Genomic DNA, 72,089 nt, shown 5'->3' with positions numbered 1-72,089 from the left:
ATTGTGTTGGGGCTGGACTTATTTTGGTTTCCCCCGAGGGGTACAGAGTGCATAGTGCCATCTGATTTGGGTTCAATGCCTCTAACAATGAAGCGGAGTACGAAGCCTTAATCGCTGGTCTCTGTGTGGCACTGGAGCTCAAAGCCGAGGGCCTCGAGATTTTTAGCGATTCCCAACTCGTGGTGAACCAAGTACTCGGAGAGTACCAGGCCCAGGGAAAAAAATGGCAACGTATCTGACTAAGGCTCATGAAATGCTGCATAACTTCAAAAGATTCACTTTTCAGCAGGTGCCGTGAGAACAGAATTCCAATGCTGAAGCCCTGGCTAAGTTGGCTACTACCAAAGACGCAGAGTTGATCAAGGTGGTCCCCATCGACTACTTGGAGACTCCGAGCATCTCATCTCCCGATGAGTGTTGGTTTATATAGATCAAATCAGAGATTATACACAGCAGAACAACAATCAAATTGCTAATTTAATCCTACAAGATTTCTAGATCTACTTCTTCACATGCATATATATATTGAATCAAAGACATGAATAGAAAATGACCTCAAGTCCTTCCTTGCTGCTATCTTTTTGTATGGCAAAATTCTTGAGATCTCACACCAAGATCTTCCAAAATGTTCTCAGCACACAAAGAACGAGTGTGGGCTCGCTATACAAAATAATAGGCAAAATCTATTTATCAGATGTTCTCAACACATGAGATCTGATAAAATTTGGACCTAGGTTTTGTGAAGAACAGTGACTTTCATTTGTATCACTGTTTTCTTTCTCTGAGAGAAATTTTAAGATATTTTTCTATCCCTGAAAAGTTACATTCTGAAAAACTGATATCCTCTATTTAATATATCCAATATATTAAAAATAAAATATTAGTTATTTTAAACAATTTGAAAATAACTAATCAGTTATAAATTTTTTTTAAATAATAATATTTTAATCATATTACAATATCTCATTATTTATTTAATATTTAAATAACTAAAATTTTGGAACCAAGAAACTCCTCAGAGTCTCTTATGCGTGTAGCACAGTGACTGTCCACTGTGCTACACGTGTACCACATGCCAGGGATGGCATGTGATTTTTCCCAATTTTTATTTTTATTTAAATACCAAAAATTCCAAAAATAAATTAATTCAAAATTAATTATATTTTTTTAAATAAAATAATTAATTAATTACACATAATCATACAATAATTATGTTTGATGCATAGAAAAATATTTTACTTATCAAATAAGTCATTTTGCCCATTTTTGTATTTACCTTTGTCAGTGTTTGTTTGAGCCATTTCGGGGACCATGGACCTATAACATTAAGCTCCAATAAATTGAAACTAAATAATTAAACTCTTTAATTATAATAGTTAATTTATTAAATATGATATTTCTCCACTATAAATTCAGAAACTGCACTCTTTATGTTATAGATATACTTTTACCGAAATCTTATTCTAAGTCGTCCATTGATATAACCATCTTACAATAGTTCAACCCTCTAATTAATTAGTTCATAAATTAGAATGGAACAATTACCATTTTACCTTTCTAATTTACTTCTTATTCCTTAAGTACCATTAATTCACTAGTGAATAATTAATCTATAATCTAATTATAGATTTGAGCTCAAAATCATTCAGTTCCAGAATTAACCCTTAAGGGAACTAATATACAATCCGTTAGGAAAGATTAGATTCCGTATTGTTGATACATGTTCCCAGCCATCCATTATATTAAATCTCCAAAACAAAATTCATTAGCCTCATTCTTTGAAGAGACCTTAACGAATGAATCAAAAGATTTAATAAACATGAACAGGAGTTCATGAACACTCAGGATTTAGGTTGATCTATAAATGATCATCAATTATGATATGAATTACAAGTCTTTATCGTTAAATGGTTTTTGGATAAAGACTTTAATTCATATCGGTTCATGTCATATATAATCATATTATATAAAGCACATTTACCGAGATGTCTTACCACATCAATAATCCGAATCTAGATGATTTGTATCATTATGATACTCAGTAAACCGTACTTACAACTCCAATTAAAGAATTCCATAACTTTAATTTGTCGTTGTTGACTATTTTTATTCATTCATGTGATCTTATTTCTCTCGTACTAATACAAGATCACATCCTCAATAATGAATATGGAATTTTTCTGATATTTACAAAATTATTCAAACAATAATTTAATAATCCAAATATAACAATAATAATAAACCATTGTATTTATTTATTCACAAAAATAACAAATGTCTTTTACATGCTTTTAGGACATACTCCTAACAACGAGGTGAAAAATATACAACCCCAGGATGAGTGAATGGAGCCAATAGTAAAAAATCTTGCCTCCGGGGATCTACCCCAAGATAAGAAAGCAGCTCGGAAGTTGCTCTACCAAGCACCTCGGTACATAATCATGGACAGTAAGCTGTATCAACGAGGTTATTCTTTGCCTTGGGTCTGATGTGTGTCCAAGCAAGAAGGCAATATGATACTCCGAGAGGTACACGAGGGCTTTTGTGGAGACCGCACTAGGGGGCAAAGCCTTTCCAAAAGATCTTGAGGCAATGATACTTTTGGCCCACCATGAATGGAGATGTGATGGATTATTTCAAGAAGTGTGACAAGTGCCAGCGCTTCGCGAACATTCCCCGAGCACCTCCAAATGAGCTTACATAGATGACTAGTTCTTGGCCTTTCGCTGTCTGGGGAATCGACCTTATCAGGTCCCTGCCCACAAGAAAGGGAGTGAAATATGCCATAGTGGTCGTTCACTACTTCATGAAGTGGGTCGAGGCCGAACCACTTTCCACGATCACCTCTAAAAAGGCCTTGGACTTAATAATTAAGAATATAGTTTCCCGATACGGGCTCCCGAGGAAGATAGTCTCCGCATTGAATTGTAGTTTGATAGTGAAGTATTCACGGACTTCTGTCAATGAGATGGAGTTATCAAGAGCTTCTCCTTCGTGGCCCATCCGTAGGCAAATAGCCAAGTGGAAGCAATTAAGAAGACACTCATGTCCACTTTGAAGAAAAGACTAGAGCAGGCAAAAGGAGCTTGGCCCGGGGAGTTGCCTAGGGCATTGTGGAGCTATCGCAACACTGCCAGGACCTTCACCTGCCATTCGCCCTTCTCGACTGCCTACGGGTATGAGGCTATGCTCCTAGGTGAGGCAGCAATCTCCACACATCGATGGGACATGTATGACCAGACCATGAGCCATGCTTTACTGCGAGAATCCCTAGACCTCGTGGAGGAGCTACGCGAAACTTCTCAGCTTTGGGCGCATCCTACCAGCAGAAGGTATCCAGGTATTTCAACTCTAAAGTGTAGGATAGAAATTTTGGGGTCAAAGATCTGGTGCTATGATAAGTCTTTCTAACAACTTGAGACCCCAGTGCAGGAGTGCCGGGACCAAACTGGGAAGGCCCATACCAAGTCAAAAGCGTTGTGTGTCCGAGAACGTACAAGTTATCTTGACTAAGTGGGGAATTGATTCCTCAGGCCTAGAATGATGAGCATATTCTCTGGTATTACCAATAATATGAGCAATAAACCTTATTTATTTTTGTAGTATCCCTTGTAGCCTTCAGACACATTTAATGGAAACCGTGCATGTAAAACATGGTAAGAAATTTATTGTCTACTTATATATTTTTGTTTTCTTTATTCTATTAATGATATGTAAGAACACCCGCTCGCCTGGACAAGTGATTGCAGACTAGTCTCCAATCACTTGAGGGGCATGGAGTTGGGGCAGCATCACGCCTTGCAGGGAACGACCTAAGAAAATAAGCTTGTCAAGTGGAGTAAGCCTAGTGTCACCACCCTGAGAGCAGAAAATCCTAGGAAACTAGTCGAGTCTATCCTAGAAGACTAAGCTTGTTCTAGGCACAACAGGGCTTAATACCTAGGAGCTAGATAATCTTTGTGGCGCGAGAATAAACTTTTGTCACCTCCTGTGGACACCGAGCCCGAGGAGCTCTGACTAAGTCTCTTGATCTTGAGATGCGAACAGAAGGCCGAGTACCCCGTACTTTGTCCTAGGGCAGACTTTGGATGCCTCGGGTGTACATTACACCTGAGGAGTTTACTCCCAAGTTTAGGAAATTCGTGACATGGGGAGCGAAGCACCCCTAGTGTCGCTTGATCCCATAGCTAGAAAACCTGGATAAAACCTAGTGTAAAAAGTTCAGTAACGCGAACTTAGAGATCCAGGTTACCTCCCGAGGACAGCGAGCACCTGAGGAGTAATAACCAAATCCTAATCTTTCAGATGTGAATGGATGCCCGAGTCATTTATACTTGGATACCCCATTAACATCACCTCTCGAGGAAATCAGGCTGAGGAGTTGTGAGATGATCATGAAAGGCGAACGGAAGCGCCAAGATATGCACTCAGAAAGTAAGGTTAAAGCCCCTGACTGACTTCCCGATTATTGCATATTTGGGGGGCAGGTGATTTGATGTCCAAGAACTCTTGAAAGCTCTTGTCTTTGGATTACGGGGACCCAAGAGGACGCCAAGTGGATTTGAGGTCTTTGAGGCTGAGAACACTAAATGTTTAAAAGTTCGGGCACAACAGGCCGGCTGTGTTAGACCAATACTATATTTCCCGTTAAAGTTACTTCTAGGACTTCGAGCCTAAAAGAGACACTAAACACTGGAATCACCTATAAAATAGTTTGAGTTCTTGCTCTCATGACAGTTGTGCTACGTTAAATTTATAGAACCAAGTGTTTAAAGTGGTTTGAGTTCTTGTTCTCATGACAATCATGTTACATTGAATCTATAGAACCAAATCAAGTAATTAAAAAGGTTTGAGTTCTTGTTCTCGTGGTATTCGTGCTACGTTGAATTTATAGAACCAAGTTTTTAAAGTGGTTTGAGTGCTTATTCTCATGAAAAGTAAGTTACGTTGAATTCATAGAATTAAACCAAACAAAACAAGACCTAAGGTTTTGTTTCTCATGAATGCAATATTACGATGAACTAAAAGAATCAAAGGAGTCTAAAAGTAGTGCAAGCTGCATACTTTTTAAACGCAAAAATAGTTACAGCTGTGCTCGGTGGCTCGAGCGTTGTTCATCTATACCCCAATAAGCTATGGCACTCAGGCCTAGTCAATTGAAAAAGAAAAAACATTACAAACAGCCCTCAAGGACCTCTTCCACCAGGTCTATGACTAGGTTTGCTCACGGGGAACTCCCTGCCTGGTGGACTACAGCTTGGGTCGTTTCGGTAGTTAGAGTTGCCTCAGCTGCTAGAGCCACCTTGGCAAGGGTGGTCACCTCAGTAGACTAGATGGCCTCTGTAGACTAAGTTACGTCAGATGTTTGAGCCACTTGGGTCGCCTCAGCAACTAAAGCAGCTTCCGTAGCCTGGGTCGCTCGAAGACGTTCTTCGAAGAAGAGTATATACTTCTCGGGCTCTCCAGTGAAATCCAAGCTCACGTCTTGGTTATGGTACCAGGCCACATAGAAGGCATCCTTGGCGATTGTCTCAACTTCCTTCTATAGCTTGTCCACCTGAAACTAAGAGGATATGTTCATCTCCATGGCTTGGAGGGCTTTTCTCTCCCCAAGTTCAGCCCGGTCATTAGTCTCCTTAATCTGTTCCTGAAGGTGGGAGTTTTCAAAGAACCTTCGGCGCAACCTCAGCCATGGCCTTATTTGCCTCCTCTTGGGCCTGTTGCATGCTCTCCGTGGCCGTCTTCGCTTCCTCTTGGGCCCATTGCATGCCCTCGGTGGCCTTTTGGACAACCTCTTCAAGCTCCCGAGAATGTTGGCTCGACTTCCAGGGCAACCTGAACTCGAACGAGCTCTTCTATTGGGCCTTGGAGCTTTTAGTTAAGGGAGGCTATCTTGTCCTGAGATCGCTAGAGTTGATAAGATTTCTCCATGATGATGTATCCCAAGCGTTGGCAAGCCAAGGTCGACTACAGAAAAGAAAAAGATTAGCTCTAGCATTGATAGATTAAAGTGAAACATAGAGAATTAATGACTTACCCAGACCGAGGCATACTGACACGAGGCCATGAGAGAAGCCTCATTGCTATTGCCCAGTTGGGCGAAACGACAGGCAGTCAGCTCGCATATAGTGTAGCTAACCCCAGAAGGAGCTCAGCGGCGAGAGGGGAGACAACCTCCCCTAGCTTGGTAGAGAATAAGGTCTCCAGCTCGGCCCGACCTATCTGTGGAACAATTGGTCTCTCTCAAGGCAGCTTCAAATGGCGAAGGGCCTCTTCAATCTCATGGACAGCCTTATTTCCTTCCCCCAACCTTGCTTCAAAATGTTGAAGCATCCTCTCATATTGCTCTAGTAGTGCCCCCTCGTATCTCTCGGGATACACCAGAAGACGGGCGTTGGGTGGCACCGCCTCTTGGTCCGAGCTTTGGACCACCTTATCTGGCCCGGGTGAAGAAAGGATCTCCAAGACCGGGGGTGAATCCACCATAGGAATCTCCACAGGGGGAGTAGGAACTCTCCGCCTCTTAGCTGGTGGAGGGGGTTTTGGATGCCCCCGAGGACGCAATGACTCCCTTGCCGCCGAAGAGCTTGGGGGTGCTCCTAGCCTCAAGGCGGACCGAGCAATATCAGCTAGTCCTATATGAGTTGCAAGAAAAAAGCAACAGTAAGTGTATATTCCACAATAGTGTAATGCAATAACTTATGATCCTCGGAGGCCCATCATGATTTGAGCCTCGGTGTAGGCATTAAGGATGTCTTATCCTATCTCTAGTTTCACAACTCATGTTGGTGCCATATTGTCAAAACCAGTTAGAGTTGAAAGACGTCACTCGGTCTAAGGGGACGAAGCCCTGAGGAGGTGAGTGCCTTCTCGCACGGTGGAGGTACACGTCTATCAGATCTAAATAATTATGAAATTCTTCTCTAGTCCAACGCCGATGTGAAATCTGACCACAATGAAGGAGATCAGGGGAAGCCCAAATGTGTCGGGACCTATCCTATCCCCTAGACGGGGAGCATAGTTTAGGGTGAGGGTAGTTTATCTGGAGCAAGGTGAGAGGCCTCCATCCCCGCCTGAACCTCCTCCTTAAGCTCCTGATCCTCCTGGGCTTCTCGGGCTTCTTCTGCGGTGTGCATATTCTCTAGTCGTTCCTTCGCAAGCTGCTTGTGTCTGAGCCTACCCATCAATGTAGTTAATGTGATGGGATGCCAACACCCGAGACTTCTTGGATTGGCAGTACTTAGTCAGCTTAAGGTTGCTGATTCTTTGTTCCAAGCTGAGGAGCCCCGACCTAATGAGATTGGCTTTCGTCACCAATAGGCTAAGGTCCAGATCTTGGTCTGGAAAAGATTTCATCGCCTTAAGATGAAAAATAACCCAGAAAACATGAAAAATAAAACGATTGGGAAGATAATCACAAACCCTCGCGAAGTCAAGGATCAGGGTTGGATTGCTACGAGTCATAAAGTCGTTCGTGAAGAAGAAGGCATCTTTGTAGTCCCAAGAATGGTTATCCTTGTGGTGAGGAGCCTTGTAGTCGAGAGACCAGGCCGCATACTTTGCCAAAGTATAGTATCCATCTCGGTTGGGTTGCTTCTTCCTTTGGGTGGTGCGTAAGCTGTAGAAATACAAGATCTCCGTCGGTGAAGGCTAGGCCCATTTTTGTTTCCAGTATAAGATGTACATCCCCTTGAGCACCCTATAGGCATTGGGGGAGAGTTGGAAAGGAGCTATTCCCATGAACTTCAAAAAGTTCACAAAGTACTATTTTAGGGGCAGGGTGGCCCCAGCCATTAGGTGGGCATGGCTTCAGGTGCCAAGGCCATGAATGCTACGATGCACTCTCTCAGACTCTTGACAAAGACACATGAGACACTTGTCCCCAATCGAGTAGTGCCTCATGATGGCTTCCAAGGAGTCGATATGTCAAAGAAAGGTATGATAGTCCTCCGCTTCAAACCCATCGCTTTCGTACGTCTGGGTAGGGCATGGAATCGGAGCTCTGTTGACTTCTTTTATGGTCAACCCCCTGCCTTCGGGTGTTTCGGGCCTCTCTGCCACTTGGCTGTCGGGACGAACGACCAACTCCCTAGCTATTTCTCGGGCTCCCGCCATCGCACTATCCCTAGAGGCACCTTGCTCATGGGCCATGTCAAAAATCTCCTAGTCAAAGAGGTAGAATCTGTGTTTGTGTAATTATCGAAGTTCCTTGGACATCTAAGACAAAAACCAATCATTTAGTATTCTGATCGAATGAAAGATGGCCAAAACACGGATAACTCTAAGGATACTGCTCGGGGAGAAGAGGAAAGTTTTTGAAAGTGCGGGATGTCCTCAGCTTCTAAGGACAGGCCAAAGGTGATGAACCTACCAGAATCTGGGAATTCCCCAGATTCTAGTTGCAGGCCCAGAAACGATAAAGTGATATGAAACATTTTGAGGGCCATTTTGAACGTTCCTAATATTGAAATGGACCTAAAATGACTCGTGAAAACAAAAAACAGCCCCTCAAATGCCATAACAGTGATGTTCCTAAGCATGCGTCCTAAATCCTCAAACATACACAAAAACATAAAGGCAGGTCAAAGGCACTTACTCGAGATGAAACGTAGGTAGGTACTGAGGCGAGTCCTAACTTTGAAGTATTGCTTGTTGTTTGCTCAGAAGTATGACGATTCATGCCAATCGTCCAGGGTTGCTCGAAAAAATGGTTGAAGATAAGGGAAGGTTGAGAGAGAAGAAAGGTTTATGTGTGAGGGTTTTTGATTTTCTTATGGCTACAGTGTGAGACTGAAGATGGTCTTTCTGGGTTTTATACCCAGTAAAGCTAAGGGAGGTAGCCATTTCCCCACGACCGTCAGATTGCTTACCTTGATAAGACCACGAGGGAGATCTAGCAGTAAAGGTTCAAAAGGCGCGGATTGTGATCATTGCTTCTTTGGAAAAATACGCCTCGGGTACGGAGTGGATGTTTGGGATTGTGGAGTTGACCCTAATTAAATGCACGAATTGACGGGACAAACAATGGGGTGTTGACATGTGGGTTTACTCTTCAGAGTGATGTCAAAGGAAAGCCCAAACGTTTTCCCTCCACTTTTTCAAACCACTCCTCCTAATTTAAGTCTCCACTGCCCGAGCACGAGTAGAGACTTGGGGAGCAAATGTTGTCCATATTTTCACCTTCTGACACATGGCAACTCAAAGTGGCTGGCTCGGCCGCTCGTAGACATATTTGAGGTATGTTACCCCCTGAGGCCTCTCTTCGGGGCAAGGATCCTTCCAGGTGAGGTCATCTGTCTTTGCAAATTGGTAGGTCGTGGGTGCCTTAAAGGTAGATTACCCTCCGTGGTTTGCCCTCAGAGTTGGTGTTTCTCTAGGAGAAGCAACTATGGCAATTTCTCTCCTCCCTCATTCATCCCTCAGGTTTGAGGTTCTGATTCTCGGACCTAAGATAGGTGACAGGTGTCAGCCAATGCGGGTTTGTAGCACTAAAGGATCTTTTGAAAACCTTTTTGGAGACTCGTCCACAGTGTTTTTGAGTGTACGACTAGACAATTCACACTCCCACTATAACATTTGCACATTGAGATACGTACAACACGCCCTGACAGTACCTGCAACATGTTCCCCATAAATTAGGCTCCTCTCTGTAGTGGGTCCCGCAGATCTCGCCTGGGCTATGGTCTCTACTCAATGCAGCCCAATGCATTGATTGGTATTAATCCCCCAATAATAGGAAGAATGTGTATTAATTACATATGATTAGTATTAATGATCCCAACCTCTATAAATAGGGTTGGGAGTCTCATTGTAAAGGGCTCGGTTTTTTAGAGAGAGAAAGACCTTGTACTCAGAGCAATCTAAACGCTGCCTGAGAAAACTCCATTGGAGCTTGCACTAACAAGCTTCCAATCCCCTTAATACTAGAGACTCGTGGACTAGGGCTCTTTTATAGCATGAAACACGTAAAATTTATGTGTTCTTGTGTTTATTTCTTTAATCTCTCGTTTTAAGGTTGATAGTGAAAAAGGCAGTAGACAAACGGTATTAATTTTTTTTTACATTTAATGGAAATCAAAAGTTTCTATTAAACTCACATTTATAATAGAGAATTTTACATAAAGTGCCAAAATTGACACAATTTTTACAATTTTACTGCCACACGAAATTTTTTATGTTTAACTTTTATACGGTATTATACTTTTATATATTACACATACACGATCTTTCCTATCACATCACTCTTTCTTCTTCTTCCTCCATTAATTTTTCTCTCATCTTCTTCTTCTTCTTTCTTCCTCCATTACTTTTTCTCTTCTTCTTCTTCTTCTATCCCCTCCCTACCCAAGTTTGTTTCCTCAATTCCGATCACCACATTGCTAGCGTGACAACAACAATGCTATTGTATTTTCATTTTGTTGATTTTTTGATAATATGATTTTTTTTATTGCCCTAGTTGTTAGTGCATTTTATTATCTTGCTACTTTTTATGTTTATGTTACCTATTTCTTGGTTTGTTTGCTCTATTTTTGTATATATTAGTGCTAATTTTTATTATGCATGCAATGTGTTTGATGTAATGCTTGAATGATTGAGATAGGTTGTTGATAGAGTAGTTTTTATGGTGTTTTAGAGAGTTGTTTTAGGGAATTTTCAAGCTTATTTAGCTATGTTTGTGCAATATGGTGGTTTTGTTGCCTTTGTTTGTCAATATTTCAGAATTTGTGGAAGAAATGATGAAAAGATCGTGTTTGGCCCCGAAAAGAAGTAAATTGGAAAAAACCAGACATTAGAGCTACGACGCTGAGTATTTGAGTCTTGGCACTACAATAAAATAGAGAGCTGAATGTTCTGGGAAAATGAGGGTCACTGCACAACCTTTTGGAGTCGCGACGCTATAACTTGAGGAATTAGAGACGTGGCTCAGGCATAGTAGGGCCGCAGTGCTGATTAAGTCAGAGATGAGACAATTTCAAATCGTGGACACGGACCGCGGCACACATTTATGGTGCCACAATGTCTAAGGTGGTCAATTGTATGCAAGGGAAAAAGTGGAATTTCATGTTCAAAGCACAAACTACTATTTAAGCAACATTATGACGATTTTTGAGAAAAAAACCCTAAGAAGAGACTGAAGGAAACACTCAATTGAGGCAAAATCTTGGAGACCAACTAGTCCTGTCATTCTTTTTCTTCTTCTTATTTTACATGTACTTAGGATGGGGATTTGGTGGGCATGAGGCTGAGCTCCTAGCATCATCTTGGTCTACATGCTGTATTCCAAGACAGTATTATGCGGATTCGCATTCTCCAGTGGGGATGGTCGCATGGTGAGCCTCTTGATCATCACGTTTATCAGTCTCATTGTCACACATAGATTGGGTGACCACCATAGTATCTGTTGGGTGAAACTTGTGTGGGCAATTAAGCTTAATAAGCTCTCCATGAAAGCATCAATCTGTTGACATGGTTTTTCGGCAACAGGGGATTTAGAAATCCGAAAATAGAGATATTAGGCTTTTTGTAAACTTAATGTATAAAAAGTAGCAAAAAACAAGAATGCAAATTGCTCACACGGTTTTACGTGGTTCAGTGGTTAAAAATCCACATAGTCCACGAGTCACTCTTATTGATTTGTTTAGGACTCTAGAGGAAATTGTTTATGACAATTTCAGCAGAGGTTTTGCCTATAGAAAGTCGATCCCTTTAACTGCCCATTCCTCTAGTATTTATAGGAGATTCTCATGGACAACATTGAGTAACCGTACATTAATATGGTAGTTAACAAATTTGGGTAACTTCCCATTTACATAAATATATGACCTCTTTTTGAATTTACACCTATTATCTCAGGTAATAAATGCATAAAAAAATGTGGACCTTTATGAGGTGTATAAAGAATATCCAAATATTTTGGGATCATTCATTGTGCGTCATGACTAGGCTTTCGCGAGATGAAACCTTCCTTCGAGATGGATGTCATAGGACTAATCTGAACTGACATGGGTCATGTTTAGAGCTTCACGAAGGCGATTTGGATGATGCATATCACAAATTAAGTAGTTAGTGCAAGAAGCGATCTGGAGACTATCTGGTTGTCGTAAGCTGTCAAGTTTAACTTGTGCTACTCACTCCAGAATTAGTGTCTCGCTTTCTTCATATGCTTGTCTACCAGCTGTACACCGTGCTGAGCAATTTAGCTCGTATTTTTAGAGTACAACACCTTGTAAGTGGTAATTTACTTGGCAAACCATAAATCAAGGCTGTGATAGGTTCTGGCAAGCCTAATTTTTCAAAGCGGAATGTTTTTGAGGGGAAAGGATATGCTTGTGATGGCATGTTTAAATTTTGTACCTCAATTGATGATATTAACAATGAAGCTTCTAGTTCTTCTTGTTATATGCTTGACTCAAATTATATTACTTTATAGCATGTTAGACTTGCACATATAGGATTTATCACAATTAAAGAGAAATTAAACATGGATTAATTAATTGTGATAATGTTGAACATGATAAGTGTGAACTATGTGTAAAATCTAAAATGGTTAAGAAACTTTTTCCAAGTGTTGATAGAAATTCTAAATTGTTAGATTCGATACATAGTGATTTATGTGAACTAAATGGCATGTTGACTAGAGGAGGAAGTAGATATTTTATTACTTTCATAGATGATTGCTCTAGGTTCAGATATGTATATTTTGTTCAAAAGAAAGATGAAGCATTTAATGTGTTTAAAGCTTATAAAGCTAAAGTTAAAAATTAATTATAACAGAAAATAAAAGTGCTTAGAAGGGATAGAGGTGGTGAATATTTTTCAAATGATTTCAAATTGTTTTGTGAAGAGCATGAAATAATACATGAATGCACCACCCCATATACTCCCCAACAAAATGGTATAGCGAAGAGGAAAAATAGAATATTTCTTGAAATGATTAATGTTATGCTATTACATTCAAAATTGAGTTTTAACTTGTGGGGTGAAGCCTTGTTATCCGCATTTCATATTTTAAACCATATTCATATGAAGAAAAATAATATATCTCCATATGAGTTATGGATACGAAAGAAACCAAATATTGGTTATCTTAAAGTGTTGGGGTGTCTTGCTCATTGCAAGAGCACAGATCCTAAGAGAGCAAAGTTGGGTCCATGAGCTATAAGATGTGCATTTGTGGGCTATGCCTCACATAGCAAAGCTATAGATTGTTAGACTTGGAGTCTAATGTGATATTTGAATCAAGAGAAGTAGAGATCTTTGAGAACATATCATGTGATGACAACAAACCAAAAGAACATCTTCAAATTGGAGAGCCTCAAGAGGGGACTCCAAAAATTGTGGGCGAGCAACCTTTATTGCCTAGAAGAAGCCAAAGGCTCAAGGACTTGGGATCAAGTGACAAGTGCTCTCAAGTAGAGACACTGTATCTTGTATTAGGAAATAATGAGGATGTTATTTGGCAATGTCCAATAGTACTTCAATTAAAAGATGATCCCAAAACTTTCAAAGAAGTTATGCCCCCAAGGGACTCTGCTTTTTGGAAGGAGGCAATAAATGATGAAATGGATTTAATTATGTCTAACCACACTTGGGAATTGGTTGACCTTCCGAAGGTGTCTAAACCAATTGGGTGCAAATAAGTATTAAGAAGGAAATACCATACTGATTGCACTGTGCAAACATTTAAGGCTAGAATAGTAGCCAATGTATTTAAATAAGGAAATAGATTACTTTGACATATATGCATCGGTAGCAAGAATCACTTCAATTAGAATGTTATTTGCCTTATCATCTATATATAACCTTTATGTTCACCAAATGGATGTCAAAATGAAATTCCTAAATGGAGATCTCGAGGAGGAGGTCTATATGGAACAACTGAAGGGTTGAAACAAGCTCCAAAACAATGGCGTGAGAATTTTGATGAAGTCATTGTTTCAAATGGGTTTAGACTTGTGATGACTATGTCTCACTAGTGTGTCTTTATGTAGATAATATGTTGATTTTACAAAATGACATGAGAGGAATAATATACAAAGGGGTTTCTATCTTCTAACTTCAAGATGAAAGACCTTGGGGAGGTCGATACCATTCTAGGTATCAAAGTTAGAAGAACTAATGGGGGTTTTGTATTAAGTCAAACCGATTATGTAGAGAAAGTGCTTGACAAATTTTGTCATCTATAAATCAAAGAGGCAAATACACCATTCGATTCAAACATGAAACTTGAAAAGAATGAAGGAAGAATGGTGGCTCAATTGGAATATGCAAGTGCAATAGGGAGCCTAATGTACGCCACTCATTGTACTAGAGCATACAATGCATATTAGGTTAGTAAACACAGTAGGTTTACTAGCAATCCAAGGAATATAGCATATTGAATGGATTCTAGGATACCTTAAGTGTACCAAGGAATATAGCATTCAATACTCAAATTTTCTTAGGATACTTGAAAAATATTTCGATGCTAGTTGGATATCGGGAGTAGGAGACAATCTCTCCACCGCCAGTTGGGTGTTTACTCTTGGAGGAGGTGCTATCTCTTGGGGTTCCAAGAAAAAAACTTGACTATCATACTCAACCATGGAAGCGGAGTTTATAGCTCTAGAGGCAACCGACAAAGAGACCAAGTGGCTTAGGGATTTCATGTTGGATATCCCTTTTACCACATATATGGTATCGGTTGTGATAGTCAAGCTACTCTTTATAGAGCATATAATAGTGTGTACAATGGGAAGTCTAGACAATGGATTCAAGATGGAATCATATCAATCTCATATCTTATGACAAGTGAGAACTTAGCGGATCCATTTACAAAACATTTTGTGAGAATGATAGTAAGTTCCACTTGAAAAAGGGATGGGACTAAAACTCCTAGAACAAGAAATTCACCAATGATTGCAACCCAACTCCAACCTTGTTAATATCAAGGAAAAGAGTTCAATGGGTAAGAACAAGTCATTTGATAGGTGGATGGTTTCAACACTAAAACAAATGTGAGTTCCATCCAAGATGGTTAGTGCTGGTTGCTACCGAGTGAGGGTTAAACCAAGATTTTTAATGAAGTTCAGTTAAGTGGAACAAGCATCTATAAAGCTAGCAAACATGTTTTAAGAACTTCACTTGTGTGAACTTAGAGGTGGTGCCGCCTCTCATGGGAGTTGGAGTTTCTCCCCAGAGAGTTCATGAAAGGATGAGGACAGGCTTTATGAATGCTAAGCGAGAAAAATGGGAAAATGAATAACCAAGTCGAGGTGAGTGAGGTATCACCGGTTTTATCATAATGAAAACTTGGTTCAAGCATTTAAGCAACCAATGATTTTGATAAGACATTGTGAGATTTTCACTAAGGTAAAGTTCAAGCCGAAAGGCACTTTATTTTAGGCACCAATACTGTTTTGAGCTAGAGGAAGAAGTTTGTATTCAACCAAGTGGGAGAATGTTAGCAATGTTTAAAATAAAAAGACCAAGTGTTCTTACACATGCTAGGTGTAAAACAATAAATGGCATTTAAAAATTGTGTTTTTGGGTCAAAAGTAATATATTAAGGTATCTGAGGTTCCCCAAAAATTTTGGGAGCACTTGGAGGTGTTTGAGGTCAATTTTGAGAGTTTTGACATGTCTAAGTGGCCTTGCATTGCCACCTTGTAGGAAATGCATCGCCTAAAACTCTAGGTGTTGACCCTCAATTTGGCCAACGACACGGAGTCAGAAACATGACAAAGAAATAAGAAGGCAATCAAGAATGGAATCAAATGGTAAGAAATGACACAAATGATTTTTAGTGGTTCAGCCCCAACAATGTGGTAACAACTTACGTCCACTTAGTGTTATTATTCACTACAACAATTATGCCCATATATTACATTAAAATATAGCATATTTTAATAAGTGTTATTGTCGCATGGTAATAGAAAAAGACACGGAAAATGGGCGGTAAATGAAATACACAGGCGCCAAATGAAACACAAAAGCAATAATCCCTAATTACTCTACACGCCTCCTATGTTTCTCTCTCACACTCAGTAACTCTCTCTCTCTCTCTCACTCGTTCAATCTTTCTTTCTTTCTCTATGTTTGTTGCAGGTGTGTAACAAGGTGATGGGGCCTGCGACTTCGGTCGTGTGACAGGGAGGCTCAACTCTTGGGTCTACGGTGTGGCTGGCTCTTGGGTGTGACGGTGCTTGCGGCGGTGGGTCTACGGCGTGGCTCGACTCGTGGGTCTACCACGAAGATTTACTTGCAGAGCAATGGTCCAGCAGGCTGTACAGGGAGGAGCTCCAGCTGCTTACGCCCAAGAAATGGAGAGGCTAACCGCTAAAGAATCCTTTCTTCTTGCTGTGAGTCTCAAGTTTTAAGAATTTGTGTATTGTAGTTGATAAGACCTAGCATTTGAGCTTTGAATTTGGGATTATTTATTTATTCAGTTTAAGGATTCTGGGGGTTTTTCCAAGCTTCAATTTTTATGGGATTTTTACTTGTTCAAGCTAATCAGGTCGCCATTCTTGGAGGGTCGGTGGGATTTTTTTCAGGGCTGATGTCTTCCACGCAGTAGTTGAGGTGAGTCTTTCTTTGATTTTTGTGATCTGGGTTTGCTTTGTTTTTGCGTTTTGTGTGTCTGGGTTCTTCATGTTTCTGTGATTTTTTTGATCTGGGTTTTCAGCTATTATGGAATTCATTTCCAATTTCTCGTCGAATCGTTGTGTTATTGATTTGCATTGCACGACCTGTTTGTTAATTTCAATTCCGTATGTGTAATTTTTCTTCTTTGCGTTTTGAGTTGCTCCTTTTCTGTTTTGGTGTGTGATTGCTCTAATATGGAAATTTTAACGAGGTGAATGTAGATATTAGTTTTTTATTTTTTTTGGATATTTGAGAACTACGATTGTGTAGTTTGTGCTACCTTTTGAGCTCAATCTCTTGGCAATGAGTTCATAGATTTTTGGAATAAATTACAAGAAGGCAGGGCACCCTTTTGGTTAAAACGTCTCGTTTTTACCTTTTCTGCTTAAAAATAAATGTAGATATTATGAATAGATTATTGCTAATGTGAACAATGGAATTACGTTGAGTTATATGCATGGATATACACACACATAACTGAAATAGTTGCCTAAATATATATATATATATTCTTCTTTGCAATATGTTGCAGAGCATTACTATAAATTATAGTAGCAGGTTCACATTGATATACCCACGTTTTAGTACATTTACTAATGTAATTGGTTTATATAATTTACATGGGTAGACAGCTGTTGCCGGCTTAGCTTTGTTTATATGGTTTGAGATTTTAGCTTCTCACTTGATACATATGTATAACAATACTCTTCTCTTCAAACAATTGGTTTTAATATGCAGGCTGAAGGATCATCAGCTGAATCTATAGCTGCTCTGGCCAAAGTTGATACTGTTAAGCAGAGAATGGAAGCTGCTTATGAGACATTGCAGGTGGGTATTTGATCATAGAAGTTATAATCAGTGCAGTATTGGAAAATGTTGATGTTGTATTTGATTTACTCATTGATGGATCAACAGGATGCTGCTGGGTTAACTCAATTAAGTTCAACTGTGTAAGATGTTTTTGCCAGTGGTGATCTTCCAAGGGCTGCAGAAACCTTAGCTAACATGAGGCATTGCTTGTCTGCTGTTGGGGAGGTAATATTTTTCTATAAATTGTTTTAACATTATACTCTACATTTGATATATATAAATTTTGATGATTTTAACTTGATATTTTATTTGTCGTTTTGCTCATTTTAGGTTGCTGAATTTTCTAATGTGAGAAAGCAACTCGAGGTCCTAGAGGATAGGCTAGATGCAATGGTGCAGCCATGTTTAACAGGATGCATTATCCAGCCGGAAGGTCACCAAATTTCTTACAGCACTTGTTTTGCCTATGGCTTGCTATCTGTTCAATTTATCTCTTATTAATTCCTTTTAGTACATACCATACGCAACTTGAATAACTTACATCTATTATCATCCTGCAGATAGACATTGCTCAAAATTTGCGGGGTATTCTCATTCGAATTGGAAGATTCAAATCACTGGAGCTACATTACACAAAAGGTCACCTAAAGCCCATAAAGCAGCTCTGGGAAGATTTCGATTCAAAACAACGTGCTATTAAGCTTGCAAATGAGAAGACTGAAGCTAAAAGGCTGTCAAGCCATGAGTTTCAATCAAGTTCTTCGACAATTTCATTCACAAGTTGGTTGCCAAGCTTCTATGATGAGTTAATTCTTTATCTTGAGCAAGAGTGGAAGTGGTAAATTCTTCTGACTATATTTTTTTTTAAGCACCGAGGAACATCTTGTTGATACAAAGAAGCTATCACTGAATTTAAGCACTAAGCTTAGACTGTCATCTGCAGGTGTATGGTTGCTTGAGTTCTGCAAAGTTTTAGGACTAGCCTTGGTATCAGTTCGTACTGTGTATGGCTTCCCTTTGTTCAAGAGTGTTAAATTGTTTCCAGGCATGGACAGATGTGAAAGTGACATCTCCTCAGCTTAATAGAGAAAGCATGTATAACTTGTCAATGAAAAATCTGACGCTTCAGAGTGTTTCAAGGCAAGTTTATACTGGGTAATGTTAAGTTTGTATTTTATTTGCTTAATCAGTTTTTTTTTTTTTAAATCTAGACATGGCTATATATCTCATTTCCATCTCACTGGTTATACGATCACAGAGAAAACTGGCTCTGGTTCAAAGATGTCAACTTTGAATGATCATCCCCCACTCTGCTTTGTTACTAAGTGCCGCTAATAGAATTATCATTCAACTAGCATTAAATTGTTAATTAAATCATGAAGATCTCACTCACTATATCATGATTAAAAATTCAGGGAGTCGGGGAACCCTTTTGTGGAGCAAGCAGTGCAGTACTCTGTGGCAGCTGCATATGCTACAGCTGACAAGGATAGGAAGGAAGTGTTACACAAAATACTACTGCAAGGTAATTTTTACTTTCTCCCCCCCCCCCCCCCCCCCCCCAATAGCTTACCTTTTTACCAACCGGAAGGTTATGAGAACACCAATATTCTGATATTTCATCTTGATTTTTCATGAAGGTCTTGATATCACCATTTTAGGTAGCAATGACTTTTATTCATATCGGAATCAGGTAATTACCTTTTCAGTGTTCTATATATTACATGGTTTTCTTCCTGTCAGTACTTGGTATGGTTAATGAACACGTTTTCTTGATATTGTCAAATCCATAATTTACAAAATCATCGGATATAACCTTTGAGCACATTTCAAAATGCTGCTAAAATTTATTAGGGTGCTTTTTCTCTAAATTATTTTATGAATCTAATTGAAGATGTTAATGAGGCTTGTTGGTTGTAGATTGAAGCACGTGGACTCCCTTTGTTGCCTGAATCATTGGCTGCTCTTCCTCCTTTTGCATCAATTACTTTCAATTCTGGGGAATCCAGCGGAGAAAATAGCAAGCCAGAAGTTGCAAAAACTGGATTGGGTTCATCTGCTGCTATGACATCTTCGGTGGTTGCTGCTTTGCTTCATTACCTGGGAGTTGTTGATCTTTCTCAAGTGAAGGGCACTGCAGATCTGGATGTGGTGCATATTATAGCTCAAACTGCTCATTGCATTGCACAGGGGAAAGTTGGTAGTGGATTTGATGTTAGCTCTGCAGTTTATGGTAGCCATCGTTATGTCCGTTTTTCACCAGAAGTAATCTCTTCTGCTCAGGTCTTTATCTTGTCTCCTCTTTCCACAAACAAACTTGTTGCTGCTCGTTAATTTCATAAGGGAATATGTCATTGTTACAAATATTTTGTTCTAACAAACATTTATATGAAAAGATACAGAATTTAAAATGCAATTTCATCCTTTTAGAATAACAAACATCACATGTAAATTTCTAGTTCTTATATTGCAGGTTGCCATAAAAGGTGCTCCCCTGGGAGAAGTGGTTATCGAAATTTTAAAAGGAAAATGGGACCATGAGAGGACAAAGCTATCCTTGCGACCATTAATGAATCTTGTAAGCATGTGTTTTATACTATCCACTTGTTGCTATTTGAGGTGCATTTAATCAATTAATATTAATTTTCAGTTTGCCCATGATGATGTACTACTTTTTTAACTCTCTAAATCAGTCTTATTAGTTGGAACTGTTACTCATGTTTATCTAATTGATTGCTGTAAATGGATTTTGGTTGCATTTTGGATCCTGTGATTTTGGTTTATAGCATTGATGTGCACCTTTGAAAGCTTTTTGCTAAAAAGAGATGCAGCTCTTGTTAGTCTTGTCCCTTAAGTGATTGGTGCTTTTACAGTTACTTGGAGAACCAGGAACTGGAGGATCATCTACACCATCAATGGTAGGTGCTGTTAAAAAATGGCAGAAGTCTAACCCCGAAAAATCACAGGAAACATGGACAAAGTTGTCAGAGGCTAATTCTGCACTTGAAACACAGTTAAATACATTATGTAAATTAGCAGAAGAACACTGGGATGAATATAAGAAACTAATTAACAGCTGCGGCTCACTTAAACCTGAAAAGGTATGAATCGAGTTGCTCTTTTTTCTTTTCTTTTCTTGTCTTTTTTTTTTTGAAACAGAACTGAAAATCTTGATAGAAATCAATTTTATAGCTGAAATTCCCACTGGCTGAAACTTTTCTGGGGAAATTATATTTGAGCAAAAAAATTTACATTTTCATCTTGGCTGGTTCCATTAACCTGAAAAAAGAATTAAAAAACAAACAAACTTTGTCTTCAATGGTAACCAAGTATAGCTTTTATGAAATATATAGCGCTTCTTGTTTATTCACATTTGGAAACAAATCTGTCCTGAGAATGCTTGGACGCAATTTTTGACAATTTAAAGGTTGTTAAAAAGTAAACATATATGAGTAATAGTTTGTTTACACCTCATGGTTATTTTCTATAGCATTATTCTAGTAATTTAGTTGTTTTCCATATGGTTATATTCCAGTGGCATTGTATTAGCTATTATAAATTCATTTTTACTTTTTATATTTATTTTTTCATCTTGAATTCTTTGCTTCGCATAGAATTGGAACCATATGTTTGAAATTTAGAGTATTGTGGCCACTTGCTGTTCTATGAACATTGTTAACTCCATATATGCTAGCTAATTAAGAAGTGAAGTTTTCTCTTATCTCTGGTTTTGTTGCTTTTTGAGTGTAATATATGATTTTTATGCAGTACTCTATTCAATTTCCATGTACGTAAAAATTTCCATGAACAAAGTGTGGTCACAGTTTTCTTTTCCTTTTACTGAGAAAAACAAAATCAATAAAAGCCAAGAATTATATATGGTAATATGCATTTGGGTGCATGTTATATGGTAATATGCATCTAGCTATACATGATATGTTTCTTGAATTTTGTTTGTCTTGTTCATGCAGCTTCTAATTGATGGTAACTTATTATTTTAATAACATAATTGCTGGTGCCTTTTGTGTGTTTATAATTTGTTTTTGTTTGCATATTGTAATGTGGTCCTGACAATAAAGTTAAGTTCTTTTGGGGGTTTTATAGTGAAGGGTCACTACTACATGTGGAAGAAACTAAATGAAATTATGAGATTTGGGTTTGGCAATTATGAAATTGTTTAAATTTTAGTCGATTGTCATGATAATTAAAGCTTGAATCTTTGGAAATAAAACTAGAAAATAGTATACTCAAATGGGTTATGAACCATGTTGAAAATGAAAAGAATTTCTGACTCTTTTGCTGTTGGGCAAGTGATTTTCGACTTCTGATTTTTGGCACTTTTCGTAGTTGCAGGTTCATTGGCCGGTTCCCTCTTGTGCTTTCTCAATGTAATTTCTCTTCTCTACAAAATTATTGAAATACCATAGCCATTATTCAATTCATTTTAGTTATATTTAAGTATAAGTTATAGTGATGAACATAAGTGTATTTGGTACTATATATATTACATGAATACTCACACTAAATTCAATCTTTGTAGGGTTGCATTTATATTGTTGATGCATATAAAGTTTACAGGAGTAGCTGTGTTAAAGGGATTCACGCTGGACAAATGGTTCTGCGGCTAGTTGAAGCAATTGGTAACTTTTCAACAGTTCTTTCCTTCTCTCAATGTGTATGCAATTATGTACTAAAACACACACACACACTATTACAACTCCCAAGACTTGTTACAACTGATTATTACAGAGCTAAAAAACAATGTAATTGTGCCACTCTATTGATCCAAATGGTTTATTTGAGGACTGATATTTGAACAGAAAACTGTCTCATTCCCTTGTTTTCTGGTCTTATCTTTTTCTCATTACGAGCTTCTTTTGCTAATAATGTAATCCAATGACACAGATGTTTATCTTGCTGGGACTGTCATGTTGATCTTTTGCATGGGCTTATACGGATTGTTTATCTTTGACTTAATTACTTGTGTTAATACAGGGTTGCCTAAAAGGTTGTGCTTTTTATGATTGTTGTAGTTTAATTTGATGAATGTGTATATATGTCTATTTGCTAACTCAGGTAGCTGGAATTTATAGTGGTTATCTCTTGTTTATTTCTCTGAATTGGTATATTTTTTGAGTTATTTTATTTTGTTTCTTAGTCATTGAGTTGTTATAATATATGGCTTGAGTGTATTCTAGTTTCTTGTTTGGCCTTTTATTTTCTTGAGTTATTTGATTCCTTCTAGCTTTTCCTTTATTCTAAAGTTATTTAGAGAGCAATATAAGGGAATTATTTTCTAAGTAGTTGCAAAGAGCAACAATAGAGGAATATGCTTGCTCTTATAAACTCTAGTTAAGATTAAGTTGCATTGATTTGTATTTCCTTGTTTTAATATCAGTAAAGGACATATAGCTGTTTTTTTTATTATTTGAAAAAAAAAACTTTGCTTGATTATGTTTGTAATGTATCAAGCCTTTGCTTTGCTTTATGAAGAAAGTTATGAAACACTTTATGTCTTCATTGCTCCCTACTGTCTGAAAAACTATAATGTCTTAATGGCAGCAAGTTGTTTGACAAGTTTGATTTTATTTGCACTGTATTCTCATTTCTTATTTATAGCTTTGGTAAGTTATAGTTTATATGATAGTTATGGGATTGGATTTGCATTCACTTGTTATATTATTTATTTATTTATTTTAGTTTTCATCTTGCAGATGTTCCCAAGCTTTGTTTGAATCTTCATTTTGTTTTCTATTATGCTTATTTATATTTTGATATTTCTTTGCTAGTTGATTTTCTGGCATTTCAAGAACTTGTTACTGCTTGGGTTGTCATCTTGGCTTGCCTTGTCCATGGGTTTGTTACAGTCTTAGTTGCTAGTGAAGCTCATGCAATAACTCTGGCTGTTGAGGGTTTGTTAGGAGTTGTGTTTACAGTGGCTGCATTAACAGATGAAGCAATGGATGTTGGTGAGGTATTTTTTTTTTTTTTGCTATAAGAGTTCTCTGATATGTCTACAAATTAGTTTATGAATTTTGACCTATATCTAATTTGTTCATGAAATTGTTTAAAAATCATGCTTTAAAGTTTAATTAAGTGCTTATTCTCTTTGTTTAATTAACCCTGTTCAATCCCCAAATAACATCCAGCCAATTACTACAATTCAGAGTTGTTTAAGTTCTTGGCACAATGTTCCAGTGATATATCATTATAAGTCTGTAAAAATTATAGTATAGCATTCATTCATTACCTGGGCTAAATACATGTTAGTTTGGATTCCAAGTGGGTTAATGAAATCTTTTACAGGTCTTTGTTAATTTTTAAGCATCTCCATTTTTTTTTGTCTTTAGCACAAAAAATTATTAAGCTGTGCAAAATAGCTAGTGGTATGAGGTTCATCTCATCTGATGTTCATGCATATCTGTGTAATAATCTATTTGGTTTTAAGGGAAATGATATGTGTCTAATGTCCATATGTGCTGTTTTAGGTTCAGATCACTTCCAGGACTTGTCAACCAGACCCAAAGGGATATCATAGAATGTGAGAATTTTGTCTTCTGGACAAGTGCACAAAGGATGATGAATTGAAGGATGGAGCAAGTTTCATGCATGGTTTACTTTTGTGTATCTTGTAATGTTTTTGTTTTTCATTTTTGAAGTAAAAAATGTTCAAGAAACTTTATTATGTTATGCTCTCAAACTTAAGTTAGAACTAAGATCTCATGAAGTAGACACATTCATGGTTTGAATTAGTTATTGTTTAATGTAATACTTATGGTTTATCAATATATTGAGAATTACATTTTATGATTAATTTTGAAATTTTTTTTTATCAAAATACAATAATGATCAAAATAAAATTTAAAATTTTATTACTATATGTTATGATTTAAAAACATATTATAAGCGTAAAAAATCGTTATGGTTTATATAATATAACAAACTAAAAATGTTATTAAAATAATCAAATGTAACAGTTGAAAAGTGTTATGAAAAAAGTACAAGATTAAACGTCAAATTTATAACCAAAAACTCTATCTAAATGTTATTATTTGAATATTATAGCACCTAAAAATGTGTTATTGAATAGTTTAAGATAACACCGAACATAACATTCAAAAACTATTATAGAAAAGACTGGACTTTTAATAACAGAGGCTATGTTAGCATTTTCAAAAGTGCTATCAATAGCCCCGGTTAGCAGTTTTTAAGTGTTATGAATGCTGTTTTTTCTTGTAGTGATTGATGTTGAATCCCAATGCCGTGATCAAAGAACTAGGGTTCTTGAGTTTCACAAGCCTTAGGAGAATTACAACTTTTCGGTGGATAATCACACTTACGCTATTTCTATGTGTATTCAGAAAAAAGGTTCAAAAGTCCCTTCCTTGAGTCATCTCATGCATATTTATAGGCTCAAGGAGAGTTAAATGGGCCAATGAGCCTTAATTCTCCTTAATATCAACGTATTAAGGCAATAAAAAGAATATAATAAATGTAGTTATTACAAGATTACATATCTTTAAAGGAAATAACCCGAAGCATGCGACCAGTCTGGTCGCATCTAATCGCGAGATCTGATGAAGCAATAAGGAGATGGTCGATAGTCGAACAGCACCTCTTCACTTTGATGCTGCCACATGCCAACCGCATGCAATGAATTCTTGCCACATCATCAGGAGCCATTTTTGGGTAAACATTTGCCCCCCAAGTTTATTTTACTGCGACCAACATAAAATAAACTTAGGAGTTCGACCCTTCGAATGCCCCGCCAAATCTGTCAGAGGTGTCCATGCCTTCTCGAAAAAGGCAACCAATCATGTCTTTCCAGTTTCCCAAAAGCTATCTGACGGCTATTGAGTTTCCCCGTGCCTCGAAAAGTTACCCAAAATGATTACTTGGGTAACCGCTCCTCGGCTAATATAAATAATCCTTTAGAAGCCATTTTTACTTTTTACATTTTACTTCTACTTTCAAGAAAACCGAAGAACAAGGTGCACTCCATAAACTCAGACGGTTCTTGGCAATCTACGAAGTTCCTACCTAGCCAACTTGACTTAGTGTCTCAGAAATTTACTCCATCTTCTATACAAGTAATTTCCTTAAACTTTTCAATTGTTGATATGCCATGCAATATTCATTTCACCTCCATTTTTTACTCTAAGTTTCTGAGTTCTTGAATATTCTTCACTGTTTATGCACAAATTTGTTTCGGGGTAAACAAGCACGTAGACTTAAGCTTGAAATAAAGTTTGGTTGGGGTCAAGGACTAGCTTGGTATTTAGGATCATGAATTTAGGACGCAAAATCGAAGTAAAAATTCGATATTTAAGCTTGTAGAAATACTAGGTTTTTCCCGCCCTTTCAGAGTTGAAAAAGTTTTTCCTGAAAGACTTTTTACTTATGCTTTTTGATCTATTTTCCAAACTGCTCGTATGAAACATAGTGTTTTTGCTAGAATGTTGCTGGTCGTATAAAAGTTTAACTTTTATACATGAGCAACGTTATTCCAACTCTCAACACAGGTTTTTAGGCCGTAGATTCTCATCTCCCTTTCTCTATTTACAGATTTTCATGCAAGATCCGTGGGGAGGTGAGAGACCAATTGACAATGACCTGCTCGCTCAGCTGCTTGTGGATGAAGAACAGCCATCACTACTTATCCCAGATATTCCTTTTTCTCGAATTCCACCCAACAGACCTCACTCAAATCCACCAAATGTGGGTAGAGTAAAATCCACTGCCCAGAAAAAGAAACCATCTAAACCTTCTGAAAATCAGGTTGCTCCTCAGGCTCAAATTCCCTCGACTAGTGGTAGAGCTGAAAGTACTCCCGAGCCACGAATCCAAACACAGGCCAAACCCCGAGATATCCTTCAACAAAACGTCAAATGGTATGTTTCACCCCCTAGCCAAATCACAGTTAGGATGATAGCCAATTATATCAGGAAGTACGGACTTCCTGGGGTAACCTTAGTCCAACCCACTAGAGACCAGCAAGCAAACCTGCCTAGAGGCGCCTTCAGCACTTGGTCGAGGTATCATATTGAGGCAGGAGCGATCCTGCCTCTCCATCCTTTTTTCCAAGGAGTGGCCAACTATTTTGGGGTCGCTCCTTTTCAAATAACCCCAAATGGATATAGAATGCTCTCCGCACTCTATATCCTTTACAGTCATAAAAAGTGGCCTGTTCCTACGCCACACGAGGTCAATTACCTGTTCGACCTCAAATCCAACCTCAACCAAAAAATATGGGGTTTTTTCACTTTTGCCACCAGGAAACGACTCGTGTTTTCCTGAGCGAAACTATCTAGAAGTCCAATGTAGGAAAGTACTTCCAGGAGTACTTTTTAACCACAGACCTGGTCACCCAAAACCTGGCCTTCACCGAAGGAGGTATATTTTCTACTTCATTGATCGCTTAAATACCATTTAGCATTCCTACGCGTTTATTATATCCTTTAGCCGTTCAGGTCCATGTTTACGACCAGCCCCTACTCTAGAGATGGAGATTCGAGCGGCCTTTTTGGCCAGCATGACCGACATAGAGAAAAGCATCAAACAGCTGGTTACAGAGGCCAATCTGAGGCTGGTCGGGCTTCTGGCCCCTCACTAGGACGTGAGGGAATCCACAGCGGGGAGTAGCACTGGTGGCGATATCCCCGATCAACAAAAAGATGTGTCACAACCCCCGATGAGGAGGGCAACAATCGTGACCATTAATGAACCATCCGGCGCCCCGCGACCTACCGCTGCTTCGGTCCCCCTAGGGAAAGGCAAGAAGAAGGCCTCTGAGCCTATTCTTGAATCATCGAACGAGAACGATACTGATTTTTTGCTTTTAGATAGTCTGCCTATTCACTGTCACCTATTTGACGAGGACAGCAACTTTAAATACACACCTACTTTAAATTCAGACTTCTTCAAGCCAGAGAGTGAGTGTAGCACTAGTAAAGTAAATAGTGTAGCGACCAATAATTATAGCTCAGGTATTATACTTTTAATTTCTCTGCCCTTATTTTCTTATCTTAGCAATCTCCTTATATTATATTGCCTGATTGTTCGCTTACTTCTCCCTTGCATACATGCCTGCTAACCGAGCCTTCGACTTGTATGCCAAATCGACGAGCAAGAAAAAGTCCAGCAAGCGCCACCCTAGGGAAGGCTGCAGCAATCCCTCTGCGAAGAGGTCTCAAACAGAGGACCCTCCTACGCCTACTACCACAGAGGAGACAACTCCTCCACCAGATCCTGCCAAAGAGACATCCCCGCCGATTCCAACGAATCAAGACCCCCCAGATCCGGTCGAACAGACTCCTCCACCAGCTCCCGTCGACCTCACGCCTCCAGCTTCCACCGACCGGCAGCCTGCTGGTCACCGAGAAGAAGCCTCAAGAGAAGATCTCACGGGCGTGGTTCTCAATTCAACTAAGGATAGGTTGTCCAGAATAACAAAGCACCGTCGCAGCCAAGAGGCGATTCAAGAGACCGGTTCCATGGTGGTTGATCAAGTCTTCAACCGTGCACCGAATAAAGTGCTCGCTGTAAGTTGTTGTTTTTATCGTACTTCACTACTTTCTTCGTCAATTTGTCCCTACTAATAGCTTTATCTCTTTCTGATTGGAGGGATTTCTTACCATGACCTTTGGCTGGCGGAGCTCGAGGACACTGCGCGCTCAGTTCGAGAAGAAACTTAACGATCACCTTAGCACTGCTGAGGCCCAATATACCGAGCAGCTCAAAGCGACTGAAGCCACTCACGCCGAGCAGCTGAAGGAAGTTGAGGCAAGGCATACTGAGGCACTAAAGGAGGCTGAGGCGAAGCACATTGAGGCACTGTAAACGGGCGAGGCCAAACTCACCTCTCTCGAAGAGGAGTTGCAGAAGAAAGAAGCGAGTATTGCCAAGATCACCGCCTTTAAGGAGCAGTACAAGGAGGTCTCACTCATGAACTACCGGGAAGCCCATAAGCTCCAAGAAGAGCTGGAGATAAACCGCAAAGAGGTTGCTGCTTTGGAGGAGGCGAATGCCTGCAACCTTAAAGACTATGAAGGGGCGACATTTTAATGCTTCTACATGTTCTAGAAAAGCAACCCCAGCGCCAATTTTTCCTATCTTCTAGATCACATCAGGGAGGCAGAGCTGGCGAGGTGTGTTGCTCACCTGGAAGAAGAAAAAACTCCAGGGTCTCCAGAGATCTCCTTAGCAACTGGCATTGAGGGCGCCCGAGAAGAGGCTGGAGTTACTGTCGGAGTTACTGTTGACGAGCAACAACAAGAATCACCGCAGGATCCTCCAGCTACCTCATAAGTCTATTTTCTTTTTCTTTTATTTTATTATCTTTTAAATACACGACCTACAGGTCGTGATGTAAAGACAATTTCTTTTTTAACTTTTATTGCTGCATGGGCAGCTTTTTTCCTTTTAATTAGACAGTTACATCCAAGCAGTAACTACTCACGGTGTAAAAGGATTCTTTTTTTATATTATAATATATTTGCACTTTATTATAATATCTGTTCGCATGACCGAACTTAGCATAGTACTTTAGATTTATTTAACAAGATTTTGAAAAATACTCTAAGTACCGTAGCATGCTTTCACTTATTTTTCTCAAGTGTTTACATACCTTTCAATATGTTTTGCCTACTAGATGCCTTATATGCCCCACAAGTGATTAAGGAGCTTTAGGTCCTCGGTCACTTTCCTTGACCGAAACCTGTTCGAACATTTTTGCTCGAAATAAAGACTTGTAAAAATGACTATAAAGCAAGATAACACACGTAATGAGCAAATACTTGTAATAAATACAATTGTTGGCAAGAATGACTGGCTGTGCACAGTCCCTTTTATTTCTCGTAATGAATGGAAAAAACATGTCTGTACGAGTGATCAACAAAATGATCTTACACATATAAGCAATCAGTCACATAAATGACCAACCTTTTTTCATAACTTATAAAAAGTAAAATTAATACAAGCCAATTCTTTAAGAAGAATTGTTTATTGATAGTACTTGCGCAGGTGTTCACCATTCCAATAGTGAGGAATGAGATCTCCATTTAAGTGAGCAAGTTTATAGGTGCCTGGCTGAAGGACTTCTTCAATTTGGTACGGTCCTTCCCAATTAGGTCCGAGTACTCGAGCGGCCAGATCACGGGTGTTGAGAAAAACCCTTCTAAGTACTAGGTCCCCGATACTCAATTTCTTTTTGCGTACTTTAGAATTGAAGTACCGAGCGACCTTTTGCTGGTATGCTGCTACTCGGAGTTGGGCTTGCTCACGCTTTTCATCGACCAAATCTAGAAATTCCATCAACAACTGGCTATTAGAGCCTTGATCATAGGTTATTCTTTGATGCGACGGTGGATCTAACTCAACAAGAAGCATGGCCTCATACCCATAGACCAAGGAAAATGGAGTATGGCATGTTGCTGTTCGATGGGAAGTTCTGTATGACCAAAGGACTTCAGGCAATTGCTTTGGCCATGCCCCCTTCGCTTCCTCAAGTCTTTTCTTCAAAGTATCCTTTAGCGTTTTATTGACTGCTTTGACTTGTCCGTTTGCTTGAGGATGAGCGACTGAAGAAAAGCTCTTGATAATTCCATGCCGTTCACAAAAATCTCTGAACAGATCACTATCAAACTAGGTGTTGTTGTCTAAGACAATCTTTCTTTGCAACCCATAGCGACACACGATGCTTTTGACCACGAAATCCAGCACTTTCTTGGTCGTTATGGTTACGAGTGGCTCAGCTTTGGCCCATTTAGTGAAGTAATCGACGGCCACTATGGCGTACTTGATGCCGCCCTTTCCTGTGGGCAGAGATCTGATTAGATCTATACCCTAGACTGCGAACGGCCACCGAATTTGCATCTGTTTTAGCTCATTAGGGGCTGGTCATGGAATTTTGGAGAACCTTTGGCATTTATCACACCTTCACAAAAATTCCATTGAGTCTTCATTCATTGTTGGCCAGAAGTATCCTTGCCTTCGGATCTTTTTTGATAAACTTTTCCCTCCAGCATGGTCCCCACAAAAGCCTTCGTGGACCTCTCTCATCAATTCTTTGGCTTTCTCCTTCAAAATACACCTGAGGAGTGGCATTGAGTATCCCCTTTGGAACAAGATTCCATCGACCAGGATATACCTAGTAGCCTGCAGTTGAAGGGTCCTGGCTTTGTTTCTGTCTGTCGGTAGCACGCCCTGCGTCAAGTACTCTATGTAAGGTGCCATCCATGTGTCCGCCGCTTGAATCACCAAATAGGTCCCTTCTGCTTGGATGCTTGGTGCAGATAGTCGCTCAACAGGCACTATGTTCAGAGTGTCAGCATCCTTGGCACTTGCCAGCTTGGCCAAAGCATCAGCGTTTGAATTTTGGTCGTGAGGTACTTGCTGGAGGGTGTACTTATCAAACTGCGCCAATACATCCTTCGCTTTATTCAAGTAAGTGACCATTTTTAAACCTCGGGCCTGGTACTCTCCAATGATCTGATTGACTACTAACTGAGAGTCACTGTAGATGTCAAGTGACATTATGTGCATGCTTCTGGCTAACCGTAATCCAGCAAGCAGTGCTTCATACTCAGATTCAATGTTAGAAGCAGTGAAGTCAAATCTGATTTCGTAGTGAAATCGATGCCCCTCGGGCCTTATCAAAATCACTCTTGCTCCTGCGTGATGTTCATTAGAAGAGCCGTCCGTGAACAACTTCCATGAGGGAGTTTGGTTTTGAGGCTCAGGCACTTCTGGCTGCTCGCTATCTGGAAGCCCAGTGAGTTCTGCGACGAAGTCTACCAGGGCTTGTCCTTTTATCGCTGCTCATGGCGAGTAGGAGATATCGAATTTCCCAAGTTCGACCGCCCATTTCAACAATCTACCTGCAGCTTCTGGCTTCTGCAGAACTTGCCGTAGAGGTTGGTCGGTCAAAACTGTGATTGGGTGAGCTTGGAAGTAGGGCCACAGCTTCCTGGAGGCTAAGATTAAGCAATAGGCTAATTTTTCAATAGGTGGATACCGCAGCTCCGCTCCTATTAGCCTCTTGCTTACATAATAAACAACCTTCTTCACGCCTTCTTCTTCTCTTAATAGGACAGCACTAGCAGCGTATTCTGTGACCACCAAGTAAATGAACAAAGTTTCTTTATCAACTGGCTTTGATAGAATCGGTGGCTGCGACATGTGACTCTTTAAGGCTTGAAAAGCCTGTTCGCACTCCTCCGTCAATTAGAATTTCTTGTTGCCTCTGAGTAGATTAAAAAATGGGACGCATTTGTCCGTCAATTTGGAAATAAATCTACTGAGAGCAGCAATTCTTTCGGTCAAGCTTTGAACATCCTTGATCTTCATTGGCGATTTCATATCGACCAGGGCCTTGATCTTCTCAGGATTGGCCTAAATTCCTCGCGAGTTTACTATAAATCCCAAGAATTTCCCTGATCTAACTTGGAAGGAGCACTTGAGGGGAATCAGCTTCATCTGATATTTGTTCAAGACGTTGAAGCATTCTTGCAAGTCCCCTATATGCCCTTCTACCTTCTTTGACTTAACCAACATGTCATCGACATATACTTCCATGTTTGTGCCAATCAGCTCCTTGAACATGTGGTTGACCAGTCGCTGGTAAGTCGCACCAGCGTTTTTCAAACTGAAAGGCATTACTTTATAACAGTAAAGCCCTGTATCAGTCTGAAAGCTAGTGTGATCCTCGTCAGAGGGATGCATACCAATCTGATTGCATGCAGAGTATGCATCCATAAATGAGAGAATCTCGTGCCCTGCAGTGGCATCGACCAGCTGGTCAATTCTAGGGAGCGGGAAACAATCTTTAGAGTAGGCTTTATTAAGGTCTGTGAAATCCACGCATGTTCGCCACTTGCCATTCAACTTGGGAACAAGCACGGGATTAGAGACCCATGATGGATAAAACGGTACGCTGATGAATCCATTCTCCTTTAGCTTCTCGACTTCTTCCTTTAGAGCTTTAGATCTATCTTTGTCGAGCAGCCTCCTTTTCTGTTGTATTGGTGGAAAATGCTTGTCTACGTTCAGGACATGGCTAATAACCGCAAGGTCTATTCCAACCATGTCCTTATGCGACCAGACAAAGACTTCCTAGTTTTTTCTCAAAAATTCCACCAGTGCTTGCCTCGTTGTTGTCTCTAAGTTTTTACTGACTTGCACAACCCTGGTCAGATCTTCCTCATCGAGTTGGACCTCCATGAGGTCCTTGATGGGTCCTATCTCTTCATCAAAATCCCCAAAGCGAGGAACTAAATCTCTATCCTCACTTTGGGCAACACCCTATTTGGTGACATCATCACCTGATTGAGCGTGTACATCAATAGCCATTTGTAACTCTTTTCCAACAATTTCCTTCGATACAACTTTCTTTGCCTTAGATATCAAGGCGTTGTAGCATTCCCTTGCTTCTCACTGGTTTCCCAACACGCATCCTACCCCTACGTCGGTTGGGAATTTCCTAGCGAGGTGCCATATCGAGGTAATGGCTCGCAGGTCGACCAAAATTGGCCTCCCAACTACAGCATCATATGTTGAAGGACAATCAACTACTATGAAAGTAGTGAGTATTGTCATGTTTGCAGGTGCAGTTCCTGCTTTAACTGGGAGCCTAATCGACCCAGTTGGGGCGAGTCCTTCGCCAGAAAAACCATAAATGGTTTGGTTGCATGGCTCCAGGTCCTTGATGGACAATTTCATTCTTTCCAATGAATACTTGTATAAGATGTTTACTGAACTTCCTGGGTCAACCAATACCCTCTTAACCATCATGTTTCAATTTGAACGTCAACGACCAGTGGATCGGAGTGTGGGAATCGTACGTGTTGGACATCGTCTTCAGAGAAGTTTATCAATTCCTCCTCTGTTCGAGCCTTCTTTGATGCTCGATCCTCCACACTCATCATCTCGATGTCCTGGTCGGGGCGTAGGGTTTGAGCATATCACTCCCTTGCCTTCCCACTGTCCCCTGCAAGGTGTGGACCACCACAGATGATGAGTAATGTACCTGCCACATGAGCTGGATGTAAAGGTGGCGAGCGTTGGCGTGTAGGCGCCTGCTCGTTGCCACCTTGAGCCTCTCACTGAGACCCTCATGCGGCTTGCACATATCTCCTTGGATGTCCCTGCCTGATCAGGAACTCAATTTCGTCCTTCAACTGGTTGCACTCATTGGTGTCATGCACGTAGTCGTTGTGAAAACGACAGAATTTTGTTGTATCTCTTTTGGAGATATCCTTCCTTATAGGTGCGGGTCGCTTATAAGGAACATTAGAGCTAGATGCCTGGTAGACCTCTGCTCGACATTTGACAAGGGCCGTATAGTTGGTGAATCTCGACTCATATCTGTTGCCTTTGGGGCGTTTATTCTCAGATGTTGACGGCTCATTGCCTGCCCTTTTTCCACCATTCCTGCCATTTCCGTTCCTGTTGCCCTTGTCGTTGCCATTGGGTTTATCTAACACATTGGTGGCCTTGGCAGGATCTTCCTTTGGTGCCTTGTCCTTCGTAGGTGATTTCCCTTCATTGGAAATCACATCCTCGAGCTTGATGTATCGATTAGCTCGGTCCAAAAACTCCTGGGTACTCTTTACCCCGTTCTTTCTTAGACTATTCCAGAGGGGAGAATGGTGTCTGACCCCGAAAGTTAGGGCCATCATCTTTCCTTCGTTGCCCACTGTTTTGGCTCCAGCTTCTGCCCACATGAAACGCTGGACATACTCCTTTAAAGGTTCTCCCTCTTTTTGGCGGATTTCCACTAGCTGGTTGGCCTCTGTGGGGTGTACGCGTCCTGCATAGAATTTTCCGTAAAATTCCTTCACGAACATTTCCCAGGATACTATACTAGTAGGAGGGAACTTAAAGAATCACTCCTGAGCGGTGTCAGATAGTGTAGTAGGGAAGATCCTGCAACGAGCATCGTCCGACACTTTCTGTATATATCCATTTGTATCTCAAATTTGTTGACATGAGATACTAGGTCTCCGTATCCATCAAAGTTTGGTAGTACTGGCATTTTGAATTTGCTGGGGGTTTCTGCCACAACTATCCTCTGCACAAACGGAGTGCCTCTCCTCCGGTTGTACTCTATGTGGGATGTTCAACTCCCGACCAGCTACTGTACTGCCTGGTTCAGAGCATCAATTTGTACCTGAATCGCGTCTGGGATCGCTGGGGCGACTGGTGCTGGAGGAGCGTACTCATCGTGGCTCTCACGATGGTCATTGAGTACATCGCTCAAATCATCATCCCTGCACCTCTATTCCCTAACTCCTAGCCATTCAAAGACGTTGTTTTGTCAAAGTTGCCCCCCAGCATTATGGCTCGCCGACCTATTTTCTCTAGTTGGGGGGTTTCCACCTCTTTTTTCTTTCCCCCGACCAGCATTCCCCCTGCCTGAATCGGCCTCATTATAGTCAAGGTCATCTCTAAACTATGGCTGACTATGGCGCGATAGGCTGTTCACGTTGTTTCCTCCGTGAGCTGGCATCTCCCGAGCGTCAGGGGGAGGCCTGCGCTGGTCGTTGGGTCCCCGTGCATTATTATGCCTTGGGGGGCCCCTGACCACAGAGCCTGACTCATTGTTCCTTCTATTGGCAGAAGGACGCTTCCCCCTACTCGGTGGAATTGGCTCTTCGTACCCTGGGCGTCCAGGGCTGTAGGGCGGCTACCCGACCCTATTCTTCCTTTGGCGCTGGGGATTGCCTCGACCATCTTGAGATGGCGGCTGCTGTTCAGGATCCCGAATTGGGACATCATCCTAAGCCAAAGGTGGCTGCTCCGGCCTTTAAGGGCTTGCTGGCTGGAGCGGAGGACTTGGATTGGGAGCTCGCTGAGGTGGCACACTCGATGGCTGATCCGGTTGAGAGGCCGGTGCAACCTGTCCTTGAGCCAATTGAATGGCTGCTTCAAGAGCGGTCGTGGCATCCCTCTGCCAACGGTCCATGTCCGTCTGCCGCTCATTCAGCTCTTGGCGCTGACGCTCAATCTCCCTTTGCTGCACCGCCAAGGTTTCCACTGCATTCTCCTGATTGGCCTTCATATTGGCCAACTCGTCCTGCAACACCCCCAGTGTTGTCCTCAGCGTCTCCAAATCTAATTCCTCCTCTTCGAATTCCAAATGTGGTTCATTCTCAGCCACATTTGCAGGAGGAGGTTGAGATGATGTAGCACCAGCGGTCTGTCCAGCTCTCTTGGATGTCTTTGACATTTGATTTTCTTAAAGATTCTTGATCAAACTCTCAATGAAAGCACTAGAATGTTGACCCTCGATTTGGCCAACGACACAGAGTCAGAAACACGACAAAGAAATAAGAAGGAAATCAAGAATGGAATCAAATGGTAAGAAATGACACAAATGATTTTTAGTGGTTCGGCCCCAACAATGTGGTAACAACTTACGTCCACTTAGTGTTATTATTGATGTTGAATCCCAATGTCGTGATCAAAGAACTAGGGTTCTTGAGTTTCACAAGCCTTAGGAGAATTACAACTTTTCGGTGGATAATCACACTTATGCTCCTTCTATGTTTATTCATAAAAAAGGTTCAAAAGTCCCTTCCTTGAGCCATCTCATGCATATTTATAGGCTTGAGGAGAGTTAAATGGGCCAATGGGCCTTAATTCTCCTTAATATCAACGTATTAAGGCAATAAAAAGAATATAATAAATGTAGTTATCACAAGATTACATATCTTTAAAGGAAATAACCCGAAGCATGAGATCAGTCTGGTCGCATCTAATTGCGAGATCTGATGAAGCAATAAGGAGCTAGTCGATAGTCGAACAGCACCTCTTCACTTTGATGCTGCCACGTGCCAACCGCATGTAATAAATTCTTGCCACGTTATCAGGAGCCATTTTTGGGTAAACACTAGGATTTTGGCGATGCTCAGCAGAAGACATATAGCCTGGCAAGTGCTGCATCGCCTATAGGCAGGTGGCGCATCACCTGAAATGTCTGTACAAACACGTGTTTTAAGCTCTAATTGGTGTGTTTATGTAGCGCACCAAATTTTTTGTGCTTTGTTTTATTATTAATTGCTAAGTGTTAGAAATTTAATTTTTTAATTGTTTGAATTGTTTGGTAGAAAATATGTGAATTTATTTTTTTAATTGTGTATTTTTAATTATTTTAATTTGTAAGTGAATGAGTTTTGATTAAATGCACCAAGGTGCATGGTAAGTAGTGATGTACTTGAGCTATTGTGTGTGTGCGTGTGCATGGTTCCGTGGTGAGTATGCAATAGCTTTTTCCTACTCATAGTTTCCTTTTTATTTTATTTATTTAAGAAATTAAAAAGAAAGTAAAATGAAGAATGGTGGTCGGCTAGGGAAGTGGGAAAATGAGGTATATTATTCCCATTTAATTTTCAAAGTCCAATAAATTAAAAATTAGATGATCATGGATATTGTGGGTAAGGGGATTGTTCACATTTTTCCTTTTGATTATCCTTTTATTGAAATTTATTTTAGGCCTAAATTAGGAGGAATGGTTTGGAAAATTTCCCATTAGGCTAGTTTTTCTCTAGGGTTAGATAAATGGAAGAGAAGAAAGAAGAGCCTCATTTTTGCTTTGGGACCGTCGGCTAGAGAGAGAGAGAGAGAGAGGGTGCCGAATTTTAGAGAAAGAGGGAGAGAAGAAAAAATGTGAAGGTTAAGAGAAGGAAAAGAGAAAGATGAGAAGGCCAAGGCTAGTGATCTTAAGGTATGGGTTAAGGTACGTAGTGATGCACATGAGATATTGTGTGTGTGCATGTGCATGGTTCCGTGGTGAGCATGCAATAGCTTTGATTGTGTGTGTGCATGTGCATAGTTTTAGTGTTCTTTATTTTTCTCTATTCCTCTTGATTCTAAGCAAGGCAAAATGATGGTGATGAAAGGTTTGATTGTGTTGCAAGAAATTAGAAGGTTTATGGCTAGGGTTTGAAATCCCTAGGGTAAGTATTTGGTTCATGGTGTTTTGTTAGTTTCCACTTATTCTTGAATCCAAGATTTATGTTTTTCTCTCTTCTTTGTGTGGGTTTTGAAACCCTAGGGTAATCAAAGTGGTGACTAAATTTTTGAGCCCTTGATTTCTACCAAGGAAGTTAATGGATTTCTCTACCTATGTTGATTGGATGAATCTATTCTTGGTTATGGTTTTGTGTTATTTAATGGTTTGGTCAATATAGATTGATGATAGAAGGTTGTTGTTTTGGTTAGGAAGAAGGTTATTGATGATGTTGTGAAAACTTGGTCGATCTTGTTTTTGGAAAGCATGTAGGATTATTTGAGGTTGAATTTTATATGTTTGTGTGGTTATTATGATTATTTTATTTGTTAAATAAAGATTATGTATGATTAAGTGTTGACAAGGGTTTTGGTTTTTGATCTACTAAATATGATGATGGTTGTTTTTCATATTTTTAGAACATGAAAAGATTTGTTGCTTTTGGGCTATGTGGGTTTCGGCCTATGGGTGATGTTCAAAGCATTCTTGATTTCATTTTTATGTTTTAATGACAATTATAATCTTAGAAACATGATAGGTTGTTTGTAAGATTTTAAATGAGTATAAGTTCCTTTAAAGATGTTAAGTTGATTTAGTGTGTGTAAAGGTTAAGTTCTTGATGCTTGGATAGTTTTGTTTCTTGGAATACTTGAATGGTAGAAACATGTTAGGTGTTATATTTAAAACATGATTAAAAGTGGTTTTTCTTTTGTTTATGCTTGCTGTTTTTTTATTATCTTGGAATAGAAATGGTAAATAAATGTTTTAGAATGCACATGTGATGCCTCAAGAGGTGTTTGATTTTGTGTAAAGAAAAGGGCATATTATTTCACATGTTAATGGTGTTTTTATCAAATTAATACATGCAGATTTTTTGTATATTTTATGAATGAAAATATAGTTTTAATCCAAGTTTGTGATTACAATTAAATAAAATAGTTGCTGGAATTTTTGGTTAATAGTAAGAAAAGTTTTTTTAAATGAGATAAATAAAACTAGTGCATCAAATAAACTAAATTATAAGTATGTATATGATAAATGTGATATTTTATGATTTCAGTATGTATTTTCACAATTAAAAATATATGCATTTTTTTTGTGAAAAAAATATGGTTTAAATTCAATTTTATGATTTAAAGAAATAAATTAGCTTGCTGGAATTTTGGTTCATTAAGAAAAAAATTATTATTTTATTTAAGATAAGTAAGTCCTACACCCCAATAATTTAAGTCTTAAATGATATATATGAAAATGTAATTTTTCCACACTTTATTTATGATTTTTCACATTTATAAACATGCGGTTTTATTAAGAGTTTAGTAAAATTATTTATCTAAAAGGAAACAAGAAACTTATTTAGTTATTCTAAATAGCTACAATTTTGTCACTTTTTTTATGCTATTTGAATCATAAATGGAATTATTATTTTATGAGAAATTAGAAAATGCTTAATGGATTATTTTATAAAGTAAATATGTTGTATTAAATATTTGTATAACAATTTTGGGATTTAAAGAAATAATTAAATGGTAAGTAAATTATGTTGCTGAATTTTGTTTGAAGAGATAAGAAATAAGCATGTAGAAATTATCGTTTTAAACGTTAAATTTTAAGAACGCTCCTACGTATGCATATTGCATGAAAATGTATTTTTACGTTCAAATATATGCATATTGTTCAAATACATGACTTTTACTTTGTAACCAATAATGATTAATAGGTAGAATTATCATTATTCTTTTATGATTTTATGCGAAATTATTGTATGCTTGCAATGGAAGTGCAACTTGTGCCACACGTGCATCATCCATGCACACGTGGGGTATGTGTGTTGGGCATGAGTAATCTTACGTGATTCTAAGAGATGAACGTTTGGTTATGATTATAGACTCGTTGTAACATATTCTCATTTTTGCTTTGCTCGGACCTAAGGTAAGAAAGTTAAATAGAATTTTCTATGCTTTATGCTATGACATGGTAAGGCTTGCATGTTCTAAGAAGTAATAAATGAAAGTGCTATGTTTTGATATGCCATATAAAACAAATGTTATGAAGCATGTAATCTCTATGTTTGATGTGAAATGTTTTATATGTGCTCTTGTATGATGAATGAAAAGAAAAAGTTGCTAGCATGTTGAACGCAATGCAACAAATGAGTCACTAAGGGTATGACATAACTCAAAAGGCAGACGGGCCGAGTTTATTGAAGGACCTGAGATCCTGTTTACCTCATAGAGGAGGTTTTACTAGCCCAGGTTATACTGGTCACATTAAGATGTGACATGGACAACACAAGTGCCATGTTCACAAAAAGTATGCTTATGTTGTATGAATGTGATGTATGACTATGATTTCATTTATGATTATGAAATATGAGTATGATGATGTTATGAACTGTCCTATTATATTATGCAGGTCTTTCTTTTCATTTCTTTGATTTTGTTGTACTTCCTTATTGGGCTTTTAGCTCACCCCCTTACTTTCCCCCTTTCAAGTAAACAATAGGGTTTCTCTCTGGTACACGCTGTAATGTGGAGAGTTCCGACGCCTGAGTGTCTATGGCGTGGGAGTTTCCTGTGAACGAATAAATAATCAATATGAGCGTCAAGATTTAAAGAAACTATGTAGATTTTATTTTCAAATATGCTAGTGGGACTTAAACTTTTATTTTCTTTTAGACATTGCATATGAATACTTTACTTTTATTTTTAACTATTGGACCCAAACTTGCATGTTTTATCAAGGCCCCACTGAGTTTATCTTTTAAGTTGTATTAATCTTTTATTTATGAGATAAGTGACATTTTTACAAAGTAATAGAATAGGGCGCTTTACAATTTAAAGCTCTATTTCTATTGGTCAGACGTAATGACGGTACCCACACTATAAAGGGTTCTCTTGGAGTTTTGATATACTTGATCACTCTCTCAAATCTCTTTCAAACCTCTTTCTCTCTCTAACTCTCAAGATCAAGTTTTCTTCAAGAAATTCATAACGAAAGTGTTTGTCTTTGTGAATTTTAAGGGTTCTTCATCCCAATTCTCATTTCCTACTAGACAAAGACTCAAACATCCATTAAGAGCTAGGAAATAGAGAATTTGGACAGCAATACTTTGCTGGTATAAGCTTTGGTTTGATTCTGTCAAAGAAGAAGAAGATTCAACTGGTGTTCTAACAAGGGTTTGAACTTTGAAGAAGATACAAGAATTTTTTTCTTAAACTAGGGTTTACATTTCTCTATCTCAATTTTTTATTGGACTTTGTCAAGAATAATTAGGTGTAGATTTTTATTATTGGGGTGGTGTAATCTCACTCTCTCCCAACACATTTGATAGGCTGCAAGAAATATAGGTCTAACTTTTGCATGTCGTTGATTTAATGTATAGATTTATATATATATAGGATCTTGACGTGATTTTGGTGAATAAGTAAACTTTTAAAAACCTTTATGTGTGCATCTAATGTGCTCTTTTAACTATCAAAGATTTCTCTGTGTAAAGACTTGTAATCTGACTTTTGTAATTTGATATATATAGGATCTTGCGATGACTTTTGTACAAATTTCATTGTGTGGGCAACAAATTGCTGCAGAACCACTCATTTACTTTTCTGTTTTTTAATTTGTATTATTCTGGCATAAGGTTTGCTAATTTTTTGTTCTTGATTGCAGCAAGTTTGAGTTTAGTTGTTGATTCAATTACAACAACATCAATGATAAATTCATTAATAACGAAGCACTACAAGAAAAAATGTTATCAAAACATACGATAACACTTTCTGATGTGTAAGACCGACTATGTTATTGTAGGTCAGGGTACTTTACATAACACTTTATCAGTGTTATACAGATGTGTTATTGTACTGTCAACGATAACACAATTTTTGTGTTATTTTAATATATAGATAAGTGTTTAATTATGTTATTTATAGTCAATTATATAACACTTTTTTTGTGTTATACTACACTTTAGTATAACACTTTTTTTGTGTTATACTACACTTTAGTATAACACATTTTTTGTGTTATACTATACTTTAATATAACACACTTTTTGTGTTATACTACACTTTAGTATAACACACTTTTTGTGTTATACTACACTTTAGTATAACACATGTGTTATATTAGCTTAGAGAAACATAATCTTTTTTTACTTACACAAAACTAGGAAAACAAATATGAAAGTTGAAGCCAAATAAGATAACATAAATAGATTTTTATTAATTACTCAAATGTAATTACAATATTTAGTCTACTAGTCTAGGCTTAAGAAATCATATTACAACATAATTTATGCCCAATTCAGATTCCTTTATCACTAAATACAAAACAAGAAATGTATACAAAAATTAGTGAAATACATTCTTCCATTCTAAAGGCCTCAACTACAAATGTTGTCAAGAATTGCTCCAAAGAAATCATCTCAATATACCTGCACATTGTAAAAAAAAAAAAAAGTCCTTTTATTATTAAGAACAAAAGTTCTTGCCACCACAACAACAAACTTACAGTCTTTTCTTAAATGATACATTGAAAACTTCAAAAGAAGAAAATGGAAAACTAAGATAAATACTTATCTATTTTAGTTCAATAAAATAAGAGAGCTATCAAGAAAGAGCTAGGGAATTTTCAGATAAACAATAAAATAAGAGAGAATCAGTAGAGAATTTCTCTATGGTGATGAGTCTGATGACTCAAAACAGTCAGTTGGGACTGTAGATACTATACTACTATATATAAACTATCATATTTAATGATATTCTTTTATTCTTATATATAAATATATATAAATAACTATCATAACTGGTTTCTCTGCCAAAGCTAGCTAGCTCATGTTTAGAAATCATTTACATAAGAAACTATACATGACCTTGAAATTTTCATAGTATTAAAACAAAAGTGACCTTCCAATTTGAAATTCAACTTATAAATGCTAACCCAAATGCTGAAAAACAAAATCATATTTACAAATAAAATGAAGAGAAATAGATCAATGGTGCTGAGAGAAACATGTATTTTGGTGATTCAAGCTTATAGACAAAATAATGATGGCCACATACCAGTAGTATATACAGTAGGAGAAGCCAATACAACATGCCAACTCATATATACATATATTGCAAGGGAACAATACTGTGGAATCAGTAATTGAAGAAACAACATGAAAGAAGAACTTCGAAAGATCATCAGAAAATCAACAAAAAAATGCAATACTTTATGTGCTGTCATTTCAGTTTAAGCACAGGGGCACTATTGTAGAGTCAAAGAACTTTACTTAGCTAAGATAGATAATAGTATGTTAGTATTTATAGCATTATCTTTGTTACTGTGGATTTTTGGTTCAGACCAGGAATTATTTGGACACTCATAGTAGTACTTATAGATTTTCTAAGTTTAACCTATAGTTTAAGAATATTAAGTATAACCTAAGGTTTGATTATATGACTGATAATAAGGATAATATTTATTATATTATAAGGTTTAGACATCAACCAATAGGATTTTAAGCACATGTTATGAATGGTAATTAAGGATTAAGTATTTTGGAGGATTAAATTTAATAAGGAGTAAAGTTTGAATGTTATAGGGTCAGTCAGCAGCTTTGAATACGTTGAGGGCTTAGTCAAGGCTGTTTACTCCATTCAAACTTAGCTAAAAATGTGTAATTTCGTGTTTAAATATTCAGCGAGTGCCGATATATCGCAGCTATAGGGGGCGATATGTCGCAGCACGTAGATACGGAAAACACGAAACGATGCACGGTCGCCTCGGGCATACTGGCCCAGGCGATATATCGCCTACAGGGGGCGATATATCGCCTCCTTCAGCATATGATCAATTGTTTTTGAATTCTTTTCCTTTCAGCCATTCAAACTTCTTCAACAGTCCAGCATCCTTTGAACGAGTCTTCAGCCTCTGCTGAACGATTATTCAAATGATTTTCACCTAAAAAGCCATTATTTTTATTCAAGTAAAATCAAGATATTTTCATTCCCAAACTCTATAAATAGGACCTAGTACCCAGCCATTATTCACCATTTGCTCTAAGTTCAGAAGCTGCTAGTGATAAGTGAGTGTGAGAGTGTAAACACTTGGTTTGGGGAAAAACTATAAGCTTAAACATCATAAGCTTATCAAACACTTTGGGAAGTGAGTGCTATAGTATTTCGGTGGAAGTTAGATTGATCTTGCAAATCTTTGAGGTAAAACCAAAACTCTATTTCATTTATTTCATGTTATTTCCTTTCTCAAAACCTTCTACTCAGTCCCCTAACCTCATTCTTATTTTGGTTAGGGAATCCAAGCTCTTAAGCATATAAGTCGGTAAGTATGTTTTCTATGGTTTAGTCTTTCCATCTCTTCCATTTCATCTCCTTTCTTTAGACTCACTCTTGTTCATTATTGGTTTTAGGAGTGTTCCAAAGGTCCCAACTCAGTCCATAATCCCGGTAACTTTGGTAAGGAAAATAGGCTAGAATCTATATGTTTATGTTTATGTTATCTTATGTGTTATGTTATGATATGTTATGAATTTGTTATGCATGTGTTTGTTGTAGGCTTGGGCTTATGCCCTATTTGACTAACAAGACCCCAAAAAGATTGTGGGCATATGCCTATTTAGCTGGTAGGACCCCACTAATCTCATGGGCATAAGCTTGTTTAGTCTATGGGACCCCAAGTAATAATGGCCATTATAATAAGTGAATTATGTGTTATGATATGTCTTTACGTTAGTATGAAATTATGTTTATGTATATGACTATGTGTTAGATTTTCCTTGCTGGGCATTAGGCTCATTCCTTTCTGTTTATGTGCAGGAAATAAGCTTTAGAGGTGGAAAGATTCGTGACGCTTAGAGGATGTGTATCGATGGTGAATGGAGTCAAGGGGCCGAGCGTTATTCGATTCGAGGATGTAGTCTTGTTTATGTTTTTATGGTTTTAAATGTATTTTCCGCATTTTCTATGTAACTCTTTTTAGTTTTTAAGTTATTTTTGTTTTAAAGACAATGGGTACCCATATCCTACTTATTTTATGAAAGTAAACTTTGTTTCTACAAGTTTCTGATGAATTATGGTATTTTCGCAAAAATGTAAGTTTTATGTATAGTTTCGTTAATGGTCCAAAAAGTCTAGAGTAGTGGGTCATTACAGAGTACTTCAAGCAATGCCTAGATTCTTGACAAGAGAATAATTTCTGACAACCATAAAGCATGGTATTTCCAAACTAACTAATAGGTTACCTAGAGAGCCTCTAAGCATACTATGTGATTGTTTACTTTTTCCAAGTAATGAGACCTTATTAACAAAATAAAAACAAACAAAGCAATAACAAATTAAGACAAAGTTATTACTAACAGACTTTTGGATTATCAACACTAATACAATCTAATATAAAGGAAAATTTTGTTAATTTAAGAGATGAACTGTATCTCTAAACAGAGAGATACACCACAAAATGTAAGAAACCTATCATAACTTAAAAAAACTTTCAAAAAGATCACTCATGCAACTAAGAAGTTTATGCTCAGTCAAATATAAATTAAAATACTAAATTAGAGGAACACCTCATGTAGTTAATGACCATTAAACAAATAAGCTCCAAAGCTTTTTCAGAAGTTCAATAATGGTATCATGAATCAATATGCTTTGATTTACAACAAAAATGAATTTAATACCTATAACTGCTCTGTGAATATTGGCTAACAATTCAGAGAAAGCAGGATGACTTTTAAGCTGCAAATGGAATTAAAAAAAACAGAGATATTATGCTACCTAAAATTTATGAAAAACTGAAAGAAAGTGAACAAGTTCCAATTAAGATTTTAGTTAAAATGAGCCCTCAAAGAGCTCAGTACTTCCCAATTAATTTAGGACAACATGCCTGAACTATTTATCTAAACTAACTATACCAATCTTAAAAGGGAAGCAGCAAACCTTTTTAGACATGGTGCTCATCTTCTGAAGTATTGATACAGATAAACTTCCAATATCACCAGTAGCTAATTTCTCAATCAAATGCACCATGACTAAACTGGCAGAAACCTGCATATATTTACAATATAAATTAACTTAAAATGCCAATAATCAGTAATCACATCAAAGAAACCATCTAAAACTATATGATCTGCAAACATTTTGTTAGGCATCAGATATTGAATAGAGCTATATAGGATTAGTGTGTTGACTTGTAAATTTACTCAAGTTCTATTGGTTGGCTAGTAAGTGTTATTGTTAGTCTATAAATAGTATAAGAGAATACTTGGAAGGGATATATAGAAGAATTTGGTTACTGTTTAATGTTTAGAATTTCTACTCTGGGAGTTTTTGCTAGGTTTTCTCAAATTAACCTAGACTTTGTGCAAGATTTGGTTCTTTTCAGTACAATTCGTTTATTCTTAGAATAAAGCTTACAGAATCTTTCAAATCAGCAACCTAGACGGTGTATTAATTAAAATATATTAAATGAGAAACAATGGGTCAGTTGTTCAAATAAAAAAATTAATGATCAGGAAAGAAAATGCATTAACTCGAACACGCTAAAACAGCAAACGTATGGTGTTGACTTTAAAATGACTAACTAAAATTCACCCCAAACTTCATGCAAGAAAGAGGCATATATAAGTTTATACCCAAAAGTAGAAAAAAAAATGCAATATGGATTAGCACTAGACTTGAACGCTGAAAATGGAGACAGCTAACCTCATTTTGGCATGTTGAAGTTAATATGTTAGATACTGATACAAGGCAGTACTTATAAACTGGAGCAACTGGATCCAAGGCTTTTTTACTTTCCTGAGAAACAAAAACAGGGCAGTACTCATATATTTCAGTTGAGGAAACAAAACTAAGTAGACTAGCAAAAACAGAGGACAAATATAATTTTAAATTAGCAGGGCTTATAGAAAAAGTTTTATTGTTATATTAGCACTGCCTTTAAGACTTCCATTGAATGAGATGTTACTTACACTGCCATTTATCATAACATGAAGTTTCTGTCCTGTGATAGAAGTTCTAAATTGTCCCAGTTCCAACCCAGTTCATATATCTATTCATACAACAGAAGAATCCTTTAGAAATTATCCTGTCTAAATCAAACTATGACACAATTAGTAAATCAAACATGAAGAAGAAGAAACTATATAGCACTATAATCATCATCACATGCTTAGAGACAAGGGAGCAGAGAAAAGAAGATATTGAATAAAAGTTATGTAAACAAACCCTGACAACTGCATCACCTAGACAAATTTTCTTCGCAGACTCGCCAGACATTTGTTCTTCCCTTGGGAACATTAGAAACTCCAATTTTGCAACTTCTACAAAGTTTGGGTGAGATTTGTTTTCGGGATCCACAAAGTGTTCAATCTCAGCAAGTGTAAATTCACGAACTCTCAAAAGCCCTTGTCGAGGAGAAATCTGCAGATATATACAGTATTCTTGGAATGAGATATTGTTTAAGGTTTTATTTAAAAAAACAAAATGGACCTTGCAACACTGTCACAGATCAATGGGACACAGTTTTGGGCACAAAAGAAGCATAGCACTAAGGAATGCAACAACTACATTATAGAGCTATTTTCTATTCTTATAAGAAAGGAGAGGACCAAAATACTAGTTACAAAGACCCGTTACCAATTAGAAATAATATGAGCATCCTATGCAAACATAAGTGCTAAAGTCCAAAGATAAGAAAATTAAGAACCTCATTTCTGAAAGCCTGGCCAATTTGAGCAGCAGCAAAAGGAAGCTTGTTCCCATTGTAATAGTACAAGTCTTTGAAGTTAACAAATATGCCCTGTGCAGTTTCTGGCCGCATGAACCTACAGCAGAGGAGATTTAATTACATATCATTACTGACCAAACAGGAGTCTTAATAAAAAAGAATCGCTAAGAATAATTAGTACCAAAATGTAACGTGCTCACCCAAGGCTCAAGCCAGATGGGCCTATTGATGTTTGGAACATAAGATTGAATGGATATGGATCAGAAAGTGGATTCTTAGTGTCTGGAGCTGTAATGCCATACTCCTTAAGTTTGGCACCCAGCTCTTCAGCTGAAAGATCATCCAAAACAGCAAGTATGCGCTTCAGTTCTGCAGCCTCCTTGGCAGTTATGGAAAGGTCTTTTTGAAGCTTTTCACTGCAGAAGTCCTTGAGCAAGTGATCGGCACGATAGCAAGTCCCAGTTTTGTCATCTTTAACCATAAGGTCAGTAAATTTATCAACATGGGGAAGAAAAAATCAATTTACTCTAGCATATAAAAATAGATTTTTCCACTGTAAGAACATTTTAGAAAAGTAAATTACAAATAAAAGAATTTTAACAAGAAATCATAACTAAATCTATTTTAATAGTATTGTAAAGTATTAGAAATAAATTGTAGACTAAAACTGTCCAATCTAAGATACAAATTCCAGAGAACACATCAAAAGAAGAAAGATATAATACAATTTTACAAAGAGAAACAAAATACAATATTTACAACAAAGGTTTGAATAAAAAAAAAGTACTGAAAAGAATGAAATCCATTCCCATAAAAGTATCAATGAGAGTAGACATTAAACAACAATGTGGTACTCAATCCAACAAGTTCCTCAAGAAAACAACAATGTTGAAGCCACCTTGTAGCAAAACTTGCTAAAAATTCAATCACATCATTCAGAAGGTTAAACCATTACCACTACAATCACTGCCATTGACATTCACCAAAACCACCATAAATGCACTTCCAACAGATAATTTATTCTATCCTTTAGAGAACAACAATAATAATAAGAGTAACGATACGTTGACACAAAATATGCAGCAAATGGCCTTTGGAGGCTTATAATGAATGTTGATAATGGTGGGAGCAGAAAGATAAAACCAAACCGAAGACTCGTGTGTAAAACTATCATCATCAGGCCAAAAAAAAAAGTTCATAATATAAGAAGCAAAGATGGGCCAAAATAGATATCGACAAAATCAAATCCAATGTAAACAAGAATGCACTGTAAACAGGTTCAAGTTACTTGATACAAAAGCATCAAAGGCATTGTCAAGTAGTGTTCAAAAACATGCATTATAAAACAGATTAATAATAAAGGTAATCTTTAAATAATTCTTCCTCTAATCTATTAACAGGTGATAAAGCAAATAAAGCATTATAAAACAGAGAATAACAAACTTAGATATTCAAAAGCCCTCAGATCTCATAAGCTAATATGGTCACTAACAGTGTACATGAGAATTTTCATTATAAGCCTTAAGAGCACTCACAATAGATTCTGTAAAATAGACTTTTTCTGGTGAAAAAGTAGAGAGAGAGAGAGAGAGAAATATGTATGTATGTATGTATGTATGTATGTATGTATGTATGTATGTATGTATGTATGTATGTATGTATGTATAGAGAGAGAGAGAGAGAGAGAGAAGGCTGATAATGCAAAACCATGAAACTGCTTCTGAAAATTTGATTTTCCATCACATGGCAAATAAGCATGCAAAGAAAGTGAAAACTAACCAAAAAAAAATGACAATATCTTCATATTATTACATAAGGCAATAAAATATATATTTTGTAGCTGTAAAAAGAGACCATTTTAATATATAAATTCCCTCAGAGATTAATGCTAGAAATTTCATGAACATTGAAAATTCATTAAGAACCAATCACATCTTCAAGGTTTAAACACCACCACTTCAACCATCACCTTTGGCATTCACCACCACCACCAGCAAACACAGATCATCATCACCACAGCCAACATGAGAAAATAGTAATAAATAAATAAAAAAAATAAAATAATGGATCATGGTGAGTACCAAAGATGGTGAGAGCATAAAAGATGGAGGCTCAAAATGAAATCAATGCACATATCAATACAAAAATAAAAGTTTTAATCATCAGGCACAAAGTAATCTAGAAACAAACTAAAGAACCGTGGAAAAAAAAGGAAAGTAATCATCAAGCCAAGGCATTGTTTCCAACATTGAGTTTTTCCATCACAAGGCAAAGGATACTACTATTTGTAAAACCCACTAACATTAAAAAGGAAAATACAGTAAAATCAACTTTACAGCTTACAAATAAAAAATCAGTACATAAGTTATATTGTAGACATCATTAGTTACTAATCATGGATGAAGTTCAGTTCTACATTACATATAATTTTTCAAGAGTATAGGAGTGAGGAAGAGAGCATAAGGAATGCGACCAGGAACCATCTCAGTGAAGATGTTGACACAGTAAAAATGTCATCACAAATCAGCAACTCAAGTTATACATGATCTAAGGATCCGTAATGAATGTGAACAACCATTGAGGAAACACAAATTCATTATAGAAGTAACAAGAGCAACCCATTAAATGTAGCCAATGTATTATTAGGGAGCCCTCAGATCTCATAGCTATATCAGATCATTAAAAATATTAACCACAGATTATTTTTCAAAGCCCATTTACATCTTCACCCACCTCGTAAGATAGAGAGAGAGAGAGTAGTAGTAGTAGTAGTCGTAAAGAAGGAAAGAAAGAGAGATAGATAGATAGATATGATGGTGGTGGTGGCGATGATGAGGCGGCAAAGATGTAAAGGGCAATTATGAAAAACCAAGGAGAATTTGTTTCCAACAATGAGTTTTTCCATCACAGGGCAGAAACACTATTATACATGATATAATCATCACTAGAAGTCAATTGAAAAGATCAGTGAACAATACAATGCAGAAACAAGCACGAAAATGAAGTGAAAGTTCCTCCCTTTAAGTGGGTAGGTTCATATAAAGCTTTCTAGGCTGCATGTCCATCAATTAACGCAGCAAAAAAACTACTCATAAACATTTGCCATCATCTATTAAAGAACCCATTAACATACCAAACCAGAACAACAAAATAAACATTGAGTGAGAAAAATGCAAAGAAAAAAGCTCAAACTAGAGCCATAATCATAGAGACTGAGTTCAGTTGGAAATTAAATATGATTTTTCAAGAGAATGCAAGTGAGGATGAGAGCTTAAGGATTGCAAAACATAGGTAGAGAGAGAGTATGAGAGACAATTAAATTTGCAATACAAACAACCAGAAACTAACACAAGGATTCACCATTTGTATCGGCTAAATCCAAAAAATAACAAAGAAAACTAGAGAAAATATATAGAACAAGGATCTCTCTATATGTCTCCTTGGTTTTACTAAGACCATCCTTAAAGACTTCTATAATACCACTTCATGATTGAGACCTCCACACATCCTCAACCCTGAGCCAAACACAAAAACAGAGAAGAGAGAGAAAGAAAAAAAACAAAAGCAGAATGAGAAGAGATACACACACAAAAAGAGAGAGAGAGATTAACCTAAACACAACACACAATAAACAATAAACAATTGCAGAAATGCATTTAAATTTGATGCTTGACATTTTAACTGATATACCTCTAAAGGATTAAGCTAGGCCACTGAACCATCAACATTTCAAAACTATATATATTCAAGTTTATTCAACATATGACAATGGAATTAACTATCATTTTCCAAGAGCATAAAATAGAGCCATTTTGATAACCAAACTTATCAGATTAAAATACATGCTTCTCCTCCATACCATACCATACCTGTTAAGAATTGACTCCAAGTGATGATGCAATAAGAGAAACGTAGGGGAACCAATATCAGCGTCTACCATCTCTATGGCCGTCATCAATCATTGCAAGACCTTCCTGTAGAATTCATTTTTAAAGGGTTCCAAGTCAGATTTTAATCACATAACAAGAATAGGGTAGGAAAATAAAGCAAAAATAGCATAAAAACTTACATCTAGCAAAGTATCAAGTGCACCGGTTGCACGACCAATGGTCCAAGAAAGCCGCCTTTCAACTTCATCAATGGTGGGCTCGCACTGTGTCGAAGGCACGCAGAGGTGGGCTCACACCTTGGGTCACTTGGTTTGGGGGTTGGGTTCACGGGTGCCTGAGATTTGGAGCTTGGCTCGGAGAAAAACGAGTGTGAGGATGGTGGTTAGGTGGTCGAAGCTGAGGAAGATGGTGGTTACGGGAGTGCGGCTAGGGCGAAGGGAAGAGAGAGACGAGAAGGAGAAGGGGAAAAAAGGTATCAGAATTGGGTCTCTCTCGGGTCTCACAAATTTTGAGGTCAGAAATGAAAAAAAATCTAAGTGGCGCGCGCGGGATGGTGTATTATTACCGCCCTTTTTTTCACAAAGTGGCCCATTGTAGTACTCTAGCATAACACTTTTTTATTAGTATTATATTCATGTGTTATGGAAATGGGTATTTGGTGTAGTGGAGAATACCACACCAAAATTTTGATGTAGGGAAAGTGAAATTTTGTCAGTTGTCAAAGATGACCAAATGGTTTTGCCATACATCCCCCCCCCCCCCCCCCCCCAACACACACACACCACATATGAGATTTTAGGATTTAGGTCTATGGAAGTGAGAGTAATGACTGAGTTTCTCACTTAATTCTTCTCCTCAGTACAATTTTGATCAGATCTTCTAATGTCTTATATATCATTTTTTTTTCTTTACTAGAACTCACATCGAATGACCCAACCTATTTTTTCTTTCCTTTCTATCAATGAGTTTAAGGCTTAACAGCTACAACTATTTATTGTATATAGAGAGAGACTTAAATGAAAAAAAATGGAGATCTACTACCTAAAGTGTTAAAGACTACAAAAAACCCATATATGTAAACATCAAACAATTCCCCTCTATTTATTATTTATACATGTGGATAGATATTTGAAGTGGTCGAGAGGGATTTTGGGAGAGACACAATCGCTCTTAAGACTGAATCTACTTTGTCTTGACCAATTCGGTAGAAAAAGGAAAGATAGGTAGTTTTCCACAATCATATTGTATAAGACTACCCACATTTTGGAAAACCAATCCATAAAATATAGCATACCACCTTCATGTATCCACCTAGTTAAATAAGACCATGTTATCAACCAAGCTGCTAACCACCTTGTTTCCTAGATGTAATTTGATAATACTTCAACCATTTCTGTGGGGACAAGTCCTCCAGTTTATTGTATTAATGTCCCAATGTGCCTTCCCAAGATCACAACATCTTCGAGTGTTGCACCACCCTCCCTGACCTAGGTCAAGCGTCAGGGGATGCTTTGCATTGCCAACCATTTTGATGTTCTGCTAACTTAAGTTCCTAATGCTACGTTCTATGGATATCTGAACATCAACGAAACCCATGTCAATGTCGACAGATTTGTGTGCTTAACAACGTCTAGATATATCTTAAGCAAGTCCTTGGCATACTTCCCAATTACTTTCCTTTGTATTATTTGTGTTTCTCCTGAGAAGAAACATCTCCCTGGAATGGAAAATGTACAATATAAATATAAGTAGGGCTTTTTTCTATGGTGCATTGGATCCTGATACTAACTGCAACTTTATTTTTAAGTTTTCTTATCCTTACATAGAATAGTATAGTAAGTATCTTCGAAATAGAAAATGTCTCGAGGAGTTTATATAACACTAAACACTTGGGAAATTTAAAAAATAATAAGATTTTGGTCAAATTACAATTAGAGCTTGGTTAATTCGGCTCTCTTAGGGAGACCTACAATTTGCAAACCTCCTAGTATTGTTAAGCTAAAATTAATATAGATGTTTCCTTATGTTTGAATAAAGATTTCATTGGGGTTGGGGTTGTAGTTCATGATGATAGAGGAAGGGTTGTTAGGCTTCTGCCCATTAATATATGCTCCCATTATTCCACATTCTTGGAAGAGTTGAGAGCTTGCTTAGAAGCATTGAAATGGTGCCAAATAGAGGGCATTAAGGTACACTATCTGGAGAATGACTGCAAGAGAGCTTATCTATAGAGGACCTTATCGTTGGTGATATTCAACATCTCATTCCCCTTTGTGGTATTGTTTCTTGGTAGTTCATACCCCGTTAGGGAAATGAAGTGGCCCATTATCTAGCAAAGATTAGCTTAAGGGATGATTTTAAGAATTTATCTCTAGATGTTGTTGCTCAATATACTGTCCTTGGACGGATGATGAGATTCTTATGTAATCAATGAAGTATCCTTTATTTAAAAAAAAATAGAAATTTAAATGCAAAAATATAAACATTAAGTACCTAAGTGCTAAAGACTACAAAAAAAGCCACATATATTTAAACATCAAAGAATTCCCTCCATTATATTTACTATTTATACATGTAGAAAAATATTTGAAGAGTTCAAGAGAGAATTTGGGGGAGCCTTATTCGCTCTAAAGACAGTATCTACTTTATCTAGTCTGATTCTTCCAAAAAAGGAAAAATAGGCAGTTTCCCACAATCATACTCCATAAGACTACCAATATTTTTAAAAATCAATCCATAAAATATGGCATCCCTTACGAACTTCAACCCCCAAAGAGAGCCTCCTTCTTGTACCCACCCAGTTAAATAAGACCATGTTATCAACCAAGTTGCTCGCCACCTTCTTTCCTCGATGTAATTTGCTAATGTTTCAACCATTTTTGCATGGTCAAGTCCTCCATTCTGCAGTATTGACGTCGCAATGTGCCTTCCCAAGACCACAGCATCTTCAAGTGCTGCACAACCTCCTTGTCCTAAATCAGGCGTCATGGGATGCATTGCATCGCCAGCCACTGTGATGTTCTGCTTGCTTAAGTTCCCAAATGCAACATTCCATGGATATCTAAACATTAATGGAGCCCATGTCAATGTCGACAGATCTGTGTGCTTAACAACGTCGAGATACAGCTCGGGAAAATCCTTGGCATACTTCTCAATTACTTCTCGTTGTATTACTCTTGGGTCTCCTGACAAGAGATCTGTCCATATGAAATAAAAAATGTCAAATATAAATATTAGATGATTTTTTTTTCTATGGTACATTGGGAAGGTGATAACAATGTTAGAAATTACTTAGATTTCAGTCAAATCACAATAAGAGTGTGGTAGTGCAAAACCTATATTTCATCGCATTACATGACCACTAATTAAATCATAGAAAAGCTTTATTAAAAGATTTACCTTTATCGGGAGATGCACATGTAAAGAACCAATAAATCTCTTTGTCATTAACAGGAACCAGACCAGCCCTTCTTCCTGTACCTATGAACTGGTGCATTTCATCTTTCAGGCAATGACCTTGAGGAAACACAGCCAATCCACGAACTGCTGAACGACCCGAATGGATAGGTGCTGCGATTCCCAATGAACTCGCTACCATCGAGTGTACCCCGTCACAACCAATCAGAACCTGTAATTCTCAAAGGGCAAACAAATTAAGAATAAAAGTATAATGAAAATTTACTAGTGCACAAACAATACCTTTGCTTTGATGACAGTTCTATCTTCCAAATGAACCACAGCAATTGATGAACTCAAATGTGACTCTGTTTCAATTTCGGTTAGCTTGGAAGAGAAACGGATCGAGTTAGTTGGCAATTCGCCTGCTAGAGTCTCAAGTAAGGCTTTACGATGTACTGCTCTGGATCTAGTTCCACCATTGCTTCAAATACAATAACAAATTCAAATAACTAAGTATGTATACATGCTCTTGATGCGATATCTTTGTAGTTATCAGTAAATCCATCACACGTTGAAAGAGAAAAAGTTAACTGTAGATAGGACTATGCTTACCCACTGGCTCTTCTAGCGGCAGAAATTTCTTGAATTGCTCCACTTTCCAAATTGGTTATGTAAGCCCTAAACCTGAACACCAAGCAGTAAAAGTGAGTATGAAACTCCATAGCTCATTGAAAAGAACCATAAGCATGACCACACAACCTATCCCTTGGGAATATTGAGAATACATTTTTTAAATTCATCATCCAAATTACTCATTAAAAAAATTGCTGGCCTAATATATCAGAATGAGTAAGTGCTATTTATAAAGACATACAGGAGAGTTGGACACAAGGACAAGCATATGTGTTGGAGAAAATCAGTGTAGAATGTCAGTAAAGCATTTACTCTTTGATGAAGGGATACATGAAGTTGAGCTTGTGAGAAACACCAAGGGCATCAAGGGCAAGCCAAGCATTACGGGAAAGGATCAAGGCTGCACCTGTGGCTCTAAGCCCATCTGATCTCTCCAAAACCAATGCCTTAACCCCCACTCTCGTCAGTGCTACCGCAGTCGCTAATCCAGCAATCCCTGCTCCCACTATAACCACATCTTCCACCACTTCCATTTCCCTCTCACTCTCCTGGTCTTTCCTACAAACATATGAGTGGCATGTAAATATAATCAATGTCTATATATGCACGAACTGTCATTGAATACGTGCCGAAAATATACCCGAGGACCTCATAAAAACAACAAAGTCCGTTCTTGGAAAATGTTGAAAAGAAGACAAGATTCTTGTTTGACCAAAATTTTCTATTATTATGTTGCACTTCAACACATAAAAGTTAACTGCAACAAGAGAGGATGCTAATAAAACTATAATAAGATACGTTAAAAAGTATTGGCCAATAATCGAATGGAATCTCTCCTAACAATATAGCTGGCCAAACTTTATTCACCATTTTGTAATTAGTATCATTACTCAATATAATACTACATTACGTATAGCATCAATAAATGACTGTCTCTGCCTAAAAACTATATTATTTTTGTAATTATTGATGATCAAATTACACCTATTTTAACATAATTATTTCTAAGCTTACTTCAATTACTTCAACATCATTATGTTGAATCTCAAACATAAATTCAACCATGTAAATAATCAACAACCAGATAAGCTTAAACAAAACAAAATTTCAATCCTTTGATAGAGTTCTCAAAAAAAAAAAAAACAGAAAAAACCTAAAGTCAGTAATCTTATTCAAAATCTCCAACTGTAAAGTGGAAGTGGTAGACAAGAAAGGAATATGTTTGACATTGAAAATTATGAACTGTAGTGTACACGGTTTGGTTTAGCAAGGATTAAAAGAATTTTGAAACCAATACCACTCATGCTATTGTATCAATATAGAAAACCAAAGTATAAATAAACATTTTGGTTCTGTTATAACCATATAATCAGACTAATAAAATTTTTAACTGTTTTTTAATTTAAAGTAAATAACTAAATAATTAAGTTAAAAAACAAATAATAATTTTGGCGTTACTTTTAACACGATAAAAAATCTATAAGAAACTTAATATCTTTGTTGTTAGAAGTGTAAGTATTTTGAATCGTTTTGCAGAAAGAGGAAGATAAATATTTAATTTCTAAATAATTTGGAACTTTACTGTCCTGTCCGGTCCGGTCTAATTAGTCTTGGAGAGTTAGAAATCATGACCAAATCATTTAAAGTTGAATGATCCGATTAAATTGAAGCATCACAAATGATTTCACCAATCACGATTTTTTAGCTGTTTGAGTGCCAAATAGCAGTTTAGGATTAATTATCATTAACTAGAGGTAAACAAATTCCAATAATGAATTCATGCAAAATAATAATAATAATAAATAATGTGAAATAAATTAATAAAATAAGTGCGAAAAATACATAACACAAATTTTTATTTTTGTTATACAGTTCGGTTAGACTTGTTTTTAAATTTTAGGGTGAGATTTTATTGCAAGCTACTTTTTTTTCTCATTTCATTCGTAATATATAAATCCCCATAAAATCAATTAAAAAAAATGACATATGGTTTAAACTTTTATTAACTGCAAAAGTAATAACCACTAATAAACAAAACCAACCAAACAAAAAATCATACCACAAAAAAAGTCGAAATTTTCCACATGCAAATTAATTAAAACTAGATAACATACTATTTGTAGTAAAAAAATGTGTTTGTTATACATAAAATATAGGGAAATTAACACATATACGGCAAATTTGGAAAAAAATTCTAAAAATACGGTATTTTAAACTAATTACAAAATTACGATAACCTATGCCTACCTAGTTATTCATATTACCCATCTCACTACATGTTGAATATCACACTCCAAATATGTATCAAACCATTACAAATATTATCATGAACAACATATATATATATATATATTAACATCTTTAAATCAATTTTGAATTACTTATTTGTACACTCGCAAAATTGTAATCAAAGTTTACACTTGAGAAAATCATATTGTTGAAAGGTCGTGTTGACTGTGAATTTAGCCAACGACGTGAGAACGTCAACTACGACAACCTTCAAGAGAATTATAAACGACAACAGACAGTTTTTTATGAATGAAAGTAAATAACACGAGGTTTTTATAGTGGTTCAGCCCCGATGATCGGTAATAGCCTAATCCACTTAGAGATTTTATTACTGTATTCGCACTCAAGATCAGATGAACCGTGTCAACTGAGTTTCTTCAGTGTGAGATATTCTAGAACGCAAAAATGGGTTTATCTCAAGAACAACACACTTTCTCTCTCTAGAGTACAGATTCACTCTTCATTTTGCCAAAAAGTCCTTTTACGATCGTCCCAAGTCCCTATTTATAGACCTGGGTTCTCAACTGATATCCCCTTTTGATAGGGATATTCCATTATTTACCTAATATTTATATTACAAAATAAACATTCAAAATATAACTGATCCCTAATTTCGAGTGAGGATTGAGTGATTCCCGGATGCTTGGACCGATTCTCACTGAAGTAGTTTTGGGCAGTTTGACGTAGCTTCTCATGCATGTTGGCTATTCTTCAAGCTTTACGTAGGTCAAAGGTGGCATACGCATGGCTATCCTTGGACCAAAGGCCAACTACACTCGAGGTATACTCCCCCATTGTGTCCGATCGGACACAATGGTTGTCTTCTTTGGCTTAAGGTGGTTCAAACCACCTTATTTGACTCCTTCAATCAAGGTCCAATATGACCTTACACTTTGCTCCTCGGACCAACATGGTCCGAGCCATCTTCTTCCTAGCATATCCTCGGACCAACTTGGTCCAAGCGCTCCTGCAGGTATCTTGCGCGATCGGGGGAGGTCATGTGCGATCGGGGGAGGTCTTATGCGATCGGGCATAATGCCCCTTGGACCTAAATGGTCCAAGCTTCCTTTGCTTAACCAAGGTCCGATCGGACCTTGGTCCTCTCTCTTCGGACCTAGGTGGTCTGAGCCACCACCTCTCCTTGATCAAAATGGTCCAAGGGCTCCTGCAGGTGTCTTGCGCGATCGGGGGAGGTCATGTGCGATCGGGGGAGATCTTGTGCGATCGGGCATAATGCCCCTTTACTTGGACCTAAATGGTCCAAGCTTCCTTCGCCTAACCAAGGTCCGATCGGACCTTGGTCCTCTCTCTTCGGACCTAGGTGGTCCGAGCCACCACCTCTCCTTGGATCAAAATGGTCCAAGGTACCCACAAGACCACGTTCGATCGGGCACACACCCTTCTCCTTGGGCCAACTAGGTTTGAACCCCTTCGCTCAACCAAATACTCGATCGGGCATTAGGCTTCTCTCCTCGGACCAAGGTGGTCCGAGCCACCATCTACTCCTCCTTGGACCTGAATGGTCGAAGGTACCTCCTATGTGTATGCTCGATCGGCCACTATGTGGCTTTCCCCTTTTGAGTAAAACTTGAGCCTTATTCTTTTTGAACTTATTCGAGCCAAGCTTAACAAGAGGTCCCCTAAGCTTAGGTCCGATCGGACCTACTGTTTTTATATCTTGAACCAAAATTCATACCTCCCCTTCATTTTCTTGGACTTGGCACCAATTTAATTATATGGGTCTTTAAACTGAGGTCTGAGCCAAGCAACCCCCAGTCTAAATACTCTCTTCGATTGGGCGTATTTGGCTTGACCCTCTGTCCCATTCCTTAACTAATGTATTAGGCCATTACTAAGCCAGATCACCCTACTAACTCATGCCACGTGTCCATTTCACCGCCACGTCATTCTTTTCAAATTTTTGGGATAACATTTGCCCCCCAAGTTTATTATACGATTTCCCTCGTATGATAAACTTTTCTTCTAGCAAAATGTTCTCGAGGTCATCCAAAGCTCCTATCCGGTTGATAACTTTCACGTAAACTCCCATGACAGAACTTGTCTTGAACTTTCCTTGTGATTTCTTCAAACTCTATTTTCTTGATGTAATGAAAATATAAGCTCCCTTTGTATATGTTGCAAAAACATCATAGTATAGAGGCAGGTTGTTGAATATCCTCGATTTGGTTGCGCTAGGATTAGAATTTCGGTGATCGATCGGACCATGGGTGAATTCCTTGTCTTCTCCTCCGAGGCAATTTCTTGGCTTCTCAGACTAGGGTCCGATCGGGCATATTTTTGCAATCTCCTCGGACCAAGGTGGTCCGAGCCACACATCTTGGAAGTTCACCTCGGACATGTCCGAGCCAAACGCACTAGGCTCCTCCAACTATGTCCGATCGGAGCTTTCATGACCTTTCCTTGAACCAAGGTCCAAGCCAATGACTTGGCTTCTCCTCGGACATGGTCCGAGCCAAACATTTGGCTCCTCCATCAAGGTCCGATCGGGTACCTTGTCTCCTCTTGGTCGAATGTAGCACCTTAGGCACACTTCTTGTCCGATCGGACACTTCTTTTCTTATGGTGCCAAAGACCTAGGTCCGACTGGATACTTCTTGTTTCCTCTTGGTCGGATGTAGCACCTTAGGCACCAATATTTCTAGCCTAGATCCTTGGACGTAGGTGAGATGCTCCTTGGATCAACATGCATCCGATCGGCCATCTCAAAGTATGCTTGGACACCCAATTTTTCAAACACTTTAAGCACCTGTATTGATCGTGAGCATGGACAAACAGGCATAAGCCGTGTTAACATGAATGCAATGCAATGCAATGTATGGAACAGTAGCCAGCCTTCCAAGCATTCCTTCTCCGATCGGACATAGGCAGCATCACCATTTGGACGCTTCTCCTTGGAACTAAACACATCACCTCAGACGAATGCCCCCCACTCCGATCGGATATAATGTAGCTTCCAACCACTCAAGCGTGTTTCTCCTCCTCAGATGCAGTACCTTAGGCACCAATATTTCTGGGCCTAGATCCTTGGACGTAGGCGAGATGCTCCTTGGATCAACATGCATCCGATCGGCCACCTCAAGGTATGCTTGGACACCACATTTTTATGCATTCGCTTGGGCACTCTTAGGTACTTTTAGGAAAAACCATCGAAGCACCTTTGTTCGAGCCTCCCAAAATTATTTTGAGAGATTGATTTTTCTCAATAAATCTTGGTGAAAACTTGACTTCTCCTCCCAAGGAGAAATTTTCACCATGTAGCATTTATTTTGCACGTATTTGTTTGATTTACTCCAGGGAAGTCGATTGGTGATACATGCTTAGCCTACCAGGGAAGTTGTATCTGCTCTCCTGAGCAAGAAAACTTTGCACCTGGTGAGCTAAACTTGTAGCTGTTGGCATTTAGACTTTACTTCTCCTTGTTAACTTAAAACATTCTAAGTCTCCTCTAGACTTAAAAAGTTATAAGTTTTTTTGTGAAGAGTCACTCTGGTGTATGCCTTACATTTTCGCATGAGTACTTAGTTTTCTAACTTAGAAATTTTAGACATTTCATAAGTCCATGCTAAGTATACTTTCTCACACTCTTGTTGCTCTAACATTTTATGAGCATGATGTTTATGGTCACACGAATATCTGCTCCTAACTTGAAATTTTAAAAATTCCAAGTTACTTAAGCTTTGCCAAGCAAGTTAGCTTAATGGCCTTTTTGGACTTCGAAAATTTACAAGTCAGCCTAAAAACAGATATATTACCTCGTGCTCTTATTGCCTGTGTTAAGTTATATACCAGCATACCCCATGTGCCCCCCAGGTGGTTGGAGGTTGAAAGACCCTTAGTCACTTGCTACATGACTGAATCTGTTCGAGCAGTTAACTACTCGTGAAACACATAGGATATATGGAAAATACTCAAGCAGTTGAACACTGCTTGAACACATCGACCAGTTGAACACTGCTCGGATAACTAACACACATGCATATTTGTAGCAAGAATCGACCACGCTGCGCGTAGTCTCTTTTATTACTCGTAAATTAAAAATGACAAAACATGTCTAACAACGAGTCTTAAACAACCAAAATTGTTCAAAATAAAATGACTGGTTAGCAAATAACCAGTTCATACACCAAACTTAAATAACAAGTCTAAAAAACTCGAAACCAAGCTACCACTCAGAAAGCGGTATTTAAAAATAATATCTCCTTCGACGCTCTATGTGCACGCCACTCCAGTGATTCCTGCTCCTAGCACTCCTCCTTAGCATACTCCTCCTCTCGCTTCGTTGCTCTCCTCAGCTAAGGGTGGACCTCCACATATAATGTCTATGGTGAAGTCCACGGGTCCAGGCTGCAAGGGTGGAGATTTTTGTCGCTTGAATCCGGAGTTGCTTCTACCTCCTTCTCCTTGGGGTGTCTCTGCTCGGTACTTCTTCAACTTGCCCGACCGGAGAAGAAATTCTATCTCGTCCTTGAGGTGGTTGCATTCATTTGTGTCGTGACCATAATCTTCATGGAAGCGACAATACTTGTTCATGTCTCTCTTCCTCATCTCTCTCCTGATGGGTGGAGGCTTCTTGTAAGGAACCTCCTCTTGACTAGCAAGATATATCTCTGCTCTACTGGTTGAGAGAGTGGTGTAGTTGGTGAATTGAGGCTCATACTTGGTTGGCTTCTCACTTGAATCCACCTTTGCCTTCTTTTCTTCATGGTGGTCAGACCCATTACTTCTACGTTTCTTTCCACCATCACTAGGAGAGTCACTTGGTCTGCTTGGGTTGTTTATGCCATTCTCCCCTTTCTCTATTGCATCATCCAAATTCATATATTTTTCCGCCCGGTCAAGAAATTGTTGAAGTGTTGAAATTGGATGGCGATGGATGCTGTCCCATAGAGGACTCCGATAAATTATCCCAGCAGATATAGCAACCATCTTCCCTTCGTCTCCTACAGCAGTTGCTCTATTGGCTTCTCTCATGAACCTCTGTATATAGCTCTTTAGAGACTCATCTTTTCTTTGTTTGATATCTGCCAAGTCGTTGGCATAAACTGGTGGAGTCCGGGCAGTGCTAAATTGTCTACAAAACTCCTTCCTGAATGACTCCCAAGAGGTAATGGAGTTTGGTTTAAACCTCCAATACCACTCTTGGGCATTGTCCGTCAAGGTGGTGGGGAAGACTCTACACCGATAGTCATCACTCACCCCGAGTAGTTCCATCTGGTCCTCAAACTTCCCAACATGTCTTATCGGGTCTGCCCTTTCGGTATAAATTGGCAGTACCGGTGCTTTGTACTTTGCTGGTGGTTGGGCTGCTCTTATTCGAGCAGAGAACGGGCTGCCACTCCGGTAGTCTATCGGATCTATCTCGGAAGGTCGCTTTGACAAACCTTGCACTGCAGCTGCTAGCATGTCAAGCTGGGCTTGGATAGCTGGTGCGACTGATGAGGTTCCAAGGTTTTGACCGCCTGGTCGGGCATTACCATCTGGCACGCCACCGTCAAGTATTTCTACTTGACTGGTAGGACGGTCCAGATTTTTCCCTTCGACCGGGACGGTCCTCCTCTTGTTGGTGATAACGTCCCTCAGATCCTTCTGAGAAGCATGCTCTCCTACCCGATCAAACACCGTACTCTTCGATTTCCCAGTGGGCTTACTACGTGGGACTTCATCTCTCCTGCTACGCCGCTGGTCGGGGTGCAATGGAGGCTTCTTGGCACGCTCTGGGCAGTGTTCTCCTCCTTGTGGGTTGTGGCCCTCCTTTTCCTTGGATTGGCTGGTTGGATGACTATCAGCCTCATCCCCACCATGCCCATCTTTGAACTGAGAGGTCCTCTTCTCTCTAGGAGCTTTATTTTGCTCCTGCCCAGGTGGAGTCTTTTTACTGCCCGATCGGTGACTTCTGGAGGGGGTTCTAGAGTGCTCCCCTTGGGTTGAGGTAGTGTGCGATCGAACTCCATCTCCCTCACTAGGTGGGTTATTACCACCCCTCCTTGGTCTATCATTACTCCTACCACTAGCTTCTGTGGTCCTTGCTCCTGGAGTGGTTGCCCCTCGTGCTGTAGCTTGGGCATTGGCCTGGGCCAACTTGGTAGCAGCCTCCAAAGCAAGCGCTTCTTCACGATGTTTCTGGTTGACCTCCTCCTGTTGTTGTCTGAGCTCCTCACTTCTGGCCTCCATATCGCGTTTTTGCTGCTCTAAGGCAGCTCTCTGCCTGGCCATCTCTTCAGCAAACGCCTCTTGCCTAGCGTGGAATCGTGCCATCTCCTCCTGGAAGGCCCCCATGGTCTCTTGGAGCTCTTCAACTCCTGGAGTCACATCCTCAAGCATGACCCTAGGTTCATTCTCATGATATTGTGGGCAAGGACCTTCAGATCTAGCAGGTTCTTTAGAGGAGTTCGTCCTCTTGGAAGCAGCAGTGGTGTTCTTAGGCGCCATCTTGCTTCAGGGACCGTCTGTTCTTCTCTTCAGGCTCTCAATGAAAGCACCAAAATGTTGACTGTGAATTTAGCCAACGACGTGAGAACGTCAACTACGACAACCTTCAAGAGAATTATAAACGACAACAGACAGTTTTTTATGAATGAAAGTAAATAACACGAGGTTTTTATAGTGGTTCAGCCCCGATGATCGGTAATAGCCTAATCCACTTAGAGATTTTATTACTGTATTCGCACTCAAGATCAGATGAACCGTGTCAACTGAGTTTCTTCAGTGTGAGATATTCTAGAACGCAAAAATGGGTTTATCTCAAGAACAACACACTTTCTCTCTCTAGAGTACAGATTCACTCTTCATTTTGCCAAAAAGTCCTTTTACGATCGTCCCAAGTCCCTATTTATAGACCTGGGTTCTCAACTGATATCCCCTTTTGATAGGGATATTCCATTATTTACCTAATATTTATATTACAAAATAAACATTCAAAATATAACTGATCCCTAATTTCGAGTGAGGATTGAGTGATTCCCGGATGCTTGGACCGATTCTCACTGAAGTAGTTTTGGGCAGTTTGACGTAGCTTCTCATGCATGTTGGCTATTCTTCAAGCTTTACGTAGGTCAAAGGTGGCATACGCATGGCTATCCTTGGACCAAAGGCCAACTACACTCGAGGTATACTCCCCCATTGTGTCCGATCGGACACAATGGTTGTCTTCTTTGGCTTAAGGTGGTTCAAACCACCTTATTTGACTCCTTCAATCAAGGTCCAATATGACCTTACACTTTGCTCCTCGGACCAACATGGTCCGAGCCATCTTCTTCCTAGCATATCCTCGGACCAACTTGGTCCAAGCGCTCCTGCAGGTATCTTGCGCAATCGGGGGAGGTCATGTGCGATCGGGGGAGGTCTTATGCGATCGGGCATAATGCCCCTTGGACCTAAATGGTCCAAGCTTCCTTTGCTTAACCAAGGTCCGATCGGACCTTGGTCCTCTCTCTTCGGACCTAGGTGGTCTGAGCCACCACCTCTCCTTGATCAAAATGGTCCAAGGGCTCCTGCAGGTGTCTTGCGCGATCGGGGGAGGTCATGTGCGATCGGGGGAGATCTTGTGCGATCGGGCATAATGCCCCTTTACTTGGACCTAAATGGTCCAAGCTTCCTTCGCCTAACCAAGGTCCGATCGGACCTTGGTCCTCTCTCTTCGGACCTAGGTGGTCCGAGCCACCACCTCTCCTTGGATCAAAATGGTCCAAGGTACCCACAAGACCACGTTCGATCGGGCACACACCCTTCTCCTTGGGCCAACTAGGTTTGAACCCCTTCGCTCAACCAAATACTCGATCGGGCATTAGGCTTCTCTCCTCGGACCAAGGTGGTCCGAGCCACCATCTACTCCTCCTTGGACCTGAATGGTCGAAGGTACCTCCTATGTGTATGCTCGATCGGCCACTATGTGGCTTTCCCCTTTTGAGTAAAACTTGAGCCTTATTCTTTTTGAACTTATTCGAGCCAAGCTTAACAAGAGGTCCCCTAAGCTTAGGTCCGATCGGACCTACTGTTTTTATATCTTGAACCAAAATTCATACCTCCCCTTCATTTTCTTGGACTTGGCACCAATTTAATTATATGGGTCTTTAAACTGAGGTCTGAGCCAAGCAACCCCCAGTCTAAATACTCTCTTCGATTGGGCGTATTTGGCTTGACCCTCTGTCCCATTCCTTAACTAATGTATTAGGCCATTACTAAGCCAGATCACCCTACTAACTCATGCCACGTGTCCATTTCACCGCCACGTCATTCTTTTCAAATTTTTGGGATAACAGGTCGTAATCATAAAATTATTTTAAAATATAGGTTGTGTTTGGTAACACTTCAAAAAATATTTTTTTTATTTAATTAATTAAAAATTTGACAATTAAACATAAAATGTGTTTGATAGCTTTATTTTTATTTATTATTATTTAAAATTTTTAATTTAAATTTTAAAAATAGAATTTTTTTACTTTCAAAAAAATTTTAAACCGTTTTCGACTTTTTCTTTTTTTTTTTCTTCTTTTCTTCAAATCAACATCTCGTATTATTAAATAAAAAAAATAAAAATAAAAGTTATCAAACGCGTTTGTTATTTTTTGTTTTTAAAAACAAAAAACAAAAATATTTACCAAACATATTTTTATTTTTTAAAAATAAAGAAACAAAAATAAAATTATATTCCCATTTTTGTGTTTAAAAAATTCAAAAATAAAAATTTTACCAAACACAACCATAGCAATAAACTTGTAACAAATTTTTACAAACAACATTAGAGATGCTCATCCGATCCGATCCAACATTTTTAACACTAACCAATCCAATCCAATTAAATGTTGGATGTTGGAAATCATCATCCAATCCAATCCAATATGTTTTGGCCTACAAATCCAATCCAATCCAATTGTAATTGGATTTGGTCGATTTATTTTTATTTTTTTATTTTTTATCTTTGAACCTAAATTTTGATATTAAAGAAATTAACAAGCATAAGAAAAAACTAGACACCATGTAGTAATAATACCAATTTAAGTCTTTACAATTGTCACATTATAGTCCTTTAAATATTAAGTTTACAACATTAAGTCCATTAAATATCATGAAAGAGAAATGCTAAGATTACAAATCCAAACAAATTCAATTGTAATTGGATATCCAATTTTTTATTATTAGATTGGTTCGGGGTAATTGGACTGGTTTGGATCTTGAGCAATCCTAAACAACGTGATAGAGAAATGCTAAATAAGGACTTATGTGTTACAAACCTTTAACAAGCTTTTACAGACAACGATGAATTTATATCTTACAAGCCTGTAACAAGCTTTTACAGACAACAACAACTATGAATTTACATGTTACAAACCTGTAACATATTTTTACAGACAACATAATACATATTAGCAAATTATTGTAACCATCATTTACGAAAATAATTTATTGTTAAGAAATCGTAACCAAAATTTACATAAAAATATTAAATTTTTCCATATTGTACCAAAAAATTATAGGAACCATCATATTTATACTATACAACTTAAAAGTATAAATTTAAGATATTCATTATTTATAAAAGACTTTATTAAAAGGAAATCTACAAAAATACATTAAAAAGTAAAAAAGATATGAAAATCTATTACAAATTTGTAAATATCTGTTACAATTGTTAATATTTGTTACAAATTTGTAAACATCTATTACTAAATGGTAAACAACTTTTACATTTTTGTAACTAATATTTAGAAAATTAGTTTAAAAAGAGATTAAATTGTAACTAAAAAAATTATTTTTGTAACAAAAGTTTCTAAAACTAGTTTTATAATTAGAAAATATATTTTTGTAACTAATATTTATAATAATTTATATAAATATTTATAATAAAATTTTTGTGTTTATTGAAAAATTAGTAGAAAAACATGTCTTTTTGTCAACAAAAAAAATTATAGACTACTTTATAAGTTGTACGCCCTAAATATCCGCACATATTGGCGAGCTAGAAAAGGGCCTAATTCGATCTGACACGTGTAGATCGTCCACCCGGAGCTGTGTGTTGCGAGCCTCCTTTTCTACATCCCGAGCTAATTAGAGAGGTAACTGCTATACGGAGGCATCATGTAGCTGGAGTATGAGTGTCACGAGCTGGCGCCACGTTAAGCTCGTGATGCAGCAGAGACCTGACATCGGAACTCTTGTAAAGTCAACCACGCAATATAAACGTGCATATTTCAGACATCACGTGTCTATTCTATTCCCAAATTCTTGGACACGCAGTATAAACGTGCGTGTTCGGACATCCCACGCCTGATTTGGGCCATGCGGCCCATTATCCCTCCTTACCTATTGATTAGACCACACTTCACTGCAAAGTTCAGGAATTAATATTACTGTCACAGACATGACATGAAGGATAAAGAGATCACAGGATGACCCCATTGCCAACCCAGATATCTTCTTCCTATAAATACCAAGACCTTGGGTAGGGCAAGAGGTTGGCATATTTTTGTAAAGAAACACTCTGTAAGAAATAGTCAAGAGATATCAATAATGCCGCTTGGTGGACTAGAGTGATTTTAACCTTCGAACCACCTAAAAAGAAAGGAGTTATCATATATAGTTATTTTCATATTACGGTTCACCAATTAGCACTAATCCATCCTATTTATTCATATAATTACCTATTGCCGAATAACCAGGTCAACATAAGTAAACAAAATTCATTTTTGTAACAATATTTTTTAAAACTAGGAAATAATAAATTTATTTTGTAGCTAACATTTAAAAAAAATATTATATAATTTCAACTAACATAATTGTAATTTAGATTTATAAATCTAATTTAAAAAATATTCAAAAAATAATGATATTGTGACTATCCAACAATATAGTTATTAATATTAATTTTAATTAACCATATATTGCAACGTATAATATAATTTATATAAATATTAATATTTATTTTAATATTAATAAATAAATTCATTTTAAATAAAAATAAATTAATCTACTTTATTGAAAGTAGTAGCAGTAATTATTATTACTTATATTATTATATTATTTGTAGTATATAAACATTTTGTTCGATTAACCAAAAGAATAGACACGAAAATCGGCATGGAGGGGAGGGAGACAGAATTGAGAGTGAAGAGTTAATTTATTTAAGTGATCGTATATTTAGATTTTTTTTACCAAATGCAATGTACTTCGTAATTTAAAATTATAAATATTATTATAAATAGAGGAAATTACACCAAATATGATATTTTTTTATAAACTTTGAAAAATATTGTAGCTTTTTTTTAAGTTTTTTATGGCATATATTTTTTTTTACATTTTTATGAGAGTTTTTTTCTCATATATTTGTAAAACTTTATTTGTATACCATATTTTATCTTTTATACTTTTTTAGTACCTATTTTTTATTATTTTGAGATTATTTTTTATAATTTTAATCTATTTGTGTTAATTTTTATCATTATTAAGAGTAATAACACTAACATTTGCATATGTACTAAAGTATTACACTTGTTTAAAATATAACATGTGAGAATGAAATGAATATTTTAAAAATGTAAAATAATTAAGTGAATATGTGAAAAAGGAAAGCGTTGTTAGAGTGAAAGAGATAATAAGCAGAAAACTAGTACATACTCTCCTTCTCTCTTTCTCTCTCTCTTCTCTCTCTTCTCTCTCTCTCTCTCTCTCTCTCTCTCTGTAAGTACTCTTTCGTTTGTCCTGTCTATTTGTGTTTTCTCTCTCTTTGATTGGCTATTGTTGGAGACTCAAAACGTTAACCCAAAATTCGACCAAACTAGTTCTCTCTCTCTCTTCTTTTTGATATCTCTTCTTTTTTATGAGTATTATCTACTTGACTTCTTTTCCACCTTCTCAGGGATATCTACTTCTTAACCAAGAATGTTAAAAGCAATACATTTTTATCAAACAAGGAAGAGAGAGAGAGAGAGGATCCACCTTAGTAGTGCTGCAGCTGCCTTTGCTAGGACCTGCCTCACAACCACTACGAGGCAGTGAGCAAACAAGATCCTCATTTTGTGACGATGACTTCATACAGTGAGCAATTGTTTTCTTAAACTCATATTCATCATGCTGACATAAAAGGCGAAGGCCACACTTTTCCACATGCAATCTTCTTGTATTGTCACTCACAAAGGAAGCCTCTATGACACTGCAATCATTTAGCTGCTCAACCGAAAACCACTCTCTTGGTATGTAAGAAAGCCAAATGAATCGACCTTCGTATTTGAACTTCATATTTGATTTTTCTGGTTTTTTTTTTTCAAATCTGTTTAAGTAACCAGGTACCATGACGTCTGATTCATTTTATTCATATCTGATTTTTTTTAGACCTAGGTGTAACCAGTTACTTTTTATTCTCATTTATTCTTCTTTTCTTCCATTTTTTTATCTTCTTTAATCAACATTTTATCCACAGTAACTGGTTACCACTATCAAAACAATTTTAAATTTTTTTTGTGATAATAATTGTATGCCATTGTCAATTTTTTTTTAATGATGTGTGGTAATCGGTTACAACTATAAAAATCAGTTTTATTATTTAAGAGGTGTTGTAGTAACTGGTTACAACTATAAAAATAATTTTTATTTTTTTAAGTAACGTACCATTATCAAAATATCAACTGAATTGTAACTGGTTACTTAGTGAGATTTGGAAGAAAAAAAAACTGATATGAAAAAAATAAACTAAATTGATCTTGAAGGTAACTGGTTACAACTAGGTCTGAAAAAAAAATGAAAAAAAAAACAGAGACAGTTGCAATGGTAAACGATTACTTAGCCAGACTTGGAAAAAAATAAGATTCAAACAAAAAATCTAAACTAATCATAATCGTAACTGGTTACAGCGAGGTTTGAAAAAAAAAATCAAATCTAAAAAAATGAACCAATTGCTATGGTACCTGATTACTTAGTCAGGTGTGAAAATAAAATCAAATCTAAACAAAAGAATCTAAATTAATCGTTATTGTAACTGGTTACACCTGGGTGTAAAAAAAATCTGATATGAATAAAATGAATCAAGCGTCATGGTACCTGGATACTTAAATAGATTTGGAAAAAAAAACCCAGAAAAATTAAATATGAAGTTGATTTGCAGGAGTGTTTGACAACAAATATACCTCGAAACAACAACCATCTTGAGATTGATCATGATCAATATTCAACAGATTTAGATGGAATAATCTCCAACGATATAGCTTCAGAATTTTCTCCATTAGCTAGGTAATAAATAAATAATCTGAGACCGAAGAAAATGAGGATGAATGATGACATAATAATTTGGGCTGAATACTTCTCTAAGTTTTGTTTGCTTGTTTTTTTATTTCCTGTACTTGTAAAATGAATAAATTTTGTAAACCTATCGATACGCTTTTTGAGCAAACGTTCTAGTTCTATTTCTTTAAATAATTAATAAACACATAAATATTTATGTTAGAACCTTATTTGGTGAACGTTTGGCTACTAAACCTATATTCAATTGATCTAAACATCACAGGGAAAAACCTTTTGACAACTTTTGCCATTTTCCAACCAAACAAATTAATTAGCTAACCTAAGCTTTCATATGTTAAAAGTACCCTAAAATATTCAACTACCTAGCTTCTTATACTACCCTAGTTTACACCAAATAATAGCAGTCAACTTTCCTTGAGTACATTTCTTAAATCAAATCAAATATGAAGTCAAGTACCTGGTTACTTAAACATTTGGAAAACAAAACCCAGAAAAATCAAATATGAAGTTCAAAATCAGATGTGAAAAAGAAGAAGAAGAATAAAACTAGATTTGAAGAAAGAAAAAGAAGAATAAGAAAGACAAAAGAAGAAGAAGAAGAAGAAGAAGAAGAAAGAAAGAAAGAAAGAAAGAAGGAAGAAGAAGAAAAATCAGGTCGTCATCGTTGTTGTCGTCGGAGGCAGCGACGGAGGTGGCATCGCCTGAAGATATCTGAGATGGACACTGAATGGGGGAGGAGAAAGAGAGAAAGAGAGATCGTGAGGTAGAGAAGAGAAAATAAGAGAATTAAGTTTATGGTAATTTATTTATCATATTTTAAACATTTTTTTCCCAAAACTTACCATATTTTGTATAATAATTTATTTTCCCATAAATTTAGAAACTATATATATATTTTCCCATATTTATGTAAACTTCTCTTGTAAATATTAGTTACAAAAATGTCACGGAGCCCGTTATCAAATACAGGGCATGGGCCCAACATTGGGGAAAATTCCAAATCCATATGTTGGGCTAGGACCCAAATAAATTTTGGAGGGTTGGATTATAGGAATAAAATATTTTTGGGCTCAACCTGTCATTGTTTCCCCCGACAGGTCCTTTCCCTTTCTCGTGCATGGTACTATTCTCTTCACGACTCATATTGGGTTGTTGGTTTGAATTTGAAGGTAAGTTTTCAGAGTTCTTTCCAAGCGCTTCCTCCCCTTTTCCATTATGGGGTGTATATTTTTCCTTGGTCATTGAGCTCTCTGCAGGTTCAAACCTCGTGGAGATAGGAGTACCGTTGTCGACCTGCTTGGCTAGCTTACGTGTGGACTGCACTAGGTCACCCATTTCCCAGCTCCCATCAATATCTACTTTTCCTTTCCAATAAGGGAAAAATTCTCCAATACCAAGAAATGTGACCAGTGGTATGCGGTTGTTAGTCTCATCGCCATTAACCGCTCGGTTGAAGTCCT

At 37.7% G+C, this 72,089-nt stretch overlaps 4 protein-coding genes across 4 annotated transcripts; 2 read left to right on the top strand and 2 right to left on the bottom strand.

Moving 5' to 3' along the window:
- The first annotated feature begins 19,076 nt into the window (after positions 1–19,076).
- LOC133825973 (phosphomevalonate kinase, peroxisomal-like) lies at positions 19,077–20,670 on the top strand. The gene is made up of 4 exons (XM_062258782.1): positions 19,077–19,126; positions 19,354–19,716; positions 19,907–20,011; positions 20,307–20,670. The coding sequence occupies exons 2-4, from the start codon at positions 19,498–19,500 to the stop codon at positions 20,538–20,540; spliced, it is 558 nt and encodes a 185-aa protein (XP_062114766.1). The 5' UTR covers positions 19,077–19,126; positions 19,354–19,497; the 3' UTR covers positions 20,541–20,670.
- A 6,845-nt stretch (positions 20,671–27,515) lies between these two features.
- On the top strand, positions 27,516–28,272 carry LOC133828806 (uncharacterized). Its single transcript, XM_062258904.1, has 2 exons — positions 27,516–27,974; positions 28,057–28,272. The coding sequence occupies exons 1-2, from the start codon at positions 27,516–27,518 to the stop codon at positions 28,270–28,272; spliced, it is 675 nt and encodes a 224-aa protein (XP_062114888.1).
- An 18,267-nt stretch (positions 28,273–46,539) lies between these two features.
- On the bottom strand, positions 46,540–47,665 carry LOC133828793 (glycine--tRNA ligase, mitochondrial 1-like). The gene is made up of 3 exons (XM_062258897.1): positions 47,368–47,665; positions 47,147–47,264; positions 46,540–46,860 (listed from the first exon to the last, which is right to left on the bottom strand). Exons 1-3 carry the CDS (start codon positions 47,646–47,648, stop codon positions 46,540–46,542), a joined length of 720 nt encoding a protein of 239 aa, XP_062114881.1. The 5' UTR covers positions 47,649–47,665.
- Positions 47,666–53,489: 5,824 nt separating this feature from the next.
- LOC133825942 (monooxygenase 2-like) lies at positions 53,490–55,858 on the bottom strand. Its single transcript, XM_062258781.1, has 5 exons — positions 55,402–55,858; positions 55,069–55,134; positions 54,757–54,937; positions 54,457–54,685; positions 53,490–54,254 (listed from the first exon to the last, which is right to left on the bottom strand). The coding sequence occupies exons 1-5, from the start codon at positions 55,620–55,622 to the stop codon at positions 53,707–53,709; spliced, it is 1,245 nt and encodes a 414-aa protein (XP_062114765.1). The 5' UTR covers positions 55,623–55,858; the 3' UTR covers positions 53,490–53,706.
- Positions 55,859–72,089: the final 16,231 nt, after the last annotated feature.

The sequence above is a fragment of the Humulus lupulus genome, chromosome 1 (genome assembly GCF_963169125.1).
Source record: "Humulus lupulus chromosome 1, drHumLupu1.1, whole genome shotgun sequence".
NCBI lineage: Eukaryota > Viridiplantae > Streptophyta > Magnoliopsida > Rosales > Cannabaceae > Humulus > Humulus lupulus.
This window is presented reverse-complemented; position numbering and strand designations above follow the sequence as displayed.

Excerpts from the sequence above, each read along its gene's own strand:
- LOC133828806 (XM_062258904.1), top strand. The coding sequence starts at position 27,516 with ATGCCTGCTAACCGAGCCTTCGACTTGTATGCCAAATCGACGAGCAAG. Across the intron at positions 27,975-28,056 it reads CACCGAATAAAGTGCTCGCT|GGATTTCTTACCATGACCTT; the intron begins GTAAGTTGTTGT and ends TTCTGATTGGAG.
- LOC133825973 (XM_062258782.1), top strand. The coding sequence starts at position 19,498 with ATGACATCTTCGGTGGTTGCTGCTTTGCTTCATTACCTGGGAGTTGTT. Across the intron at positions 19,717-19,906 it reads AAGTAATCTCTTCTGCTCAG|GTTGCCATAAAAGGTGCTCC; the intron begins GTCTTTATCTTG and ends CTTATATTGCAG. Across the intron at positions 20,012-20,306 it reads TGCGACCATTAATGAATCTT|TTACTTGGAGAACCAGGAAC; the intron begins GTAAGCATGTGT and ends GTGCTTTTACAG.
- LOC133828793 (XM_062258897.1), bottom strand. The coding sequence starts at position 47,648 with ATGGTTAAAGATGACAAAACTGGGACTTGCTATCGTGCCGATCACTTG. Across the intron at positions 47,265-47,367 it reads CCATCTGGCTTGAGCCTTGG|GTTCATGCGGCCAGAAACTG; the intron begins GTGAGCACGTTA and ends CCTCTGCTGTAG. Across the intron at positions 46,861-47,146 it reads GCCAGGCTTTCAGAAATGAG|ATTTCTCCTCGACAAGGGCT; the intron begins GTTCTTAATTTT and ends ATATATCTGCAG.
- LOC133825942 (XM_062258781.1), bottom strand. The coding sequence starts at position 55,622 with ATGGAAGTGGTGGAAGATGTGGTTATAGTGGGAGCAGGGATTGCTGGA. Across the intron at positions 54,686-54,756 it reads GAACTGTCATCAAAGCAAAG|GTTCTGATTGGTTGTGACGG; the intron begins GTATTGTTTGTG and ends TGAGAATTACAG. Across the intron at positions 54,255-54,456 it reads ATGTGCATCTCCCGATAAAG|ATCTCTTGTCAGGAGACCCA; the intron begins GTAAATCTTTTA and ends TCATATGGACAG.